General features: G+C 44.6%; 5 protein-coding genes across 8 annotated transcripts in view; 3 read left to right on the forward strand and 2 right to left on the reverse strand.

Annotated features, from left to right (window-relative positions):
• The first annotated feature begins 657 nt into the window (after positions 1-657).
• On the forward strand, positions 658-13,926 carry LOC117401255 (lamin-B2). Its single transcript, XM_034001818.3, has 12 exons — positions 658-1,148; positions 3,647-3,783; positions 5,314-5,470; positions 6,023-6,148; positions 6,497-6,667; positions 7,012-7,137; positions 7,733-7,953; positions 8,552-8,816; positions 9,030-9,137; positions 9,579-9,698; positions 9,782-9,883; positions 10,309-13,926. Exons 1-12 carry the CDS (start codon positions 924-926, stop codon positions 10,348-10,350), a joined length of 1,800 nt encoding a protein of 599 aa, XP_033857709.3. The 5' UTR covers positions 658-923; the 3' UTR covers positions 10,351-13,926.
• A 2,139-nt stretch (positions 13,927-16,065) lies between these two features.
• On the forward strand, positions 16,066-20,463 carry LOC117401453 (plasmalemma vesicle-associated protein). The gene is made up of 6 exons (XM_034002174.3): positions 16,066-16,659; positions 17,676-17,769; positions 18,224-18,942; positions 19,304-19,367; positions 19,508-19,562; positions 19,971-20,463. The coding sequence occupies exons 1-6, from the start codon at positions 16,276-16,278 to the stop codon at positions 19,981-19,983; spliced, it is 1,329 nt and encodes a 442-aa protein (XP_033858065.3). The 5' UTR covers positions 16,066-16,275; the 3' UTR covers positions 19,984-20,463.
• Positions 20,464-21,010: 547 nt separating this feature from the next.
• LOC117966236 (tRNA modification GTPase GTPBP3, mitochondrial-like) lies at positions 21,011-31,234 on the reverse strand. Its single transcript, XM_059015147.1, has 9 exons — positions 30,821-31,234; positions 30,057-30,307; positions 29,382-29,468; positions 28,574-28,776; positions 27,477-27,549; positions 26,468-26,611; positions 25,114-25,279; positions 23,297-23,590; positions 21,011-22,628 (listed from the first exon to the last, which is right to left on the reverse strand). The coding sequence occupies exons 1-9, from the start codon at positions 30,889-30,891 to the stop codon at positions 22,397-22,399; spliced, it is 1,521 nt and encodes a 506-aa protein (XP_058871130.1). The 5' UTR covers positions 30,892-31,234; the 3' UTR covers positions 21,011-22,396.
• Positions 31,235-33,197: 1,963 nt separating this feature from the next.
• LOC131696586 (anoctamin-8-like) lies at positions 33,198-54,691 on the forward strand. Of its 3 annotated transcripts, XM_059015269.1 has the most exons (19): positions 33,198-33,213; positions 33,708-34,023; positions 40,977-41,087; positions 41,329-41,461; positions 42,332-42,470; positions 42,628-42,724; positions 42,883-42,999; positions 43,234-43,361; positions 43,567-43,728; positions 44,059-44,211; positions 44,289-44,415; positions 44,900-44,955; positions 45,228-45,302; positions 46,056-46,190; positions 47,027-47,737; positions 48,300-48,491; positions 49,136-49,267; positions 49,868-49,978; positions 50,427-54,691. In XM_059015269.1, the coding sequence occupies exons 2-19, from the start codon at positions 33,837-33,839 to the stop codon at positions 51,078-51,080; spliced, it is 3,420 nt and encodes a 1,139-aa protein (XP_058871252.1). In that variant the 5' UTR covers positions 33,198-33,213; positions 33,708-33,836; the 3' UTR covers positions 51,081-54,691. The 3 variants fall into 3 exon arrangements, with proteins under 3 accessions (XP_058871252.1, XP_058871253.1, XP_058871254.1); XM_059015271.1 differs by lacking the exons at positions 33,198-33,213; positions 33,708-34,023 and adding an exon at positions 40,199-40,289; XM_059015270.1 differs by lacking the exons at positions 33,198-33,213; positions 46,056-46,190 and having other exon boundaries at positions 33,560-34,023.
• A 1,300-nt stretch (positions 54,692-55,991) lies between these two features.
• Positions 55,992-56,211, reverse strand: part of LOC117401234 (DET1- and DDB1-associated protein 1) — a 4,348-nt gene continuing 4,128 nt past the window's right edge. For both annotated transcript variants that reach the window (XM_034001774.3, XM_034001775.3), the window contains exon 5: positions 55,992-56,211. This exon is cut by the window's right edge and continues 1,182 nt beyond it. The gene's annotated coding sequence lies outside the window, so the exon portion shown is untranslated.

Raw genomic sequence — 56,211 nt, forward strand, 5'->3', positions numbered from 1 at the left:
AATTTGCAGTATTTTGACCGCGACGTGTTAGCTTTATTCATAATTGACCAATCACCGGCGCCGGGGGGGTGGTAGCGCCCACTAGACCGGATTGCATTGTGGTATATGAAGTCTGGACAAACTAGTCACTCTTCCTCACACGGTCACGGTTAGATTACACTGTAGAAATGTGTGTCTCGTAATTTTCTCGTGGTTACAAACATGCATCTTTAAATGTTTATCAGAAGAATTCTGAAACGCGTGTGCTCCACCACGCCATTCATAGTGCCCTGTCCTCACTGGTACTAGCGCCTGTTTATTTGTTCAACTGCTCGCTTTTAGAAACGCTACATGCAAAACCTCCTAATGGTGACTGAATTCTTTCAGGCAGAACAGATTGGTACTGGATAAGGATTCCAGCATACAGAACTAATAATGTAATAAAAAAAAAAAAACACGTTCTCCTTTTAATAGTGGCCAGGACAAAAAGATCCATTGTGTGTGACTTAAGTTCAGACAGACTTCAAAGCAACGTAGAGTGATTGTGTAATTCACATTGATGGCAGTGGAATGTGCTCCGGAGGTATTACTGCGAGTCATGCGGTCGAGTGAGGGCACGCCCTCCCTTTTTAACACAAAAGGACCGTCCCGGCGAGGAGACCGGCCAAGCCAACTTTTGAATGTAAAGAACTACAATTCCCAGAAGGCGTCGCGCTCGCGTCTTTTGGCGCGCCTTGCGTCGTCGACGGCCATCTTGCCTTGGCAAACCCTTTCATTCTGGTTTCGGGAGGAGACGCCGATTGTAAAATTTGAACCAGCGTGCTGCAAATGAAGTAAACAGCCTCGGATACATGCGTTAAACGTACAGAGGGAGAGAGAAAATAACAAAGACACGTCATTTCGGAATTATTTTTCGAAGCTATATTTTTTTTAAAGCGAGTTCGATGGCGACGGCGACTCCGAGCCGCTCAAGTGCCGGGACTCCCCGGCAAGGAGCCTCCAGCACCCCGCTGTCCCCGACCCGCATCACTCGGCTGCAGGAGAAGGAGGATCTCCGCCACCTTAACGATCGCCTGGCCGTCTACATCGATCGAGTCCGGGCGCTGGAGCTTGAAAATGACCGGCTTATGGTTAAGGTTTCTGAGAAAGAAGAAGTCACCACACGCGAGGTAGATTTATTTTAATTTTCTCTCTAGATTTTTTTTTTTTTAATCCACGATATTATTTATTATTTGTATAATAAATCGATACCTAATAATTTCAAGTTTGTTTTTATTGTGTGTTCACGTTATGGTACAAGAAAAAAAAATCTGAGGGGATTTCTCAATTTTTTTTTAAACAAAAAAGTATACATGTTTGCACTAAACAGCCTTTGTTGTGTGTGAGCTGTTCAAAACTGTTCCTCGCAGTTATTCAAAAACGAGTCATTCCAGTTTGCACTATCTGTGATGTTTCTGATAGTATTTAATTGTCGGTCTTTGTACAGCCCCAGGCGCTGTAGTATTGTGGTGTATATATATATATATATATATATTTTGCTGTGTATAAACACGGAGAGAGATAAAAAGAGAAGGATGTTTAAAATCTCGCGGGGCAGGACGGATGATGTTGCACCGGGGATTTGATTTCGTCTTCTTGTGTTTAGATTGGGTCAGGAGTGTGTCAAGTATTCGGTTAATGGAAGCCTCACCCACCCTGTACAAATATTTCAGTGTCTGGGTTTGGATTTTGCGTTCATTGGTAAATTACCATGCCGTACCAATTTCATTTACAAAGCGTCCTTCGTGTGCGAGCTACCCAGGGAGCTGTACAAAAACAGACAGCGAGAGAAACTCCGAAATGCTCGCTAGTGAAACCCCAAATCAAATGTGGTTTGGAGGTTGCATTTCACATGACTGCATGCAGGAGTTACACCAGCGGCTACGGCATCTGTGTTTGAAAAAGTTTAGTGTCCTGGCTAAGCGGGTACAGACTTGAACTGTAACGAATGGCTGACATTGCATGTTTTTTGACGTCGTATCTTCAGCCCTGAATGAAGTGGGCAAACACTGTGCTGTAGTTTGTTTTAAACTATCCCTGGTTTGATGGTTGCTTTCATGCATTCCTTTGTTACGGTAATGCGGGGGGGTCGCATAAGCGGCAGATTGTGGCGCGCTAACTCTCGTCCTCCTTGTCTGTAGTTTTTTTGATAAATCTCTACCCGACTAATCGACACCCCTTAAACAAATAGAGCTTAATTAATCACACCACTGCCAAGACGGGCATTTGTGATTTAATGATCTATTTTACCGCAGTTACAAAATCTCCCTTTGCATAGGATGGTTTTGTCCTCCATTTTAAGGGAAGGGCGCTATGGATACACTGCTGGTAGTATAATGGTATATCCAGACGTGGCGGTGGGGTGGGGTGGGGTATGTGTTTTTTGGGGTTTTTTTTTTTCACTGAACAGCAGACTCGCTCTCTCCCAGAGGTACGAGAAGCGTCCACCTTGCATTCCCATAAGGGTACGCCTGTGTAAATACAATCAAGTGCATGCCAGGTTTTATGATTAAGTCGTGTGAATTAATGTATTTAAGTGGTATCCTGTTTAACTATATTGTTATGATCACTGACGCAAGTTAAGTGTACATGTAATGTGTCAAATCACACAGTTTGTGATCGGAGTTTCGAGAACCGCTTTATTCCTAAAGTAGCATTTTTACAAATCATTACTCACCCGCCCCCAATTATATTCGAGCGATCGTGTTTTTTTTCTATTAAAATCGTGAAATTCCCTGTTAGCCTGGCTGCTTAACCTCGGTATTTTTTTTTTTTACGTAATTCATGTTCCAACACTTTAAAACTAGAGTTATAAAATGTGTTTTTTTTTTTCTTCAACTCACCAAAAGGCTGCACGTTTGCAAACAGGTTTGAGGCGTGACAATGCCTTTGCTAAGATCTGCTTGAGTTTTATATGACGGCTTATGTTGAGAGGGTAATAATAATCCTCCATTTGCACAGCAGCCTTCAGCATATAGAGCCTCTGCACAGCCCCCTGAATTCACCCTCCTTAATTGGCCACATTCCACACAGTCCGTCCAACCCAGGTTTTGTTTTTGGCTCCGATCCAATGTTAATAGTAAAGCCGTGATCCTTATAGTTGCATGTTGCTTTTGTAGGTGTAACCATGTCTTTGACTGTGAAATCTCCTGTTTTCTATTATATTTCCTGTAACTCCCACAGCAGTTGGAAAGTTTTGTGTTTTATACGCCTTTTGTATGACTCATAAACCTTTTAACATCTATAAAGTATTCTATTCTTTAGCCTCGACATGTACTTGCATATACATGTGTTGCTGTTTCATGTAAATGTATTTATAGTGCAGATTAACTGGGCAAAACATGCTCTTTGTGATTTTAAGTTGGCAGGTTACTTTGGTTGTGCAAGTTTGATATACAGATAATCGACTCCAAAAGGGGGTAAAGCTAACGCCTGTCTTGTTTTTTTGTGTGTGGAAGGGGTGAAGGTGAGTAAGTGTTTGTTTTTGAAGATCTACAAAACGAGCGTGCATCTGGTTTTCAGATTTAAATGTTGCTGTCTACCATGCCTGGTGAGATTGTAAAGCTGTGTGTGTGTGTGTGTGTGTGTGTCCAGCCGCACTCAGAAGTCCATGCTTGACCCCTCCTAGGTGACCGGGATCAAGTCCCTGTATGAAGGGGAGCTCGCCGATGCCCGTCGTATTTTGGACGAGACGGCCCGAGAGAGAGCCAGGCTGCAGATTGACCTCGGGAAGGCCAGGTCTGAACTGGAAGAGGTCACCAAAAAGTAAGAGTTCAATACAGTGTAGGTTTATAATACGAGTGTCGGGGGCGCATGTGGATATGGGGGTCTCAACCTGTACGCTGCACCCTTACTGTTGTGCCTGGTTTCTAAAATCTCCCCCCCGCATGCCCGTTGAGTCTTTATACCCCCCACCCCTATAATATAGTTGTCTATAATTCCATACAGGAACGATGTTCAGGTTGTTTGTCCGAGCTTTCTGTGTACATTTATCTAGCTTGTTAAACTTGAGCGAAGAGGCACAGAACATCCTGTTGGTGCTTTGAAACCTGTTAACTTAGCAGGCACTTGACTGACCACCGTCTTGTAAAATAAACAAATCTATAACATTTTCTAATTAACATCACTCCTGATTGCACATTCCAGGATCTGTATACGAAATATTTAATTTGCTGTTAAGCAACGAAAGGTTACTTTGCTTGGTTTACTGTCCCTGCTAAATAGACCCTACTTCACTCTAATGAGCCCTCAGTGTTCATTATATCGGGGTGTTCACTCTAAAAGGGTTTGCTGTATCAGAATAATAAAAAAACACCCAATTTAAATTGAACAGCCATGTATAGTACTTTTATGAAGATTACTTAGCATTGATCAACATTTAAATAGTATTTAAAAAAAAAAAATACTCTTACATGCTGAATGCTGTAATTACACATCCTTTCTCTTGAAAACAATATCCAGCATAGATTGCTTTGATATTGTTGATGCTTTTGTTAATGCGCTGTCTGCAGTTGCATTCTCATGCCAGTTCAGTTCACATGTTCAGTTTCAGTCAGTACTGAGATCCTTGTATCCAGGTCGATCCAGGTAAGCGATCGTTCTAATAGGACTAATTGAATTGGTTCTTGCTGCTAGGATGGTTAAAATCGGGGGTTCGTTATAAGAAGGGGAAGTTACAATGAAGTCAGCCTGTGTGTTGAAATGGACACGCCCTGTGTGACTCACCCTCATGTATAAGTCAAGTTATGTTTAACAGCCTATAGCCCCCACGGGGGTTGCCATGTAAGATGAAACCATGGCTATTAATATGTTTACCATGACACATTGTGTTTGTGTGTGTGTGTGTGTGCTGTGGGTTTGGAGTGAGGCATTTCCTCTGCTCAAGAAAAGAAACCCCTTGCAAATTACCAGCTCAAACCTGAAAAAAAAAAGTCCTATCAGAAGATTAGTCAGATCAAAAGCCACATGTTATCGTACTGTTTACCCCATTGCTAAGGAAGTGCAGCAGGCAGGATATGCAACAGTGTGTTCCTGCAGCGCTGCTGCATTGGCTTGTGTGACTCGTCTTAGATTTTTTTGGCATGGTTTAGGATTGAATGGCCTCAAATCTTTATCGGTTACAATCATGACACAAAAGCAAGAGTTTTGATTCCCACTTCCCTTTTATTCACTCCCTATCAAAATGTAACCATCTTCAATAAAAAAAAAATCAATGCCTGTCAATACTCTGTTGATAGCTGCATCATATAATCGATTAAAATCAGATCATTAAAGTGTAACCATTTCCTTTCTCAGTTACAAGAAGAAAGATGGGGACCTGACGGCCGCTCAGGCTAGGTTTAAAGAGCTTGAGTCTCTGTACAACAAGAGTGAAGCCAAGCTCAACGTTGCCCTTTGTGACAACCGCTCCCTGGGGGAGGAAGTGGACGACTTGAGGGCTCAGCTTGCCAAGGTAGGACCACAGTTTGTGGAAGTAGGCAGGTTTGACAGGGCTTCTCCTTTGCCTCCAAACGCCCTGAAATACTCCTGCTGCAACACCTGAACAGGGTGTACCTGTTGCATCAACAGTAGATCTCTTCATAGAGGTGTTGAGGAGGGGTCAGTACTCAGGAGCTAGTGAATGCTGCTTGGTGTATTTCGATGCACTGAGCCTGTGGGAGAGCTTGGGGCAATCAAGGCATGCAGGTTACTTCATACCTCATTTCTATAGCATAATCGGGTTGTCAGTTTCCAGGCATACCTTCTGTCGCTACAAAAAGATGAATAGTTGCTGTGGAATCTAGAAAATGTAACTACCCAATATTGACTCCACACAACGTAAAATCTAAAACATAAAGCATGGCTTTTAGGTGGACACTTAATGCCAGAGGAACCCAAATATTCAGGCGTTTTGTCCTCCATAGTTGTGCATTTTGCTAAAGCTTTCATTGGTCGTGTTTGCAGTGTCCTAAGGAGCCGGCCGTGGTTCCTGTGCTTGTTTGTGACCCCTGGTTTGTGTTTTCAGGCAGAGGATGCCCACGAAGTGGCCAAGAAGCAGCTGGAAGCCGAGACCCTGCTGAGGGTGGATCTGGAGAACCGCTGCCAGAGCCTGTCTGAGGATCTGGAATTCCGCAAGAACATGTTTGAAGAGGTGCGCGTCTTCTACACTGTCTGTGCCACCCTCGCAACTTAAAAACCCACCTCAAAGGAGTCGTGTGCACTGGTGAAAATGAACGCGCTGCCTCTGCGTTGACATGCTAATCCACGCTGTTTTCTGTGTGCGAGTGCTTGTGTGTTAATGCTGTGTTCCTGATTCATCCGTAACGCTGTCTCTTGAAGTGCACACTGTGTGTTTGAGTGTGTGTTGGGTTCTCTCTTTGTGTGTGTGTGCGCTCGCTCCCATGTTAATCTGTGTGCTTGTCTGTGCTGTCGTGTTGATGCTGGACCCTGTGCGTGTCCTCCCTAGCTGACTCTGTGATTTATTTTTTTTTTTTTGCAGGAGGTGCGTGAGGTCCGGCACAGTCATGAGAAGCGCCTGGTGGAGGTGGACAGCGGCCGGCAGATGGATTTTGAGTACAAGCTGTCCGAGGCTCTGCAGGACCTGAGGAAGCAGCACGACGAGCAAGTGTCCATCTACAAGCAGGAGCTGGAGAACACCTTCCAGTCCAAGGTGCGTTACATTGCACCTCACAGCGCCAAATACTGCATTTTAATTCACATAGGCTGCCGTGCTCTTAACACCTTGTGAATTTAAAGAGGGGTAACTTCTATAACTATTGCTTGGGGAATGTTATTGATGCTTCTTAGTATTTAGTGAAGTGCTGGTTCCACTTTTTGATTTTAATGGTTAAAACCTAGTGAAGGTCTCGATAGCGATTGCACAGGGGAAGATGAATCGATTTGATTGAATTGTTACTCCAATATCCTCACTGCTGCTTTCAGTGGTCTTCTGTGGGGTTGCTTGTCTCTTATTAGGCAGATGTTCGAACCATTGTTCTGTGTTTCCATTAAAAGCTGGGGAATGCCAAGATTAACTCAGAGCAGAACGACAAGGCTGTGTGCGCTGCCCGCGAGGAACTGCAGGAGGCGCACATGAGGATCGAGAGCCTGGGATACCAGCTCTCCTCCCTGCAGAAACAGGCAAGGCTGCATCTCCCAGCACGCTGCATTGGCCTTTCTGTTCTATTTGCACAAGTAGAATATACCGGTAGGACAACCTGGCTGTTCTGGGGAAGGATACGTGAGCACACAGTAGTGATGTACTGCCTAAACTGTGCAGTCTCTGACTGCTTGCTTGCCAAGTAATTCTCTATCTGAGCTGTATCCTGTTCTTGAGTCAGCCCTGTGATGAGCAGCACATTTACAGAAGTGTATTTCTGCTTCCTCCTGTTTTAATATAAATGATAAACAGTATAAAAAAACAGAATATGGTTGTAAAACCTAAATGGCACTAAAAAAAGTGTTAAATCAACATAAGAATAATATTTTAGCTGCTTTGCAAAACCATGAATTCTACAATAAACATTTTTCCTAGAAGTCTCAATTGTAGACATGAAAGACTTCTAGTCATTGAATTTAAATTTCTGTTCCCATTTCTTAATGATTTAAGTCTTTGTACCTGTATATAGCTGTAGATTAAATATCTTCTTGGTGACCGCTTAGGATTTCTGCGTTTTTAATATGACCAGTAATAAACAATAAGGACATGAATGTAACCCAAGTGCTGTGTGTCCAGGCCAGTGCTGCGGAGGAGCGAGTCCGGGAGCTGGAGGACGTTCTGGCCACTGACCGGGACAAGTACCGCCGGCTGCTGGACTCCAAGGAGCGGGAGATGGCGGAGATGAGGGACCAGATGCAGCAGCAGCTCGATGAGTACCAGGGGCTGCTGGACATCAAGCTGGCTCTGGACATGGAGATCAGTGCCTACCGCAAACTGCTGGAGGGAGAAGAGCACAGGTAGACACGCAGGCAGAGCTCCACTGTACAGCTAGTGCCACCCTGCACAAAACAAAGTCTGCTGAGTAATGTTATGTTAGCATATTGAATTGCATACCGCTTTGTGGTTTTCCCCTTATACTGCAACGAAAAAAACTGAAAAAAAGTGACATTTCGAAATCTAACATCAATCAAAATCAAAATCTGTACTGTTATGGCTTCCGGTAGACTGTTTTGTGATCATTTTGTAGTTTCTTTGATTTATATAATGTTAAATAAAACATCTGTTATGTTCAGATAGTTTTATTTTATGCGTCTCATCCTAAAACTGATGTAAAACTTTTAGCCATAGCTGTACACTTACTAGCTCTCTTACCACGGTCTCAATTTGACTTTCTTTTTTTTTTTTTTTAAGTACTAACACTTCCACTATTTTTATGGGCCTCTTCTTTTTAAAACCTTGGCCCTTATTCACTGATTAATCAAGTCTGTCTGGTATAACTGCCTAATATTTTTCAGGCACTTTCTTATTATTATTCACCAATAGCTCTTGGTTCCGCTTCTTCGGTATTCAGATATACACGATGTTAAAAACTCTCTCCTCCTGTCCTCCTTGCAGGCTGAAGCTGTCCCCCAGCCCCTCCTCCAGAGTGACAGTGTCTCGCGCCACCTCCAGCAGTCTCGCCAGTGCCACCCGCTCCTCCCGGGCCAAGCGGAAGAGGATTGAGGTGGAGGAGTCCTCCGGCAGCAGCGGCATTAGCAGCGGCGGCAGCAGCAGCAGCAACGTCCAGATATCCCAGAAAGCAGAGTCTTCCGGGGAAATCAGCATTGAGGAGATCGACCTGGAGGGGAAGTCTGTGTGTGTCAAGAATAACGGAGACAAGGTATAGAGACTTGAACAGTAAAGCACGTTTTTAATGCCATTTCTGTCTGATACAAATGCATTTCAGATCACCTCAATGAGATGGCTTGCTATATATTATACGGATGCTTTGACATGCATTTACTTTGTAAAAAAAAATTAAAAAGCTTTTGATTCAGTGCCGCGTTTACAGCCCATTTATTTATTTGCCTAACCCTGCACTCCCTTTTCCCAGGATCAGTCTCTTGGTGGTTGGAGACTGAAGAGGCAGATTGGAGATGCAGATGAAATTGCTTACAAATTCACTCCTAAATATGTCCTCAAAGCTGGCCAGACTGTTACGGTAAGCTGAGTCAGCTGCATGCATGTGCAGATAGCAAGCTGAAACGGGGCTGTTGGACTAAGTAGCCAGGGCTGTCTTGTGAATTTGTCAAGACAGATTTCCTCTGTGAGCTTTAGTTGGAATAGATTTGTTCATTTATTAAGCACTGGGATTGTTATTGGCTGGTTTCACAGACCCTGATGTTACCAGAAGGTAGCCCAAAAATCAGTGTTGATCCGTTTTGACTAAAACAATATTGGGGTCTGTCGACTGCATAGTTTTCCAAATTTCATTTGAAAATCTCATACCCTTTTAAAAAGAGCATTTCAGGCTAATCGCTAGAGGTAGCTGCTAAAGCACATGGGACTGTATAATAACCTGTGTGAGCCCAGTGAGGGGTGTTGTTGCTCAAGGTGGTTCCAGTTCATTGAATGGTTCTCTCTGCTGGCTCTCCTCTGTCAGATCTGGAGCGCTGAGGCTGGGGTGTCTCACAGCCCCCCCTCCGACCTGCTGTGGAAGAGCCAGAGCTCCTGGGGCACCGGAGACAGCATCCGCACTTTCCTGGTCAACTCTGACGGACAGGTAGGCCACGGAGACACCCTAACTGGAAAGACCCTCCAGCAGGTGTGCAGACTCTTACACCCGCCTGTTCTTTCCCTGCCCAGGAAGTTGCAGTGAGAACTGTAACGAAATCCATCGTAGAAGTGGAGTATGAAGATGATGATGAGGAGGCAGACTTTGGAGAAGAGGATCTTTTCCACCAGCAGGTTCGTAGTGGTGTCGGAAGGGTTAAACGTCACACACTGCTGGTGCTGGTGGTGCAAAATGGGGGTTGCTGTAGGAAAGCTACTAAGCTTAGACCCAACTAGCTATCTAACCAGAATAGCAGAAAACCCTGTGATTGGGATTAGTTACTGTGTGGCTGAACTTGACAATGTATTGTGAAACTCCTTGAACCCCCCCACCCCCCCCAACAAGAAACGTGGTTTAGTTCCACAATACATCTGTTATATTGTATTTATGTAGGTGCTGTTCTTTATAGTTAGGTAGGTCTGTAAAGTTTTGAAATACAATATCTACAAAAAAGATTGTTGTGGCAGATTGGGTTCTCGGTTATTTTTCCAGGGGTGTGGGTGGATGGGGGGTAATCTGGTCTGGTAATTTGTTCATTTACGTTTGTGTTTGTTTTCAGGGAGACCCAAAGACAGCGCCCAGAGAGTGTTCAATCATGTGAAAATGGACCTTCAATCACTCAACTTTTTTTTTTTAAATGAATTTTAATTTTTTTCTTTCTCCAGAGCCACTAAAATATTTTTGTACATTTTATTTTATGTTCAACCTGGTCAACCATGGATTGCTTTTTTATATATATATTTTTATATATATAATGCTGAAATATTGGTTAGGCTTTTTTTTTCTTTCCACAGAAATTTGTTTTCATGTGAACACTATTGCAATGTATAGTTACAGATTTCGAAGGGGGCAGGAGTTAAAAAAACAAAGTAGATCAGTTTATTTACACACTCCCTAAATCAAATTATAAGAAACAAACAAAGCACTTGGCTAGAGCTTAGTGGGCAAGGCACAGATACCAGCAAAGAATAAAACTGACGTGGACTGCTGTAGTGGGGGAGTGAGGAGTGTCTGTGTGCATACAAATAAAATCTCTACATACAGACCATTCGAAGCAGATTTAAGATACCACAGGCAAGACTAACAAACTTTTAAGGTTAATGAAAAAAAAAAAACCTGACATTCTGGATCCCTGTGCCCAGGTGAGTTTGTATACCGAGCATCAAAAGAAACTTACCACTGTTATAGCGTATTTATTTTTGAAAAAAATAAGGTATGTAAATGATGGACATTGACAATGTTTTTGGTGTCTCTTCAATCACTCGATCATTCATCCTTGACCATGACACACTTGAGTGACTATGTCTGAAGCATATGCACTTAATCACCTAATTAGTGAGACAGTTGATTGGACCCTGGATATGGAGTGATTTCAGCTGTTGAATTGCAAGCTTGAATAAAAGCAATAAAGAAAATCACAGAAAAAAAAGCAATATGCCGTGTCTGTCGAGAGAGCAGCGCCTTCGTGCGATCGGCATGTTGGAGGCTGGACTAGGGCAGCGTACTGTGGCTCGCCGTCTTGGGTGCTCACAGCCAGTCATTTTAAACCTGGCGAGACGGTATAACCAGACACGCTCTGTCAATGACAGCGCCACGAACTGGGAGACCAAGAGTCACAACACCTGCCCGAGATCGACAGATCATTTTGCAGCATCTTCGTGATGTCGGTTGTTAATCAGCACAATAAAAAGTCACGGCACCTGCTCTAAAACAGAGTGTGTCATTTTTCGATCACATCTAGTGAATTTTATCCAAATATAAGTGATAAGTTTCTTTTGATGCTCAAATATAAGTGATTATATATTAATGATGATTTTTTTTGTCTGAAAGTGACCTGCAGTATAACTTATTGTCCAGTAGATGGCGCCATATAGATGGTGATTACTGGCTCCGATGTTCAGGCAGGGCTCCATGAAACTCCAGCAGTTTAAACTGTAGGTCGGGTCTAATTGATACAATGGGGCTGGATTGTTATTTGCCATGGTATCTGCTTTCTTTGCTATTCTAAGCTCTGGTCAACCCTCCAGCAGATTAGATGGACAGTTTGGGGAAAGATTATAACGGTGGCTCATGGATGTTATCTTTGCTTCAATAAGGAGGTATAGAATGTTGCTGAACGCTGTCAAGTAGAGGCTCAATGTAGTGGCTTAAGTTAGTAGATTGGCTTTGCTGATATATAAACAGGGTGGAAAACTGGGGTCTGTGCTGCTGTGTGGAAACAGCAGTGAGGGGATTCTGAACTGACATGACCTGCGCACAGATTCAGGGCACTAGGATTTAAATCCGTGTGTGTGGTGATTTGAATACAGTCATCGAATTTGAAAATATGTATTTTGTAAAATCATGATCTTTTTTTAATAAGCTCTAGTTATGTGCTGTACCTAAATTTAAAATGAGAAAACCTGTTCAGAGTGGGTGTATTGTTGAACCAATAATGACAGGGAGGTTTTAATTGTTAACTTTGGTTTATATATATATATATATATTATATATAATTACAAATGTAACAAACCGAGGCAACAAAACACACAGCAGAGGCTATTGCAAAATGCAAGTGTCTTCTGCAGTTTTAAAATCAAGTTTATTTTCCGCCCTGTTTACACAGATGCTTAGTATTTGGTTGAATTTTGTTATATTCGGATCATGACATCATGATGTATGTAACCAAGTATTTTTAAAAAAAAAATAAAATTGTGTTTCTCAGACAAAGTAAGTTTGATGCTCATAATGAAATGTTCACGTGGATGGGGCTGTCCTGTTCTACTGAGTTGCCCTGCACAATTGTGATCCAGTTTGTCTAACAATTCCCCCTGTAATTGACTAATGCTACCAGTATTTGAATGTATGACTTGCTTACGAGTTAATTGGCAGAGTACCCCTAAATACTTCAGCTGTACGCATGGGGTTTCATTCGAATTAATAGTTCAAACCACATGGAAAGAATGTACAAGGCAGCTTTTTAACAAATAGTTTAAAGCGAAGCAAATGTCTAATAAAAACCAAGAAACATACAGATTCAGATGTGATCTGGCTTCAGGAACTTGCGAACGCTTGCATTGTTAGTAACAAATGTTACTGTACTTAAATTGGCCAGTAGCTTGGTTAGAAATGCTTTGCTGAAGGTATCGTACATTTCATGTTTCTGGGGTCTTTCTGCAGAGGACAAGCCCTCTTGTTCAAGGGGTTTCTAGTGTCTGTAATTTACAGCAGATTAACACTGTAAAATGGATAAAGTGTTTTGCAATATTGCTTTAAATATTCCCAGTAATGGGGGAAGGATATGGGCTTTTAAAAGTGTTTAAAAATAAGGTAATTGGATTTTTAAACAGATTTAAAATAATAAACGATCATGGTTAATGATTGACATTTAAGCAGCTTCCTTGCATTTTTAAAATATGAAATAAATATCAAACCATGTTGGCCTGGGAAACAGAATTTTTGTATATACTCAAATACAATGCTTTTGTTTTTATTGTAATTTTTTAAACAATAATGGGTCTTTTTAAAAAAAAAAAAAAAAAAAAAGAATGTTTACATGCAAGTGTGGGGAGAATTGTAAAATTCTGAATGCTTCTCTTAAATGATAAAGTTTAGGTCAAACATTAAAGCACAGCATTTTAGTATTTTAAGCAAAAAAGATAGATCAATATTTTTCTAATGGAGAATAATGTTAACTAGTTATACGAGGCTTCGTGCCACGTTAAGCATTGGAGACTGTGAAACACTACTGTGCATTGAAAATGTACTTTTATACTTGCTGCTCGCTTGAAGTGAACCAGTATAAGCTCTTGAACGAGTCGTTCAATGTCAATACACTGTTTCTTCAGAACTAAGGGGCGCTGTCGGATTGCTTTTTTTTTTAAAATGCCTTGCAGAATTTTATAAGGGGTAAACCCCCCTCTCTTGGCTTTTTAAATGTTAAACTGCTTTCAGATTAAAGGGAAACCGTTCAGTGTTGGTCCACCGTGGTTTCTGACCGACTTCGAAAGCAGCAGTATAAACAGGGCTTGAAGTTTACCTACTTGGCCTGTAGACTTTAAGTTACCTGAAGTTTATCATTGTAAGAGTTGTCTTGGGTTTATTTGGGGTGGGGAGGCAGGGTGCATGCCAAATTTGTGTTTTAGTTTATTTCACTTATTTGTAACTTTGTACAACACCAATAAATGTTTTCCTTGTACCCTTTGTAGTAGTGTGGCTTTTAATCAGCGTTGAATGGATAACGTCTTTCGTTTGACACATGTACGCTGCCACTCGTGTTTGGAAGCAAAACAAAAGGGATGTTTACTGACCATTTAACCCCACAGAATATCTTGGTAACCCTGAATACATAGACCTCACTTGCAGTGGTACCCCAGAAATCCTTGTTTTACTGCCAATGCATGATGTCTGGGAGTCTCCATTGCAGATTCATTTAGTTTAAAAGGAACACGAGTTGGTTCCCATGTGCTATACATAGCTGGTTTATTTTAGACGCTGCATAAGATCTGGTATCGGTTTCACTCTCCAAGTCACTGTTGCCTAAATAATTATATAGATAGATAGTTACAATTTACTACTCTCTCTTCATTGCAATCAGCTGTAAAAGTATACAAGTGCAATAAAGTAGAAAAATAATGGTTCATTTAGAACTGGTTTCATGTCTAGGGTAAAGTCTTGCTTTGCTATACAGAACCACTTGTTTGTTTTTTAACCAGAAGGGGGTGGTATATTCACACATAGTATTTAACGGAACTGACTAGTCCTAGAAGTTCACTGAAGCTTGAGGAAGCCTCTGATTGTTCTATGCAACCCCCTTATTTAATTATTTTTGAAGCAGTTTAAAGATGTTCTTATAATATCTGAAGTATCAGTATTGTAGTGTTGGAATTTTGCCTGCAAGCGACAGCCATCAAAAATGATTACTATGAAAGCTGGTTCACCTTTGCAGCCATTTCTGTGATTTGTGAGCTCCAGCTTTAAACAATCCTCTCATTTTAATAACAAACCTAATGATGCCAAACATGCACAAGTGGTTATTTCCACAGGAAGGATTTTATTTTTTTATTTTTGGCCCTTAACGTGCAAGCGAAAAAAAAACCATCTTCCTGACCTCTGTCCTTTATGGTGGCATGCTGGTAGTGTGGTGTGTGGAAAAGGTTCGAACCAACGGCTTCAGGACAAAGCACCGCTTCACTTTGCTTTCCCCACGAAGCTGGCAGATACACTTGGCAGAAATTCAAACACACTTCCTCTGAGCAATCAGGTAAGTGAACTGAGACAGGACAACAGAAACCGCGCCGTCTTTTCAAAAGGGAGGGCTGCAGATATTCCCACCAGTCGTGGCTCCTTTTTGAAGTGTGCCGCTGGTGGCAGGGAGGGGTGTGGAGCAAGAGGATTGATGACTGCCCTGGGCTTTCCTGACCCCGTTTGTCTACCTACCAAACTGTCTTCGCAGGAAGCACTATTTTGGGGCAGGGATTTTATAATGACGATCCAGGGTACCATTAAGCCAGATCTCAGATATGCTTCAAAACAAAAGAAGGAAGCCTTTTTTTGTTTTATTATTATTCCAAGATCTGTTTAACAGATTGGAAGACAGGACAAAACGGCCGCTGTGGATGTAAAGAAATAGCCTTCGAGACGAGACTGTCGCTTCGCAAACACAGATATACATGGAAATGTGTTGCTGTGCGTCTGTCCAGATTATCTTTATCTTTAGCTATGTTTTGCTTTCTTTGTAGTATCAATTTGTTTGCAGCTCTGTGTTTTAATTTAACTGACCTTGCCAGTAGCCCCAAACTGTACTGGGTGATGTTGTCAATAAAGTGTAGGACTACCATGGGAAGCCAAGACTAATTCAGCATGACGCTGCAAGGCATTTGAATTGTGTGACCCTTCCTCAATGATGTTGAATTTGAAATGTTATAAAGTTAGCCCAAGTCACACCTTCAGATTTAGCACAGAGTACGAGAGCAAATACGGAAACTGTACAAGAAAGTTTACAACAGAAGGCAAGAAGCACTTTTATTTTTTAGTCATAAATACCTACCATGCTAACATTTAAAACATGATGTCCTATTAAATTAGCTTCCCTTAGAAGAGGTTAGTCAGGCAATAAGCTTAACCATAATCATTCTCTGAGACGATTCTTCTTTTCCTGGTGCTAAAATATCTCAATCTCACACGCACACCAGCACTTGGCAGGAGTGATGACAGATGTGTCTTTCAGATTCCTCTCCAGTTAAGAATTCCCCTTTCCCTGGGCTGCAGTGTGTTGATAACCCTGAGGCTGTGACGTTGTGATTTCCAGGAAGGAGCCAGGTCTTATAAACATTTTTACGGGGGGGGGGGGCACACAGCCGTGTTTATCCACCTCAGGATCTGGGAGTCACCGGAGAAGCTTGTCTGTGGAGTGAAGGAGCAGCATCAGTGCGAACAACATTAGCGCTTGGAAACTCGGCTCAGTCAGTCAGCAACGCCAGACAAGAAGTGGAACCTGTGAAGGAGGAGAGACCTGGCAGTGTCGACCTGCTCAGAATCCACAGCCATGTACAACAGCAAGTACTCCATGGCCAAGTTCGGCTTGGAAGCCAAGGACATCCAGGCGTCCAACGCGAAGAGCTGCAGCTACTACATGAAGTACATCTTCTTCTTCTCCTCCCTGATCCAGCTGCTGATCATCACCGGCCTGGTCCTGTTCATGGTGTACGGTAACAAACAGAAGAGCCACGAGGAGCAGGTGAAGATCAGGGATGACACTATCAGCATGCTCAGCCAGCACATCAACATCCTGCAAGAGATGAAGGGAAACCTCACGCTGGAGCTCAACAAGACCCTCAAAGGGAAGCTGGCCCTGGACCTGGAGCTGAAGACAGCCCGCGGTCTCCTGGTGAAATCCAACTTCACCATCAACATGCTGAGGGATGCTCTGGTGAGTTGCTGTTGTTTTGTGAAGGCACGCGGTGCAGGAACGGGATGGCTGGGGTTTCCTGTGCCTGGTAACCAACATCTCCGAATTTATCAGCATGTTGATAGATGAAATGGTAGCTGTATTAGTCTAGAGATGATAGACACAGAGAAGGAGAATAAAATGCAAAAATTGTAACAGTAAATACTAAGACAGGGAAAGAAATAACAGTGAAAAAATACAAATAAATACATTTTAAAATGTAAATAAATATATACATACATATATGTGTATGTGTGTGTATATGTATATATATATATATATATATATACAAATTTGTTTAACCTTTTTTAATTTATCATTTTTCCCTATCTTAGTATTTACTGTTATGCATATGAATTTTATTCATATAATGTATTTATTTATTTTGTCTTTGTTACTATCATTGTTTGTTATGCAGCCACTCGTCCTGTTTTTTTTTTTTTCAACACAGCTTTCTTTCCTTGCATTAGAATTGTAGTGATTCAAAATGGGTAAGTTTTGCTGCCACCTTTTGAATGTAAACATCAATCTCTCTTTTCCTGCTTTCACCTGAAGAAGAGACCTTTGAGGTCTTGAAAGCGTGCGATTCATTATTGTTTAGTCAGTCTAATAAAAGGTATCGCCTCTCCTTCTCTGTGTCTATCAGCATATATCTGAAACTTCAAATGTCAGTTAATTTTTTATTTTTACTGTCTCCTTGTTAATTAAATTTGAATTCTTAATATTCAAATGAAAATATTTGAAATCATTCTTTTTAATAAAATCTAGCTGGGTCTGGGGAACATGAATGGAGCCTTATATTCTTGTATTATTTGGTAAATATCACAGTATATATGATCCTGTCCTCAGATGTCCCTGTACCGTGGTATAGCACCAGCAGTAGCCTCCATGTGTGTTTTTCATAGAGAAAGGGGATGCATTTGAAATAACACCATAAAACTCTTCAATCTGAACGCTTACTGCTAATATTTATTTGTGTGCGTGTTTGTTTTGTACAGAGCACCTGTCAAAAGAAAGTGATGACCCCACCCCTGGTTGCTACCGGTAATACCTGCATGGCTCAAATAAGTGCCTTGAAGAAGACGCATGAAGGTAACGTTTCTTACAATGACTGAGTGTTGTGAAGTTCTGCAAAATATGCCTTGCCACTAAGTGCAACGTATAGCGAAAGCATGTTTTATTTGGACTTTTAAAGGTAATTTGTGAGCTTTCTGACACACCACAAAGCTGTACCAACACTGTGTTGCCTCTGCAGATTACCTTTACCAGCGATTTGTTCTTTAAACTCCACCAAACTTAATATAACCAGCTCCCGAGACAACCGTCTCTGCTCCTCTAAACGGAACTAGCCTTGACCATTGTTGTTGCAACCTGGTACTCATCCCTTCCTGTTCTGTATGTCAGTTTCACTCTGCTGGTCTCGCTGCAGTCAGACCCACAGTTGGAGTACCAGGATGCAACAACACATGCAAGGTCTGTACAGCAGGTGAAAGAACACAACTCATACACGTTTCTTAATAACTATGTTCTGGTGTGTTGATTGTAGGGGAAAAGGCCAGTCTGATGCTCGCAAAAGAAGCCCTGAATCAGAAGTTCATATCTTTGACCAACAACTGCACCACCTCCATTCGTCAACTCCAAGGAGAGCTGAAGCAAACGCAAGAAGACAAACTGCAGTACCGCTTGAATGAGATCAACGCGAACAGAGAAAAGAACACCCTGGAAAACCACTTGCAAAACTACAGGACGGAATGCAAGGAGCAGTTCGAGAAGTCGCTGCGGGGGATCAACGCGGTCATCGTCGATTTTAAGAGCAAGATCGACACTCTGCGGCCCGAAGCCTTCACTTTCTCGCTCTCCTGCGAGCACCAGCGGCAGCAGCTGGATCAGATCCGGCAGAACTGCACCGGCCTGTCCAGCGACATCCAGCGCAGCTTCCAGACCTACCTGAACACCTTCAGCAGCCGCTTCTCAGAGTCGTTGCAGACAATCAGCAGCTTGCAGGCAGACAACACCAGGTGGAAGAAGGACTTTGAGGACTGCAACAGGAACCGCTCTGACATCGTGGCAGACTGCGAAGGCAGGATCAAGACGCTCAAGTCCAAAAACGACAACGAGGTGGAGGGTCTGATGAAGGATTTAAAGAAGACTAAAGAGGAGAAAAGTGCCCTGGAGAAAAATGTTTTGGGGTACACTGTGCAGGTCTTGAATCTGAATAACCAAGTGCAGACTCTGAATACCTCACTGGCAACCTGCTGCCCAAAGGTAATCCTTTCTCTCAAAATCTACCGGTTAAATAAGCAGGCATTTACCAATACAAATTATCCAAAAATCATAGAGGTGTGCATGGAGAGTTTCTGTGAGATTACCCCTTTTTGACCCTCAAAAGTAACCCAGCACCTTGAGGGGTCTGTATACTCCAAAGTTATCATCTACTTTGTCATAATATTTAACTTTGAACCTGTTTAATGTCCTTGGTTATCACATTTCACTAGTTGGCAATAATGTAACGTGGTATGATTAAGTTGCTGCTATACAATATTTCACATCACATACTTTATAGCCAGCATAAAATGTGTATTGAAAATTCTGTTTTAGTTCCACTTTTCTTTTTTGCCCTTAACAGCTACCGCCGGTTATTAACCCCTCTCCAGTTAAGCCGAAAGAGCCTCCAACTGAAGTAATTTATGGTAAGGTCCCACTGTTCAGACAGAAATTATTTTATAGTATTGAGATGGTGGACAATGCACTGCACACCAACGCTTCCTGATCTGCAGTGTGCGCTCAAGCTGGTGCAGTCTTTGACTCTACTGCTCTTACCTTTCCACAGGAGTCGTCGACACATATCTGAAGGAGCTTCAGGACTTTGCAAATAAGAAGTCGGAGTGAGTAAAATGCTTTGTGTAGTAGAGGGGACCTGAGGCGGTGGTAACACCTGCTCTAACACTGAGTGTAGGGAGCTGGGCCATCCTGGGCAGCCAAGGCCACACGGATCCAACATGAGCGAGTGTGCAAGAGATTCTAATGTGATTTCCGATGGCATGCGTTAACATGAAGTGCTAAGATAAGTTCTGAAAGGGGTTTAAAGCATTTTGTTTTCCCTTGACCACTTTATGGGACAACGGTTCACAATACTGCTTTTAGCCAACTGTTAAAAAAAAAACAACAGCGGACATTTTTAAGGTCAAACATACAAAAAAAATGAAACAGGATGTTTAAAAGTTGCCAGGCTTTCCGTCACCCCTTGCGTGTTTTAATACCGTGTTTCATTTATTTTATTTTTTACCCCACAGCATATCCGGCTGAAGCGTCATTCAGGACAGCAGGAATATTGACTTCAGCTCATGAAAGCATCCAGCCTTCATCGACCCCTTTCTGTAGATAATCTCCAGGACTTCATCGAGTGTGCTTCAAAACTAACAGCCTTCTTACCCCGGACTTGATTTCTTCTGTACTTGCCCTCGCTTGTAAAGTGTGCGTCTTTGTGCACCGCTAGTCTAGATACTGCTTGAGTGCTGCATTGTTTATTTCAAGCCTAGGGTCCCAGTTCAAATGCTTTGAAAAGTTCATGAAATAAACGAAGGGACTGTAGAGCAATGTGCAGTGTGTGCAGAGTATTGATGTGATGTTTCTGCAGGAAAACATTTGGAGAACAAAAAAGAAAATGTGCATAAAAATTGGTCATTAACGTGCAAGATGTTAACTTCAAGATTTGTAAATATTATTCTCCTGTGCTTTCATTACAGTGAGCCGAACAGCTAACAATAAACGGCAGTGTTAATCAAATCTGAAGTCCTTTCAAACGTAAAACAGGACGTGTGTCGCATTTTGAAATAAGGACTTTGTCCTCCTAGAAAAACATTTTTCTAATTTTTGCAGCAGAACCTTTCCAAGTAGTTTCTTCAGAAGCTGTTTGGTAGCTGCTGGGTTATTCCAGTTCTGTTTAGATCTATTGAATATCGGAGCCCTCAGGAGACTATGCAATAAAACAAACAGCACTAGTTTCCTGTTCTGTAGCTCTAATCGCTATGGCCAAAAGTTTTGCATCACCTAGAATTTTAGGATTGAGACGTCCTTTCATAACAGTGGTGCTATTTCATGTTCGATTACAGAATGTCACATTTTTCAATTTTTTGTAAAGACTATGGAAAACTACAAAGCGGTATGTAATTCAGTATATTAAGAGTAACATTATTGAGCAGGTTTCATTCGACTTCTGGCCATAGCTGTAATACCACCTCAGTGTACCAATATAATAAGTAAACACTGCTTTTATACTCTAAACAAGATAAAGGCCAGGTAAGATGCATTGAAATGTTTACAGCTCGGAAGCCTCAAAGAACATAATATTTATTTAAAGAAGCCAGCTTGTCAGGCATCCAAGCCAGACGGATGGGTGGGAGGTATACAAACTGCACTGTTTATAAGAGAAAACAATACTTCCCATAGATGCTAGTACACGGAAATCCCAACACTTGAGTCACGGACACGGCGTCTATACATCCAGGCAAGAATAGAACTGTCAACATTATGTGGGAGCCAATGTATATTACACCACTCAAACAGATCTGGTTTAAGCGCAAGTGTCTATAGAACAGCGTTGTAATATTTCATGCTTCATTAAGCATATATCCCTGCTGACCTCCATAATGTCATAACTTGCAGAACATAGATGGATATTTGTATTTTCCAGACGAGCCTTTCTGCAGTATTTACAGCCATCTTTCTATGAATATTGATTTACAAGGTTGACATACCACCGTTTACCATATATCAAGATACTACATATGAGTTCACTTTTTGAAAAAAAAACTCTATAAAAACAGGCCCTTTTCAGTTAAACTTCGACGCTCTGTAAAGTACAATGCCATTCAGGATTTTTACTTTGATTTCCAGTCTTAAGCTTCCTATTCTGCGACTGCGTCTGACAAGGGGAAAGCCAGGAAGATGCTGTGCGAATGATTCACGACACGTATGTGAGAGAAGCTGGTGCTGGCTGGTGACTGCGAGAGAGCCAGGTGACAGAGCTCTTTCTCCAGCACTGCTCTGTGCATCCTCAGGAAATCCTTTGTTTAACACTCTGTGTTATTCTATCCAGCCCAGACAGTCAGTCAGTCATTCTTTGCTGGCGGACAGAGCTGACCTCACCCAGGCATCCTGCCCTCGAGATAGCCGCGGCCCAGGAGGAGAGTTAGGCTTTACGTGGCAGGTTCCCAGCATCTTCAGGGATAGAAATGAAGACTCCCGTTGCACAGCAGTTTGATCTGTTTCTGGTTTTACTATAGAGTTTAATAAGGCACACCTTGTTATTACCTATACATGCTGTGGCTAATCAAGCTTGTAGTAAAACCTGTCACAGGTGCAAATGCTGTGCGATAGCAATCTTATTTCCATCCCTGATCTCAAATGTGTCGTTCAGTACTTTGCTTTAACAGCAAAGACTGGAGAGAAAATCCAGTGGGAGCAAAACGCGAAACAGAATTGAAGCAATTTCTGTTTTTTATTGAAAAACCGGTCAAAGCTGTGACTATTGGACACTGTCAACAATAACTGGTGAAGGCTGACAATGAAGTAGAATAATAATCTTTGAGCAGCAGCTTTGAGGGCTCTCAACAATAAGCAACCCTCAGCTTTAAGCTGCGCCTGGCTTGGCATCCTGCATGCACTTCCAGCTTGTGCAAGCGTGCCGTGGTCATGTGCTCCAGGCCAGTGGCTTTTCCTATTTGCCAATGCAGAAGTCTTTGAATATGAGGTCCAGGATCTGCTCTGCACCCACCCTGCCGGTGATTCTGCCCAGGCTGGTGAGGCCAAGGCGGAGCCCCTCTGCAGCCAGGGCCAGGTCCAGTTCCCGGTAGTGTCGGTACTGTGCCAGCGCCTCCACGCACCTGAGCAGGTGAGCGCGGTGGCGGGCCTGGGTCAGGCTTGGGGCGCCCACCAGGGGGTTTCCACACCTGACAGGGAGACAGAAGCAATCAGGGATTCTTATAAAAACATCACCACTGCGCTTTACCTTTGCAGTCTCCCATGATTATCAATCAATCAAATTTTTATATAGCGCCTTTCATGGCAAAGCCAATTTCAAAGCGCTTCACAATCAAGTAAATCAAAATGAATCTGGTTTCACAGATACTGTATATTTACTGTGATTTGCCTTTTTATTACCTGCAAACCTTGTATGCCTTATTATACCTTTGGTATGCTTTTACTACAGTATATTACAGTACACTTTTAATAGGAGGCTACAGTAAGACCGAACAAACACAGATAGGGGTTCAATTGAACCTCACAGTAAACACTAGCGCTTTGCTTTGCTTTAAAGATGCTCTCAGAGACCCAGATGAGCTCTAATATTGGAAAACCTTGCCTGCTAATAGAGGGGTCTGTGAAACCAGATGATTGTCATTTTAGTTCCCAAGTGAGAATGTGAAAGTAAGTTGTGATACCAAATCAAAGTAAATAACATTCTTGGTATTTCCTGGAACCTTAAAGAAACAGTACATGAGACAGGTAAAATGTACCATTGTGATGCGAGTTGAAAAGCCGGAATTGACCCAGACTGTCCCAGTGAACACAGAGTCATATGGTAACCCTACCTAGGACAGTCCTAGAGTACACTCACATGCTCTCTACTTGCTTTTGAAGGACCCCAAGGAAGTGTTCCAGTCCGTCTCCCGTTGTGCAGGACAGCAGGCAGACGGGGGGCAGCCCTGCAGCCCGGGCGAGGACCCCTCTGAGGCTGTCCAGCTGTTCCCCGGTCAGCAGGTCAGTTTTGTTGAGGACCAGTACGCAGGGTCTCGGGATGACACCTAGGACATTCCTCAGGTGTTCAGGCAGGAAATGGGGCACCCTCGTGAGGTCCTCGGGGACCACTGCTACATCCAGCATGGCCACAGTCAGGTCCGCCTGCTCCACCCTGGCGACAGGAAGAGCCGCTCGTTACCTCCTTCCTGCCGCTTCACAAATTAAACACGTCGGTGTCTCCTTCCTTCCTGTCCCTCTCCACCACACTGAATGAGTTGACTGCACTTCTCTCTACAGTGGGAACTCCTTGCCAGCCTAATTTAATTCACATGCTACTGCAATCAAGGGGTAACGGAACACAAAATGTTGTGTTTTAAAATTACTGTATTTTTCCCCATTTAAAAACATGCACTTTATATTGGCCTCCCTTACTCTCTAGCCGCCTCTCCATCTTTCACGATCTCTTCCCATCTCTCTTTTGCCCCTCCTTCTCACCCCTCTACTGACCCTAGCTTTCTATTTCCTTCCCCCTCCTCACCTCTCTGTTGGCCACATGCCACTCTCCCCCTCCCCCACACCTGTATCTCTCCCCAGCTCCTCTACCTCCCCATTCCCTCCCCTCCTCACCTCTCTGTTGGCCACATGCCACTCTCCCCCTCCCCCACACCTGTATCTCTCCCCAGCTCCTCTACCTCCCCATTCCCTCCCCTCCTCACCTCTCTGTTGGCCACATGCCGCTCTCCCCCTCCCCCACACCTGTATCTCTCCCCAGCTCCTCTACCTCCCCATTCCCTCCCCTCCTCACCTCTCTGTTGGCCACATGCCACTCTCCCCCTCCCCCACACCTGTATCTCTCCCCAGCTCCTCTACCTCCCCATTCCCTCCCCTCCTCACCTCTCTGTTGGCCACATGCCGCTCTCCCCCTCCCCCACACCTGTATCTCTCCCCAGCTCCTCTACCTCCCCATTCCCTCCCCTCCTCACCTCTCTGTTGGCCACATGCCGCTCTCCCCCTCCCCCACACCTGTATCTCTCCCCAGCTCCTCTACCTCCCCATTCCCTCCCCTCCTCACCTCTCTGTTGGCCACATGCCGCTCTCCCCCTCCCCCACACCTGTATCTCTCCCCAGCTCCTCTACCTCCCCATTCCCTCCCCTCCTCACCTCTCTGTTGGCCACATGCCGCTCTCCCCCTCCCCCACACCTGTATCTCTCCCCAGCTCCTCTACCTCCCCATTCCCTCCCCTCCTCACCTCTCTGTTGGCCACATGCCACTCTCCCCCTCCCCCACACCTGTATCTCTCCCCAGCTCCTCTACCTCCCCATTCCCTCCCCTCCTCACCTCTCTGTTGGCCACATGCCGCTCTCCCCCTCCCCCACACCTGTATCTCTCCCCAGCTCCTCTACCTCCCCATTCCCTCCCCTCCTCACCTCTCTGTTGGCCACATGCCGCTCTCCCCCTCCCCCACACCTGTATCTCTCCCCAGCTCCTCTACCTCCCCATTCCCTCCCCTCCTCACCTCTCTGTTGGCCACATGCCGCTCTCCCCCTCCCCCACACCTGTATCTCTCCCCAGCTCCTCTACCTCCCCGTTCCCTCCCCTCCTCACCTCTCTGTTGGCCACATGCCGCTCTCCCCCTCCCCCACACCTGTATCTCTCCCCAGCTCCTCCACCTCCTCATTCCCTCCCCTCCTCACCTCTCTCTGGCCCGCCTCACCCCCTCTCTCTCCACACTGTCCCCAGTGTCCCTCAGTCCGGCCGTGTCGCTCAGCAGCACAGGGAAGCCCCCAATGTCCAGCGGCGTCTCCACAACGTCCCGCGTCGTCCCGGCAACCGGAGACACGATAGCCGCTGGCCGCTGGCCTGGTAATGACCGGGAAAACGACCCCACAGTGAGCACCAGCCTAGGGTCACCTGTCAAACACCCCCCACCCCTAGGACTGAAGCTGTTTTATACTGTAGCTTTATTTCTCAATTTAAAATGAACTAGGAGATTGCGTAGATATGTACAATAACAACCCTGGCTACAAAAAAGCTGCGCCATTAGTAATTTTAAAAATAACTGTGCTAAAGGAAACTGATTCAGAAAACCTCTATGCAAGATCAGGGAGCCCCCCCTCACCTTCCCTCCATTGTGAGGCCCCTTTAAGACTCTGTTTCCTGGCTCTCAGGATTTGAAGGTCCTGGCTCTCCTGGGGGTCACTCACAAGATGTATATCTCAGCGTGACAGCTCAATTGAAACTCCTCGCACAGAAAGGATGTGCTCTCTCTCCGAGCCTCTCCCAATTTCCCATCTATCAACAGCAACCCTGACGAGACCAATCTGAGGTCGTTCTCCCGGCGCTGTCCTAACACAAGTCAGCTATGAACCGGAGGATTTTTCATTGGTGTTGTTTTGTGTTTCAGGTTTTTAAAGGTTTGGCAACTCCTTATTTGACTGCTCTGGCAGACCAGCACTGGCTATAGCTTACACTCTCTGGATTCTGTTCATTTGGCTGGTCCAAGGGTTCGAACGCCTCCGGGAGAATTATCTTTTACACATCAACTCTCGAAGTCACAGGATTGTTTCCATCACAGCATGAAGATGGAATCTGATAATCTCTCCTTCTCTGGTTTTAAAGATCATATCAGGGAATTGCTTAGAACCTCCTGCCAATGCTTCTCCCTCAGCCCACATAAACAAATAGATATGACTTATTTATACTATCCTTAGATCTCTGTAAGCTGCTGATTAAGTTTGAACCACACACGTTTTTATTGTGCTGTTTGTGCATTGTAATTGTTTGAAAGTCTGAAATCAGCAATAAAGCTCTCACACACACACATCTCTCTCTCTCTCTCTCTCTATCTGAATGTTTTTTCTTATTTTTCTTAACCCCTTCGCATGATGTTAAAAGCTTTGTGAATATGATCCTCAGACCCTCTCACAGTCCTGCAGCTGTCTGAACAGTGCAAAGCCCCCTTACGGATGGTGTTAAAAGCTTTGTGAATATGATCCTCAGACCCTCTCACAGTCCTGCAGCTGTCTGAACAGTGCAAAGCCCCCTTACAGATGGTGTTGAGGAGGCTACTCTTCCCCGCGTTGGTCTCCCCGGCGATGACCACCTGAACTCCGCTGCGTAACCGCTCACCGCGCCGCCCGTCCCTCAGGTGAGCCTCCAGCTCCTCCCGCAGCTGCTCGACTGAGACGTCCACTAGGGGGAGCAGAGACACGAGGGGCAAAGTCAATCCTGGAGCTGCTGCCAAGACTGTGGGAGCACTGCCTCACTGCAGTACACACATTGGAGACTTACACAAACAGCAGAATTCAATTCAGTGCATTCATTTATATAGTGCCTTTCATAAGACAGTACCTCAAAGAGCTTTAACATGTTAGTTAAAACAGAAAGAAGCTTGCAATATCAAAAAGTAGTAAAAAAATGACTAAAAATAAATAATAATAATATCAATAAATAATAACAATACAAAAGTTAAAATAAAACATTTGAAGAATACAGGAAATGATTAAGTAACGATAAAAAAAAAATGTGAAAAAACAACGAGAAAAATACAAGCAACTGTCGGGCCTCAGTTTCATAAATTCAAACTTCAAGACTCTTCTTATTCCAGTAAACGCACGCTTCTGTTTTCTGGTGTGATATGACGGCGGGCAGCCAAAACGACTGCCTGCGGGACTAAGAGGTTTCTTGAAGTGTTACACAGATTTAAAAGACTGAGGATTGATTATTCAGAAGACTGAGAGACGGCTGTTTCTTGCATGTTCATATTTGCTTGTTTCTGGTCTGTCAGGACTATCCGTTGGTCCAATTAAACTTTTGAAGTGCATTTCCTCTTGACAGAACACAAAGGAAAAACTCTCATTAAGATAAGAGCAAGGCTGTGGCTCATGCCAACGTGAATCACAAAGCACTCTGCATCGTTTTGTCTCAGGAGTTGCCAGGCTGCTGACAGAGGACTACATTTGTTATCCATGGTTGGGGAGATTAACAGGACGGTGTTGAATGAATTGTTTTTTTTTTTTTTGGATAAGGGGTAACATGCACAGAACAGAAAGGATACCTTGTTTTAAAACGCCCTCTTCAATATTCTCATCTTCACTGAAATCAATGAAAGCTTCCATGTGAGCCAGATTCTAAAATAGGGATAAAATAGGGAAGTACATTTAAACCAGCATCATTCACTGTGAAAAGCTTTCCCCATCTATTTAAATTCAAAACGTGCAATTGCAAAAAGCAACAGCCAGCTGTTGGCTTCCACACAGTATCCAAACCGACAGTCACCTTGCAGTTCATGAAAAATAAAACATTTTCCACGTTCCCATCAAGCGAATAGCAACCCGGTTAGTCAGACCGCAATCACAGGCTTTCATGGAAATAAATGCAATCAAAACAGAGCTGCTTTTTGGAAACGGTTTCCCCAGGAAAGCCTGAATTAGATTCCATCTGCGCCACGGCGAGGGTCAGCATTTACGCAGCTTTACAGCTGGGACGGGACTGCAACACAAAGAGGTGAATAAACCACCCCCCCCCCCCCGGCTCTCAACCCGCACTCAAGACAGGATATCCTGCCTCCTCGACTAGGGATCTAAACTGCACCCCCCCCCCACCCGAGCAGGGCCAGACAGAGACAAGCCTGAACAGCAGCCCAGCTTTCCAGGGGTTATTACCAGGGCGACACAGCAACGAATTCATTGAGATGCCTCAGGGATGGAAATAAGACTCCCATTGCATAGCAGTTTGATCCATTCCTGGTTTTACCATGAGTTTAATAATTAGACACACCTGAGCTTGTTACCAATACACTGTGGCTAATCAAGCTCGTAGTATGACACCTGGAAATGGTGAAACCACTATGCAATAGGAGTCTTATTTCCATCCCTGTCTCTAAAGGGGTACTGATAAAATGAGGTCTGGCTTTGAACCCAGCTCTTTTGAGATTGATTAGTTGTCAGTCTCTGCTTGAGAGCCTCCAATGGCAAGATGGTGTTCAGTTCAAGAGTAAAGATTAATTCTTCAGTCTTGTGACCACCAGAGCTGAGAACACATGAAATCGCCCCCGGGGATGACTGCACCACTAGAGTACAAACCAGCCTCTAGGTGCGCTCGCAGGGCTGTGCTGGGAAGCTCTCATGGTGTGCCTGACTGTAGTGCTTGTACCCGCGTGAGGGCCTGGCTCCAGCCCTGGTACAGTCGCCCCAGGTCTCCAGCCATCTGCCGCAGGGCCTGCCTCCTCTGAGCCTCCGTCTCAGCGTGGATCAGGTCCCCCAGCCCCTCCACCTCAGTCAGGTCCAGCTTCCCCGCCTGGAAGGCACGTCTAGTAAACTCCCCAGCTTCAGCGGGGCGCAGGCCGGGCAGGCTTCCTTTGGGAAAGTAAAATGGTTTTGTGTTTGCTTTTGAGTTCTCCGTTCTGCAGGCACACATTATCAACCCGGACTCACGTTGCTCAATCGCACACATGCCAATTCCGGCTACAAAAGTGTCGCATCACTCTATAGAACTAAGTAACGTTGCTTCATGAAGTCGAATGAAACCTGCTGAATAATGTTACGTTAACATATTGAGTTACGTACCCACTTTGTAGTTTTCCATACACTGACACATTCTAAAATGTGACATTTCAAAATCTAACATGAAATACTGTACTGCTATTACAGTGTCTGGACTTTTGCGATATCATTGTGTAGTTTGTTTGATTACATGATGTTAAATATAAGATCTAAATTATGTTCACACATATATATATACACACATGTATATACATATATTCAAGCATCTGGATGCGACAGTCCTACTATCAGACAGTATATACTATCCTATCCTACAAAAAAAAAAACCCACTCAGAAAACCCTGCTTATCCTACAGCGCCCCCTAGCTGCCAAAACCTGACATAGCATCGCAAGAGGATTCAAGAGGCAGTATATAGCAGCAAAACAGCAGGATAATAAACCTCCTTCTTTCTCTTACCCAGGGCTTGTAAAACTCCGCTTATCACTGCTGGACCCCCGTGCACATGGAACTCAGCGCAGTCTTCGCCTGTGAAGCTGTGCGGACCTGCAGAGAGGCAGCGAGTGTGAAAAACCAGCATGAAACCAAGCTTTAGTGGTGTTTCCCCTCAACCTCCCAGGATTTTTAACCCCACAACATGAGGCATGAACGTGACAGGAGCGATGACTTACTATGGCATTTTTATATTCCTATTTAAATGGTGAGTGTATATTATATTATATTATATTACTCCCCTCCCAAAACTAAATAGTACAACATTATTAACTGGACTGCACAACAGCTGTCAGTTCTTCCTTGCTTCTTCGCTTGCTGTGTTCTTACATTTTTTTAAAAATGTATTTATCTATTTTTTCCCCTCATCACAGCAATTCCCCACACAGCTCAGGAAAACTGAAGGTTCAGCGGGCGTCCTCCGATCCCACGACAGAGCCAGCTTCCTATTCTACACCCAGGAACTCGAGAGCGGATGTCAGCGAGCTACCAGCCTCTGGAAGCCAAGAGCCAGCTGCAGGTGTTGGCCCGAGCTCACCAGGAGCCTGGCCGGTAGGGTCCGCTACAGCGTGATGAGGAGAATCAGCCCCTGCCGGTTTTGTCTTTCGCTTGCTGTTTTTGAAGATCTGCTCAATCACTGACCTGGGAACCAGAGCACCAGCCCCCGGTCGAGTGGCTCCCCTGTGCCGGGGTCCAGGAGACTGTGCAGCACAGCGGTTCTGGGGGCTGGGAGTGCCTGCTTCATCCCAGCGAGGCTGCGGAGAGCACTGGCCGAGGCTGGGCCACTGACTCTGATCACTGCCACCCCACACTTCCCGTGGCCCGAGGACAGCGCGAAGATGGTGGGGCAGTATCCTGGGCCAGGAGCACTGCACAGGGGCCTCAGAGCGAACCTGCAGAACAGAACAGAACAGGAGTGTGGATTCACAGCTCAGTAACAGCCGGACTGATTCAATAAGGCATCAGTTCCTGTACACATCAGCAACCCAAGCGGCGGATTCAATCAAAATACATAATGGCAGTGTTATTTCTGTTCCACGGCAATATTCATCCATAACACGCAACAGTGCTAAAAAAAAAAAAAAAAAATTAAAAATACTGTACTAAAAAACTTAATGAATTAAACGACGACAGTCTAGAACAGATGTCTTGTTAAATGTCTTCAAATATCTTTCATGCAGACACTGAAAAAGACGAAACCGCGCTGTCGTCGAATTTATTAAGTTTCTTTCAGTAGGCCTATTTCTAAAATGCAATCAAATTGACCGGAGGCGTGGTACATGTGTTTAAACAACAGCTTCCTGAATGTCGACAAACTAATAATACTATGGCAGGTGTTTCCATTATTTTGTACGCCGCTGCGTGTATCATTTGATTCAGACAGATCACAACGAACAGCAACACACCTTAACCCCGCTGCGACACCCGAACAGCGTCTGACAAGCGCTCCAGAAATCATTCTGAACATTTTTGCCATTTGCACCAATAAAGCAGGTGTGTGTTACGTTTCAAATACAGTTAACTCCCATTCAGAGCACATATATATCACCATTCACAGTGGCTCGTTAGTAAGATGACATTTCAGTACATCTAAACTCCAGTGTTCTCTGTTATTTTGTAATAATATTGTGTTTCAGCATGTTGAATTATGATAAGCGCGGTTAGACGACAAACAATATGTATACAGAAGCACGAGTTATAATATTATAATATTATATAGACACAACTACAACCTAAAATTAAAACTCTCGTTCCTTTCACACGCTCCTAATAGCAGCTCACATGTTTACGCGGAGTGTAAGCCCCACCCTTAACATTTAATTGGCTGTCACGAAACCCCACGCCTTTCTATCATTGGCTCGTTTTTCACAACTGTTCGGATTCCGCGCCCTGCTGCCTTATGATAGGAGCCTGTGGTTGTCAATCAGAGACCTCTGTGCTGCAGAAAAAAACGGACCTCTCCTTGTTCCTGTTGACATTGGTTCCTAGAAACTGTATTTGACAAAAAAAAAAAAATATGGCAAAGCGAGTGTTCTTTAGTTCTGTGTGTGTGTGTGTGTGACCCTGAGCAAGTCACTTAACCTCCTTGTGCGCCATCCTTCGGATGAGACGTAAAACAAACGAGGTCCTATAGTCAGAAACTCTGCAGCAGCAGCAGTTGTTGATGGTGCATAGTTCACCCGTCTTTGTAAGTCGCTTTGGATAAAAGCGTCTGCTAAATGACTAATTAATAATAAATAAACATATTATTATCAAAAATTATATTTATTTATTTTTGTAGTCATAACATTTTTTTCCATTTCTTGCAGTGCACACGCACATGTTAATAGACGCTTGTTTTACAAACAACGAGGTGATGCGACGCTCTGCCACCCTTGCATTATGGGAAATGTAGTTTCTGCACCTGTTTACATGTACCATCTTCATATCATAGCCAGTGGGCTGTGGATTACTATTTAAAGAGCCTGCAGAAGAGAGCTGTGATAAACAGGTCTGGTCTGGGGATACTAAATTTAGACGGAAGAATCTGCCAGGCGTCTTACAACCGCAAGCTGTTTGTCCTGTTTATTTAGTCTCTGTGTCATTCTTTGACCACAGCTTCAGTCTCATCTTAGTCTGGCGCTGGGCATTTACACCTAACGGAAAGTTTAGTGCGGTATAGCAAGACAAACTGTAGTAAACCATAGTAAAATGAGTTTATATTCATGTCTAGTCAATGCATCTCCACCACGTGTCTAAATAACTGACTTACATTGACAACATTAAAATGAGCAATTATATTTTCAGGGATACCACAGTTTATTAAGCAAAGGATCTGAGTGGGTTAAAACAGGCGATATCATTTTCAATATATTCAGTACTTGGGACCAAGCACACACACAGAACACCATGTTATTTTTAAGCATAATTTTGTAATTGTACAAAATCGCATTGTGATTGTAATTCCAGCAAACAATGCTGCTGTAATTGAAAGTGTATTTGTAACTGTCGCCGGGTCTGGTTGTTGGTTAATTAAACCAGTTGTTTAAATCGTTCAAGATATATTTAAATCCGCTCCTTGTTACATACCCCCTGATTGCTGCCCCATGACGAATCGAATGGAGTATCAGTGCTGTACACGGTACTGTTTTTTTTTTTTAGCACGTGTGAAGAGGTGTGGGTTAGTGTTACAGGGTCAGTGGATCGCTGGCCTGCAGTGCGGTGTGCATGTCAGCGTGTATGTGCGGCAGTGCTTCAGAGTGCTTTCACACACGCACACGCACACGCACACGCACACACACGGTACTGTCTGTAAATGATGCAGGACTCACTGCAGCGGCCTGCTGTAAACTGCTGAGTCAGCAGAATGCACGCTGGAGCCTGCTCCCTCAAACTGCAGCCAGGAAATAAAAGGCATGACAACACCCGAATGCAAAACATTTGCAGTATTTCTCAATAATCGTACTTGTGAGATGGCACATGGTAAATGCTAAGCATCTCAAAAATAAAAAAATAAATAAAAAAATGTCCATCTCCTTACAATTTGATTATGAGCGCATCTTATTTCTATTGCTCGAATACTGTTTTTTTTTTAAATTTCTAGTTGCCTTCCATAGACATATATAACATAGGCTAGATTAACCAAGGCGTCTTTATGAACTCTTCTGGCAATGCACCGATGTGCAGTAATGGCACTGGCTTCTATAATGACTCTTAGGTCTATGGCAGTCAGCCAGACCCGAAGAGCAGCTCCTGATCCGAAGCACCTTACCACAGACTTGCATTCAACAACGACTGTAAACATCACAATAAGGCCGATGTAATTTGAAGCTCTTTAATTGTATGTTAATAGCCCTATAATAGAAGCCTGTGTGCGGGTATCAGGTATCCCTTACAGGGAGGCTGAGAACATGACATCAAGTTCGTTATTCTTTTAAAGAAAGCGCTGCTATAATGCCTGCCCCAGACTAACCTCATGGGCTCCCCGTCCTGTTTTCCTTCTTTGAAATCCTCGTTTTCTAAGCGGCGTGTTCTCAATAGAGAATTACGCTGCTGTTTCTAACCTGGGAGGGGAGCGTATAAATGTATCAATAAGTTATCTTTATTATGCCTTAGTAATGTATGTGTGTGGAGGCTTGTTATAATGTCTATACAGGCCTGTCCGAGTACAACTGTTCGGCGCTTAGTATTATTGCGTATAGTACAGCCAATGTATTTCCAATGCAGAAAATGTGTCTCGGGAGGCGAGGAGAACCAGACCATCTTTAATGTGTGTGTAACTGTCTACTCCCTCTCTCTTTGTCCCTCCTCCAGAGTGAGGCTCGCTCCGGAGCTCTATCTATCTGCATGCAGCCCGCCGCAGCCGGGATGAAGCGCAACAACCTTCACTTCACTTTCATATGCATTTAACCCCCCATCTCTGCTCTGCACGGCCGAGTCCTCATGCTACCCCGACCCCAAGATACAGCACCCGCTCCCCATCAGCACACCATGCCCGAGACGGGAGCGGCAGCTGCCCCTGCAGCCGCAGGCAGCAACGCGGACGCCGAGACCCGACACAGGCATCGCTCGCAAGCGGAGGGAGAGAGAGCAGAACCGGCTACCCAGACAGCCTCCACCGGAGTCCTGGGTGAGTCTATGGAAAAAAAAATGCTTACGCTGAAGAAGCAAGGGAATTTTGATAAATAATAAAAATACTACACAAAATCAGGAACAATAAAAATGAGTGGTCTGCAAACAGCTACCGACATGAAGCGTGTTTTGCAATATGCATACAGAGTACGATGTGTAGCATTATTGGCTTTTGTCTCATGCGCCCTAGCCTGCGATAACTGCACACAGGTGGTTATTAGTACTGTATAATATTGCTGTCACTAATAATAATAATAATAATAATAATAATAATAATAATAATAATGCACTTTACTGTAGCGGTGTTTTATGTTAAGGTCACAGACAGTACTGGTAATATAACCACCGGGTGAGATACCGCATGGCAATATATTCAATGCGTATAATTGGATTATTTTGCGCATTTATTTTTTGTGATTAAAGTTTTTTAATAATATTTAGAATGCTATGCGCAGAATTAGCTATCTCGATCCAATACAACTCTTTTTCTTCGTCTGCAAATCGTTTTGAGCGATTGTGCTGTGCGGTATGATATTGTAAATAACTTTTTAGCCTGGGCAAGGAAGGCACCTCTGTACAGGTTACATCATTGTTCACCAGATGTCCGCTTAACTGTGTTCTCGGTGTAGCCATTACTAGAACGTTTGAACGGCTTCTGTTGAGAAGTCAGACGAAACGTTTCAAGAAGGTCGTTTAGTTGCGTGAATTACGCGTTGTTCCTGTTTTTATGTTTCGTCCTAATAATGCGATAACTGCATTTTCGGCCTTTGAATGCATCAGTACCTTGGTTTTGAGGTTATCGATGGGCCTGGTAATGTTGCACATTGCAGTGCAATGTAACGCGTTCGTTTTCACGGCACTGCTCTCTCTGCTAATCGTTATCATGGTTATATATATATAATGTGGTAATTTTGTAATGGGGTTTGGAATGCAAACAGCACGCCTGATCGCTGCTTGTGTTTGTGTGTGTGGAGGCGCCGCGTGCTGCAGGATGATGCAGTGTGCCGACCGTCAGCCTTCTTGAAGGGGACACGTTACCAATGCAAGGTAATGCACGGTACATCTTAAAGGGGCACGCTCCCTATTCAAACTTTCCGAGGTGTAGCCTTTTTATTTCAGTCCGGTTGCTTCTGATAACTTCCGCGATACAGTGCGGTCATGGAATTTTTATGAGGTGTATGCGATCTTGGTTGTAAATTTAAGTTAAAGGGAGAAATATGTATACTACCGGTGTGATGTCAGCATATGGTACCCTGTGTGAACACGTGTGTCTGCTGGAGACAGCCGGCTCCTTGTTCAAGGTGCAGCTCTCATTGATTGGAGATTACAGGTAGCTGTAAGAACAGGTGTACACATGCTCTTCTGACAGGTATGCGTGAAGGCGGGTAATTACACTTTGTTTTCTTTTTAATTGCTGACGCTTGAAGTACTGGTTTCCCTAGTCAGGTGAGTTGATGGTTTCTGGAAACCATCAGAGGACCAAGGGGGAAGATCTCATGGTGTGTGACTGTAGCACGTTCCTTAAGAAGCACACACACACACACACACACACACACACACACACACACACACACATATATATATATATAACCTGGTCGGTTATGTATATTCCACCTGGCGCTCCCCCAGCACAGCGTTGCTTACTTTTTCAACATCATGCTTTCATATCCCCTTCATTACATCATTCATTACATCATTGTGGACAGCAGTGTGGAGTAGTGGTTAGGGCTCTGGACTCTTGACCGGAGGGTTGTGGGTTCAATCCCAGGTGGGGGAACTGCTGCTGTACCCTTGAGCAAGGTACTTTACCTAGATTGCTCCAGTAAAAACCCAACTGTATAAATGGGTAACTGTATGTAAAAATAATGTGATATCTTGTAACAATTGTAAGTCACCCTGGATAAGGGCGTCTGCTAAGAAATAAATAATAATAATAATTCATGACATCGTTCATGACATCACTCATTACATCATTCATGACATCAAGTTAATCGGAGCTGCATCACAGGAAGTGGTTTGTCACGAGGAAGTAGCAGCGTCGTGAATTGCGTATTCAAGGCTGAAGTATAGAATCCAGTCAACGGAACCCAGCGATCTCCAGCAGACGATCAGGGCTTCCGGTTCCATTAAGGAAATGGATTTTAAAGTCTTTGGCCAGCGCTCCTTGAAACAGCTCTTTACCTTTCATGCCGTCCTCCACCTGCAGGGCGTTTCACAGCTGTCTCTTACACTTGCAAACATTAGCTGCTACGTGATCTCATTAGAAGTCATGGTGATGAAAACAGAATGCTGCTTTTAGCCAGATTAGCACAGCTTCTGTGGTTCTGCGCCTGGTTGCAACAGAGTTCATCCAGATTGTTATTCACCACAAGGCAAGCAGATTTAGCTGTCTGAATTAATTCATCTCCTATTATGACTTGCATCCATTTCATCATCTATTTCCTGATTGAAAATAAGCCAGAGTCTTGAGCATAATAAACTGGCAGGTTAGCGATTCAGTGACTGGATTGCTGAGGTGAATATCAAACTGCACAGATAACACTTTACTTGTGGATTCTTTGTGTGGCTTTTTTCAAACTGTGTTAGTTTGTCCGGTGCACTGTCGGTTTGCATTGCTAGGATCTCCATGTCAGTGTGTATAAATCAAAGTGATATCTCATTGGGTTTCATCACATACACACACATATGCAGAATTACACACACACACAGAAATAGAAAACTCACAGTACACTCACATACACTTACGTACCTTGTCCGTATCTTGTCTTTATATTAAAAGTTGGTCTTCTCATACTTTTGTCTATAGTGACGTATTCCTCACAAAGAGAGTAAAGCATGTGTGTAGCTTGTGAGCCCTGGTGCTCCCTCCCAAGGGCAGTTCAACTGGCAAACAGCACTGCAACAATGGAAGAAGCCATGTATTGTGAGCCTGCAGGTCTGAGCCTGTAAGCACAGTACTGCTAAATGTCTCTGTACTGTCTGACAGACTCAGGGACTAGTTAGAACACAAACCTGGACTCACGTGCAGTGCTATATTGCACCCATGTGCATTGCTCTCCACTTCCAAACACAGAAGGCATCAGGTTGCACAGCTATAGGAATATATCTGAAATATATGTTTTTTGGGGGGCCCAGCTAAAATATATACATATATTGTGCTTCATATACAAGTTGCATCTCCCTGTTTCAGTCTTGATGGCCGGCACAGTAGATCTGACAGACTTTGATACAGGGCTGATAGCAGGCGCTCGATTGGCAGGTGCTTCTGTATCCAGGACTGATGAATCTTCGGTCCATTCCGGAGCCCTGGCAGGGCTGCAGATTTGCATGAACATTCCTGTACACCTTGCAGACTTGTTGCCCTGCACTGCTATTGACAGTGCTATGGCATTTCCCATTTTACATCCAACCCTTGTGCATACTTTACCTTACATGCAATGACCAGCTAAACCTCATTCCTCTTCATTCTGCACGCACAGCAGCAGACGAAACTAAAAACATTACAACTCGGATTGAAACCTAAAGAAGAAACAACTGCATAACTACTGAAACCTAGGCCGCAGGTTCAGACAGGCCAGCCCTCCGTGAGATATCCTGACCCTGCTCCCCCAGCTCAGCCTGTGGCTAACGCTCTCAAACACTGCAGCCCTGCACAAGCCCTCAGTCAGCCCCCTGACTCCCAACCCTGCAGCTGTGCAGATAGACTCGCTACAGAGATAGGCAGCAGATGTAATCGTCTCTCTCCCTGTCCCCCACGAGATTCCTCCAGGCACTGCCAGTGCCAGGAGCTTAGTGGGCAGAGTGTGGGCCTCCACAATGCAGGCACTGTCTCTCCAAGCCATGCCCTGCCAGGAGGCACCATTTCAGGGACTCTGAATTCAAACCAGGGGGTGGTGGTGGGGGGGTATTATGAAAAACCTATTGTCTCGCATAACATAAAAGGATTTTAGTTTTTCAAATGCTTAATGGAATTTGAACGCTGGAGCAGGATTTCTGAAAGGGTAGCTGGTAAAATCCCTGAAGTTAATGAAGCTTTTGTTCCTGCTGTTGTCGTCTGAGGAAAAACAAACCCCACCCTGTGTATCAACAGACAGGGCCTTGGCCTGAAAAACACAAACTTGCAGGAAGACCAACACCAGGGTTTCTCTTGGGACCTGAAGCCAGGTTGACTTTTAAACAAATAGCATAGCTGAATAAGCAGCAGTGTGTACTGCATTGAGATTTACTGCTTGTCAACTACAATTGAATACAGAATGCCACATGATGAACTGCCTTCTCTCCTTGTACGTGTTGAATACCTAAGGACTGGTGCAGCAACGTGTTACTAACTGGGTAACTACCAATGGCTCATGCTCTTGCATGCTCACTACTGGTATGTGTGTCATTGGAAATTGTCTGTACCCTGGGGATACCCTTCTATTTATACTGAAAACATGTAGTTTAATCAGATGGGGCCCATTTTATCTGTTCCCTTTTATCTGTTCTTATGAAATTGGCCAATTTCCATCAAAACAGGTCTTGCCACTTGATCTGCATGATTCACACCTGTTAGAAATGACATTTCCAACTGCGCTACGGTCAGAGAAACAGTGACAATGGCACTAGTCATAATGAAGTGTAGAAAGCAGATTCCACCCTATTGAATCGAGTCTCATTGAAAGTTGCTGTAGTGTGCCCAGCCCTGCTTGGGCACACACCTGGAATGTGAGCTCATATGGTTTCCCATTGTGAACAAAGGAGCCATTCTCCTTATCTCATTCTCCAGAGCACAGCGGTTTGCGTGCGGTGTGCTGTGAATGATGTTTTCTCGATGAGAACAGCAGGTTCAAAGTGATCCTGCGGCACACCTGTGGAGTCACAGTCGCGCTAACGGTCAACACATTTCAAACAGAAAGAGCAAGTCACTTTTTTGTGACGTGTTCCGTCATTCCGAGTGCTTGAACTCGGATGATGTGTTGTTTTTTTTTTGGAAGGTGTTCTGGCTGTGAGCTGCTCTGCAGTTGTGGTTGCCTGCCATAGACATAGCTGAGATCACCCAAGGTGTCTTTGTATTTGTGATCCGCAGAACTCTGATGCATTGCTGGCAGCAAAAACCAAAGGGAGATTGATACGATCACAAGATGGCGCTGGTGTCCGTCAGTTTGTAAAAATCTCACGAATCGTACCTGAAGGGTGAAATTGTCCCCCACACGTTCGCTACCTTCAAAACTGCACTTTAGAGAACTCAGGGGCTGACGGAAGTATGGAACAGAATTGTGAAATATCTTGTTAGTTACAACCACTGCAGCGAGGCCAAGTGTCTGAGTGATTTTGTCTTTTTTTTTTTTCATAAACCCTTGAAAATGTAGTGCAGCATTGTGAAAGACAGCTGGTTCTTTCATTCCTGAATAGAACGTTTAAATAAAGAGCCGAGAGAGAGAGATAGAGAGAGCTGTTATCTGACAATTGGGATTCAAATGAGATGCTCACCATGCAAACCAAGAGAGGCAGAAACTCAGATAAAAATGCTGCATTACAGGAAAGTAAATGAATCATTTTACAGACAGGGGCCTGTATCTGGGCAAATTGCAGGCAAATTGCCCACTCCGTAGTAAATATAGGACAGGGCAATTTGTCCGCAGTGAAGAATTGGGCCCCAATTATTCTATATATAAGGGCAAATCCTGGTAAATAAAACTATAGGTGAAGTTACTATTCTTAAAGTTTCCCATAGTAAAAACATAGCAAAGTGTAATAGATAGTGAAAGCATGGTAAAACCCAGGGAAATATGACAAAGCATTTTTAAAATAAGGCAAACCACGGTCAACTACAGTAAATGCATGGTATAACCATGGGAAATCTGCAAAGTTACCATGGAAATGTGCAGTGCTAAACTTCTATAAAGGTACATAGGGGCACAGGTTTTGCTTAAAATATAATACTGACTCTGGAATGTCTCAAAACTGGCATTTAAAAGAGGGGAGGCTGAAATTCCAATAGAGATCCACAGGGATCATCTTCATCGTGTTCCATGACGAAACTGTTCCAAAGAATTCCTAAAACAGGATCTAAGAGGATCTAATCAGGAATTTAATCCGTTTTAAGAGCTGGAGCGTTAACGTTTACCGTTCTGAAACACACACCCCTGCTCTCAGGGGTAGCAGATACTGCTGCTAATTTAGGTCTGAGAATACAGTGTTCCTCTGATGAGGCCTTAGCCAGCGCTATGGAGACAGAGGCCAGTCAAACACACAGACACCGCCTGTGCTTGAGTCATCTGTGAGGTAATTTAACAAAGCTTTCTTTATGCTCTGCAAAAAAAAAACAGAAGCAGTATGCTAGTTCTTAGTAGAGGAGGCTGCTAATGTCATTGTGAATCTACACCCAGGATAAGCAAGGCTGGATTTTATTTTGATAACTCGCCCCTGGGTTCTATCAGCCTGTGCGTGGTTATCCAGGGGATACCCCTAAAATTAAGACGGTGACGCAGTCCGGGGGGGTGGGGGGGGTTAGTGCTATAAAATGAATCTTCCTGTCGGGTATAAGATGATCAAATCAACCCTCTTGGTCAAGTAGTTTTTATATGACTGTCAATGAGGTTTCACCTGGATTTTAACAACAAAAAGGAGTCCCTTTTAAACGGGTCAAATATTGAAGGCTGTCCGGTACAAAGCATGAGCTGTGTGACACAGAGGCTGTTTTCAAAGTCCTCAGGCAGCTGGACAGGAAGGGGTTAACTGCTGCGTCTCCCCCCTAGGCTCGGGTTACAGTATACAGATGAGTGATATTTAGATCGTGAGGGGGGAGGGGGGAGGGTCTGTGTCCCAGCTTGGGACGTCCCATCTGGGCTCCACTCCAGGTCTGGCTCATGTCTCTGCTGAGTTACTGGCTGACCCAGTCTCCCTGTCTCTCTTCTCTCTGTTTCTCTTCCCCTGCCTCCCCCACCCCCAACATCTCTCTTCCTCCCCCAGATAAGCTCTTTGGAAAGAGGTTGCTGCAGGCTGGACGCTACATGATGTCCCACAAATCCTGGATGAAGACCGTGCCTACGGAGAACTGTGACGTACTGATGACATTTGCAGGTGCAGTAAGAGATCTCTCTCTCCCTCTCTCTCTCTGTCTCTGTCTCTCTCTTCCTCTCTCTCGCTCTCTCCCTCTCTCTCTCTTGCTCTCTCTGTCTCTGTCTCTCTCTCCCTCTCTCTCTCTCTCTCTCTCCCTCTCTCTCCCCAGTGCAAACAGGCCTTACCAACCAAGAACAACATCTAGGTGTCTTCGGAAGGACTTCCTGTTTTGTCTTGCTGACTTCCTGTTTGCTTCCCCCAGAATCCACAGACGACCACACGTTGCTATGGTTACTGAACCACATTCGGCTGGGCATCCCGGAGCTGATCATCCAGATCCGGCACCACAAACACACCCGAGTCCACGCCTTCTTCGTCACGGCGACCTACGAGAAGTGAGTGTCCAGCATCGCTGTTGATCTGTAAGCGTCCGCTGCCTTCCAGCTTTAGCTGATCACAGCTGGTATGAATCCAGCAGGTAGTTTCCTTCTCTTGGTTAAAAGACGCTCTCCCTCAGGACCGCACTGTCCGAACGCGGTCTTCTCTTAGCACTGAGATCCCTGCAGCCAGAGTCTGTCACTCTCAGTTGCAGCCATTTTCAAACCCCAGACTTCTCTCAGCAGAATAATCCCTTCACTGGGCAAATTCTTGACACTAATCTGCCTCTTTCTGTCACCTAGAGCCAATCACATCACCGCTGCCACTGGTAATTCATAGTTTACCAGTGGCAATCCTGACCTGAACACCCCCTGCCTTCCATACAGACCCAGGCATCAGGGTGTAACAGGCTGCTAGTGAGTTAGAGGTAACAATCCCCACCCCAGCTACATTTTTCAAAGATTTCAGTGCAGTTTGCACAATTTCCAACCAGTTCATGATCCCCATTAACTTAATTGTTTAAAGTTCTCTAGTCCTATAAAAGGCAGTTTGTACATTTTGAAATCCCTGGTGTAAACTTTTCAGCACTGTGTAGCTATATAGAAAGACATATATAAAATATTGTTGAATGCGCAGTGCAGGATGCGCAGTGCAGGATGTGCAGTGCAGGATGTGCAGTGCAGGATGCGCAGTGCAGGATGCGCAGTGCAGGATGCGCAGTGAAGAATGCGCAGTGCAGGATGCGCAGTACAGGATGCGCAGTGCAGGATGCGCAGTGAAGAATGCGCAGTGAAGAATGCGCAGTGCAGGATGCGCAGTACAGGATGCGCAGTGCAGGATGCGCAGTGCAGGATGTGCAGTGTACTGAATGCTGATTGTCTTGGCAGCCTGCTGCGGGGGGCGGAGGAGGTGGGGCTGCGCAAACCTGTCAAACCCGAGTTCGGGGGCGGGACTCGCAACTTCTCCTGCGAGGAGGACTACATCTACGAGAACATCGAGAACGAGATCTGCTTCTTCAGCTCGCAGGTCAGCTGACCGTCTCTCTTACCTGTTCATTCTCCTGCCTACTCCTTCAGCAAACAAAATTTAACCGTACAGTCGCTCCGATTTTTAACCTAGCTCGTTTTATTCAATTTCGCCCTCACTGATAACCCTTCACCTTCCCCACCTGCCCCCTCTACAGGAGAGACAGAGCATCATCCGCTACTGGCTGGAGAACCTGCGGGCGAAACAGGGCGAGTCGCTGCACAACCTCCACTTCCTGGAAGGGCAGCCAATCCGTGAGTAGCATTCATATTGGCTTCCTGTTTTAGCAAGATAGCGTTTCCAGATTCAAACTGGAATCTCAATGACCTCATCGGTTTTGGCTTCGTGAAAAAAAGAATGCAAAAAGAATCCTCTTGAATCAAGACTTATTCTCGCTGTCTTCCTTCTGCAGTACCGGAGCTGGCCGCTAGGGGCGTCATCCAGCAGCTCTTCCCGCTCCACGAACAGAGGATTCTAAGCCAGCTCATGAAGTCCTGGGTGCAAGCTGTGTGTGAGAAACAGCCGCTAGGTACCGTAAACACCACCACCTTCCCTTCACAAACCAGTCTTTTCACTTGACTGTTTCACGACTGACAGCCCGGTCGATGGAAATAAATGTCAATGCATCCTGTGTAAAAGCTTCAGTCCGGGTTGACATAACCACCGTGTGTAAGGCTAGTGTGTAAGGCCTGCGAGTTACCCCAGTAGCGCCCCCTAGCTCCTAATGCCACTTTAGGTGTGTAATGCTGTGTCTGTCTGGCAGATGATATCTGTGATTATTTCGGTGTGAAGATCGCCATGTACTTTGCCTGGCTGGGCTTCTACACCACCTCCATGCTCTACCCGGCCATCATCGGCTTCATTCTGTGGATGCTGACCGAGTCTGACCAGGTGAGTGGTTAAGCACTTCCTGCGCTGTAGGTCAAACCCACCCCACTAGACCACGTGACTTTCAGAACAGGTACCAGGATGCAGCGTTTTACTTGAGACTTTAGTATATCCTGAAATATCGTACAAAATTGTGACCAGGGACCAGTTGAGCACGCCTGTGTGTGTGTCACCGCCGGGCTGACGGGGGCTGTGTTTGTGTTACCAGACGAGCAGGGATATCTGCTGCGTGGTCTTCGCTCTCTTCAACGTGGTCTGGGCCACTCTCTTCCTGGAGCGGTGGAAGCGCCGGGGGGCGGAGCTTGCCTACAAGTGGGGGACGCTGGACACGCCCGCTGAGAGCCTGGAAGAGCCACGCCCACAGTTCCGGGTAAATAAGAAAGGAGCGGAGCGCCTGAGCAACTGGAGAGCCGAAAGAATAAGAAATCACAGAGAAAGAGGCATGAGCTGTTGGCAGGTAGAAGACCATTGCCTATGGCACAGAACAGCGGTGTAGAATCTTTCACTATGGGGTGTGTTCGGGGGTAGCTTTTTGCTATCCGGGGGCTTGATTGAATAGGAGCAGAAATCAGGAGCAGTATTTTTACTGAATCTACCCCTAGATAGAGATGAGTGGCTAAGAGATCAGGGATAATGGAAGCTGGATAAGGAAAGAGGGATAGGGGAGGGCTGAGCTGTATTGCTGTGTGCTGTATTGCAGGGAGTGAAGCGGCTGAGCCCGATCACTGGCTGTGAGGAGTTCTACTACCCCCCCTGGAAGAGAATGCTGTTCCAGTACCTGGTCAGCCTCCCCGTGTGCCTCTTCTGTCTGTGCTTTGTCTTCCTGGCCATGCTCATCTGCTTCGAGCTGCAGGTCAGTGGTAAAAGCATTGCCCCTTTAGTCTGGCGTTTCAGTTCTGAGATGTCCCTCACGCTGCTTTCTGTCCACAGGAGTTTGTGATGGGGATCAAGGAGCTTCCTCAAGTGACCAGGTTCATCCCCAAAATCATACTGGCCATCACTGTGACAGCCTGCGACGATGTCTACAGGAAGATTGCCTGCTGGCTCAATGATAGGGGTATGTAACACGGGTACAGTACCACGCAGACAGCGTGAGACCACGATCTCTGATCAGTGGTAACGTAACAGCCGATCAAGGCAATTATACAGCTATGGCCAAAAGCTTTGCATCAGCCTGTAGAATTAACTAATTTTGCTTCATAAAATCAAATGAAACCTGCTGAATAGTGTGACGTTAACATATTGAATTACACACTGCTTTGTAGTTTTCCATATACTTAACAGAAAAATGGGACATTTCAAAACATGAAATACTGTACTACTATTGTGGCTTCCGGTAGACTTTTGCAATATCAAGTTGTACTGTCTATGATTACATGATGTTAAATAAAATGTCTAAATTATGTTCATATAGTTTATTTTTATTTATCCTGAAATTCGATGTGATGCAAAACTTTGAATTTCAGTATTCCCTTTCCTTGTGCGTTCACATCCAGATCACTGTTGTGTGTACAATGATGTCTTTATTTTTCCCATTCTAGAAAACTACAGACTCCAGAGTACCTTTGAGAAAAACCTCATTATCAAAATCGTTCTAGTAAGTCTCTCGTAACTGAGTTTGAAAGCGATCAGTACAATAGGTTTCGTCTGCCCTTGAGCTATTACTGTAGTCAGCTTTATTTAATCTTCAAAACATCAGTACAAAGCAATAGGCACACTGGTAATGCAATTAGTTATTAGCTAATATTCAGTTATTATTATTATTATTATTATTATTATTATTATTATTATTATTATTATTATTATTATTATTATTATTATTCCGTGGATTTGTGCTTGACTGTAATGATTTTTTGTCTTCTGTTCCAGTTTCAGTTTGTCAATTCTTATCTCAGCCTTTTCTACATCGGGTTCTATCTCAAAGACATGGAGCGTCTGAAAGAGGTGAGGCTGTCGAACGCAGTGCCAGGGTTTGTAAAAACATGTGCGAAACTTTCAGATCCGTTTCAGAGCGTTCAGATAACAGAAGCACATGAATACAGCAGTGCCGTGGCATCACAGATCGGTGTGATCAGTTATCCTACCTCGTGTGTTCTTCTTGGTGGGTGAGCGTTTGCTCCGGTACTATTTCCTACAGACAGCAGAGGTGCAGTGGAGCCGGAACTCGCATGATAGACAGGCTAAGTCCCATGACTCACATCTCCTGCACAGCTGTCCCATTCAGCCTGAGAAGAGCTTCAGGAACTTCTTCTGTTGTCAGCTACAGCAGCAGTGGAATCCTCGGTCTGAAAACTCGTCTCGGACGTCATCGTTCTGCCGCTGACACACATAAATAAAGCATTCTCACCAGACGGAGAAAGGCGCTTGGTGGAAATACTTGTAGATGCATGTGTTGCTAGCAGTTCGGTATACCGATGAAATGTGAATTTGTGTATATTGTTTAGTGGCGTTGCAGTGCCTTCAGATTTAGAACACCACATCACTGCTGGTAATCGACAGCTGCTTTTCCTAGCCTAACCCTTTCTCTCTGCCTCACAGCCCCCCTTTCTGATCTTCAAACCTCCTTTCTTTAGATTGTAACTGTGATTTAGTGCTCACTGACGGGAGAGGGATGCTGGCTAATTCTCCACTCTCCTGTAGCAGGGTTTATTTGTGTTTTGTTTGATCTCCTCTTCGCTCCCCTCCGTCCCCCCCCAGCTCCTGCTTGTTTTCTCCCTGTCTTCAAGCCTCTTGAGACAGACCAAAGACGCCCTGCTGCCCTTCCTCTGCCTCAAACTCCAGCTCCTCGTCATCTTCATAAAGCAGGGCCTGTGTGCCCGCTCCAGGTCTAAAGTATGGCAGTGTTGGTCTGCCTGCCTGCCTGCCTGCCTGCCTGTCTGTCTGTCTGTCTGTCTGTCAGCACACAGTGACTGCATGAGCCTCGCTCTCTTTCACACATTGTTGCACAAACAGCAGCTTGAAAAACTCTATATCAAATGCAATCTCAGTGTGTACAAACACAGCTGTGTTTTTTTCTACTAAGCCTATAGCGCCACCTGGTGGTAAAGTAGGGTTATTATGCTCACAGCCAGCTGTCCAGGTGCCTCTGACACATACTCTGACCACCTAACTTGATTCTGAATATAATTACAAAACATACATTGCCAGTGACACGTGGTTTTCAGTGTACACCATACTTACAGGGGCAGGAATCCCAGGCTGTTTAATGCAGCTTATATAGCAACCAGCAGCCTGTCTCTCTGCAAAGGGGCTGTTTTGAGGGCCAGTTTGTGTGTGAGCCTGAGCTTTGAGTGATGCAGTTTTAATAGCGCAGTGTCCCGCACAGAGGTGTATTTTGTATCTCCTGTAAAACATCATTATTATTTTTTCTAGCAGTGGTACCTGAATTGTGGTACAATGCATGCTTTTCCATTAAGAGGCTGGAGATGCTGGGAATCTGTTTTTTGGTTGTTGATACAAAATACATTTTGATATGAATTAAACAAACAGACCAAACAGGCTCCCAGATTGCAGCGATTGACCAAAGCGTTTGTCTGCTTGACTCGTTTGCGGAAATTCAGCAGAATCGTGTGTTAATACAACACTGTAGCCCTGTGGGACACTGCAGCTTTGTAACACAGGGCCTGTTGTCTCTCTAAGTATCCACTGTGCTTCTTTCACCCCCTCAGATGCTGGCCACCCTGCTGATAATCCGTCAGTTCCTTCAGAATGTCAAGGAGGTGCTGCAGCCCTACCTGTATGAGAGGCACAAGCTGGGGGAGCTGACCCCGAAGGTGCTGTGGGATCTCCTCCTCTCCTCGGTGCTTAAATATGGGCGCATGGCCGCGGGAAAGGCCCAGGCTTCGCCCTCGGAGGAGGCCTCTCCGGGTCCAGGGAGCGGGGAGAAGAAGTGTCTGAACGGGGGGTGCGGGGTCCCAGACGAGGAAGAGGCGGAGGAGGAGGGGGGGGAGCAGGAGAGGCAGAGCGAGGATGAGGTGGAGAGCCTCATGGACTGCGGCCTCAAGCTGAGGAAGGTGAGCTTCATCGAGAAGGCGGAGCGGAAGGGGGTCGCCATGGCGATGCAGCTGGAGGACAGCTTCCTGGAGGAGGGCAGCCCCACCATGGTGGAGAAGGGCATGGACCCAGCCTCGGTGTTCGAGCTCTGCGATGACATCGACAACGGCTACCTCGAAACCAAGGAGGCCCCCGGAGAGATCCTGGTGGCCCCGCTGGCCCCCGGCGGGGATGCGCCCGTCTCGCTGCGGCAAAGGAAGAGGGGCCACTCTGCGGAGAGGGAGGAGTCCAAAACCAAGAGAGAGTCCTGGATCGACCCCCCCAAAGAGACCTTCTCCTCCCGGCTCACCCAGGCGGAGGTAGAGAGCTGTATGAAGAAATACGAGGTGAGCGGAGAGCCACTCAAACCTCCTCATGTGTGTCGAGGAATTAGATTAAGTACCGTGGCAGATAGGGTTCATAAAACGCTTCCCTGTGGTGCTTTAGTACACTTTGCTGTGCTCTTACCAGGGAAGTAAGACTCCCATTGCATAGCACTTTGATCCAATCCCCGGTTGTACGATGACTCTAATAAGACACACCTGAGCTTGTTACCTCTTCACTGTGGCTAATCAAGCTTGTATTCAAATCTGGAATGGGTCAAACTGATATGCAATGGGAGTCTTATTTCCATCCCTGTTTTACCACAGTAAACTGCAGTTAACTTTTAAAAGGCTGAATCCCCCATATTCATTGAGACCCTCCAACAAGCATTGCGAATGTACCGTTTGTATATAAATGCAGCTAGCTTCCTAAAGTGTCCATGGGCCTCTCTTAAAGGTAAGTGCAGTGATCCAGCTGGGATGTGGAGAGCCGGCTCAGGGTGTGTGCGCGTGTGTGTGCGGGTCTGTGTGTGTGCGTGTGTGTGTGCTCCGAAGGGCTGAGTGTGGGCTGTGTTTTTCCCTGCAGGACACCTTCCAGGATTACCAGGAGATGTTCATCCAGTTTGGATACGTGGTGCTCTTCTCGTCAGCGTTCCCCCTGGCCGCCATGTGCGCGATCATCAACAACATCATCGAGATCCGCAGCGATGCCTTCAAGCTGTGCACCGGGCTGCAGAGGCCCTTCGGACAGCGAGTCGAGAGCATCGGGCAGTGGCAGGTGAGAGGCTGTGACAGGATAGCGTCAGGAAGGAAGCTGCAGTGAAAGTGAAGCAAAACAGACTCAAGAAAAGGTTCAAACAAAACACAAAGACTTACACAAAATACACCTTTCGGCTATTATTGGCATTGGCTATCCCTCAAGAAACAAAGGTTTCCTTTATATAGCATGTGGCTGGGACTTGATTGATGATGAGTTATTCAATCTAGACCCAGCCACATTCCTCACGTGAATCCAGCAGGGACGGAATTAACCCCACCCCTGCCAAACTTAAATTCAAAATAAAGCATCTTTATTTCAACACAAAGCCCGCTCTATTGACCACAGAGGGATAGAACGCACACACACCTGTAAGTTCAACTGATAGAAAAGAAAGTCTGGTTAACCCTAAATCAGACTTGGCATTCAGATTACTTTCCTTGCATCAAGCTTGGCACATTTTGCAACGCAGAGTAGTCAGTCAGCACGGCCATTCAGTTGCTGGATTTGAGCGAATGCAGCACCTTCCAGTTTGAGTCCTGGCTATTCAACGCTAGCTCCTTGGCACAGTTGTTGTGTACGGTATATACCCCAGGACTAGGGTGATCGAAGGTGGGCAGTGGAACAGCTGGCACTCCCAAGGCATGTTTTTTTTTTGTTCACAGAACGTGATGGAGGCCATGGGCTTTGTTGCCATTGTTGTAAACTGTTACCTGATTAGTCAGTGTGGGCAGCTACAGCGCCTGTTCCCCTGGCTCAGCCCAGAGATGGCCATCATCTCCATTGTCATCCTGGAGGTAAAGAAATGTTCATCTTATCTAACATTCAGATTCATGTATATGGAGAAATGAATACAGGTGCATTAAAGTAACCACACTAACTACAGCTGTGGCCAAATGTTTTGCATCCCCCTGTAGAACTGACACATGCTGCTTCAGAAAGTCGAATGAAACCTGCTGAATAATGTTACATTAACATATTGAATGATTACATACCGCTTTGTAGTTTTCCATATACTTAACGAAGAATTTGACATTTCAAAATCTAACATGAAACACTGTACTACTATTGTGGCTTCCGGTAGACTTTTGCGATATCATTTTGATTACATGATGTTAAATAAAAGATCTAAGCTATGTTCATATATATATATTTTTTTTTTAATTATGTCTCAATCCTAAAATTGTAGGTGACGGGAAGCTTTTGGCCAGAGCTGTAACGACTGTGTAAATGCACAGTAATCAGAGACACTTAATGCAAAGTGTTACTAATAATTCTTGCACTGTGAAGGGGTGCTTGTGTGAGTTGCTTCAGTGTCTTTGTTGGACTGGATTTCAGCAGTGTGGTTTCAGCGCTCTCTCAGTGAATGTGTCTGGTGTCTCTCACTGTCTCCACAGCACTTTGCTGTCCTGCTGAAGTACATCATTCACGTTGCAATCCCAGACATCCCTTCCTGGGTGGCTGATGAAATGGCAAAGCTGGAGTATCAACGCAGGGAAGCCTTCAAGGTAACAAAGTGACGCAATGCTCCAGGCTACCACTGGGTGACCCTGAGGGAGTGTGTGCCAGGCATCTACAGCTGCTTGCAGGAATGAACAGAAATATCCAGGAAAATGAATGGGTCTGTTCTGTACAGTAGTTCATGTTTTATAATGGAAATATAATTGTGCTTCTAAATGTTAGTAATAGAAATGAGTCTTAACTAATTAAGCAACTGGGGGAATAACAGCTGATAAGTTATTGTAAATTAAAATGAACCGGTGTTGATAGCTATTATGGGATCGTGTTTAAACACTTTCAAGTGTGCTGTTCCGCGGCACGTTGGGGCCTCTGCTGGTCTCGCTGTCTCTCAGTGGTGTGTGTGTGTGTGTGTGTGTGTGTGTGTGTGTGTGTGTGTGTGTGTGTGTCTCCATGTGTCACCGTGTGTCTCCATCTCCCTCTCTCTCCTCCTTGCAGAAGCACGAGCGGCAGGCTCAGCAGCACTTCCAGCAACAGCAGCGCAGGAAGAGGGAGGAGGAGGAGAGGCAGAGGCAGGCGGAGCACCACGCCAGACGGGAGAGGGACAAGGACGAGGGCCGGGGGACGGACTCCTCGGTGGGGGAGCACCATCACGACAAGGGCCACAAGCCCCGCTCCGGAGGGGGCTCCGACAAGCCCAAGAGGCCAAGCTCCCTGCTGGCCACCAACAACGTGATGAAGCTGAAGCAGATCATCCCCCTGCAGAGCAAGTTCAACTCGGGCACGGCCCGGTCGCCACAGTCCCCCACGGGCGGCAGCGAGCCCAAACTCCCCGGCTTCCTCAGCTTCAAGTTCCTGAAGTCTCCCGAGAACAAGAAGGAGGCAGCAGCAGCAGCAGCAGCAGCAGCAGCCACTGTCAACGAGAAGAGCCATTCCCCCACCAAGTCCTTCAATCCAGGGAAACTCTTCAACTTCGGGAAATCTGAAGGGGGCCCCTGTGCCAACGGGGCCCAGGCCAGACCCGGGGGGGACGGCCCGCCGGACAAACTGCCCACCAAGTCGGACCTGAACGGGGCGCCGGAGGAAATGCCTTCGACGGACTCCGAACCCGCCCACGGCGCTGAGCCCGAGCTGCCAGGCTCCAAAAACTAAACGCAAAAAGAACGCCGTTTTAACTTTAAAAAAAAAAAAAAAAAAAAATCTAAAGGGAAGAAATCCGAGTTGATCACGCTGCTGCCGCACCTCCTTTTCTGTTCGGGAGAGTTGATTGGGACCGTCGTTGGGGGTCAGTCTGGGTTGAGGCTAGAGGAGAGCCATGTGACCGGTCAGCCTGCGTGGACACAGATGGATGTGAGGAAATGGAGAGATGATGATGAACCCCACCTCCTCTCCCCCCCCTCTCCCCTCCTTCATCGCAATACTTGTGGGACTGCATAAGCTGTGATTCTCAGATGGTTTTCAAACCTTTTCTGAAGCGCGTTGTTTTTTTTCTTTAATTCTTATTATTCCGCAGGGTGCAAAGGTGCTACGGATTGATCCGGTTTGAAAATGTTGACGTCGAACCAAAGACTCAGAGTGTCTCCGTTAGGTCGCTCGTTACAAGAAAATGATGTGTTTTATAAATTTCCCATTTCCGATTTTATTAAACACAGCCCATTCTTACAGGTGTTCAAACTAAAGAAAGCAAACAGTTTTTATCCAGTTTCAAATTGCTGTTCAAATCTCCAAAGATGGTCTGTTCAAGGTGTTTGAAATGTGCTTGAGAAAAAAAAAAAAACATTGTTTCAAATAGGGCAAGTGCCTAAATAAATACAAGCCACTGCCAGCACAGTGCTCGTCAGAGAAGTGCTGATAAGAAGCTCATACCTGTACATTTAAGAGCCTTGAAATACAACAGGTCTTTGTTTCCAGGTGATGACTAATATATATAATCTCAAATGAAATAATGTACTATACAGAAGAATAAGGAAAATACATGGATAATTAGGATGCCTGGATGCCTCAAGGTTAAAATAGAAAGGTACCTCCACTGTTTGTTTTCAGACACACTTTCCCTTGACAATAGTATGTTGCCACTTTTGAGCAAAAACCAGTTTGACTGTGTATATTTATAACATTTCCCATTCAGAATAGAAGACGTCAGCGTTTTCAATGGAATTGATGGATTTGTAATGACGCCTCCTATTGGATCTGGAGCCAGGCAGAGCATGCTGGGAGCCGTCCTGGTTTACACTGGCTGTGCCGCAGACACTCCCATAGCTTTGTGCGTCTTGTTTTTACTTAGCGTCGCTGGAGTTCTGTGAATACGTATGGTAAACTGGGATTACTGGCCATTGCAGTGTAAATCAATTCAATACCAGTTACCGGGCACCCTCTCAAACCTGGAACCTGCGTGAGGAAGGAGGGTTCCTGAAATATGCCGAATGAAGAATGCTGGTGTGGTTTTTTTATTTCGTGTGCAAAGACAGTCAAAGGCTAGGGTAGCTTTTCCATGTAGCAGCACTCCCTGTTCCGTGCTGGGTGAGAGGACCCTGAGACAGAGACTGTACAGGCAAAGGGAGGGGAGGCGCCAGCCCGCCTCATGCCACATGCAACAGCAGGATTTCATTATTTACTGTACGTGGTTTTAGAAACGAGTGTCTTTAGAGTCGCTCTGTTTGTACGTCTTGGTGCGGTCTGATTGATTGATTGATTGATTGATTGATTGATTTATATGCACATTGTTTCTTATTATTTTTGGAGTTCTTTTCTTTCTGTTGTTATTGTTTGGATCTTCTTTAGATAAATGATTTGCCAAAGCAACACTGAAACCAGGAATCTGGTAGGGCTTGGATTACAAAGAGCCATATCTCTGTAAAACAGAAGGGAAACTGGTATCTAGCGCAGTTCCAGTTCTGGGCAGCAGGTGGTGCCATTACCCAACTTAAAAATGTTACAAAACAATTCAGATAGGAGATGTTCAGCCACAATACCATTTGTTTTTTTTCCACATCCCTTAGGAGGGGAAATGGTGCACATGATCTTTGGAATTTGGGTCTAAAGTTGTTGTGGCTTATGGTATTAAAAAGATCATGATGTATGCTTTTTTTTTTTTTTTTTTTTTGATGAAAACAATACGAAATGCGTGGTGGAAAAAATATATATACAAAAAATAAACTAAATTAAAAATCTTCACATATAACTAACCCATCATCATCTGATCAGTCTGACATTAATGCAAACTCACTTATTGTCACTCTGAAGTTTCAACACACTCATGCAACACAGACGATTCAACCATGGACCAAAGCAATGAAAAAAAACAGAAAAAAAACATGGCTGCAAACGTCAAGCGAATGGAATTCTGGGAAAGGAATTCCGTGAATTGGATTCTACCTCCCGAGCAATATTCCTGTATAAAAACTTCCATACAGAAAAGCTGTGCACCTGTCAGAGGGCCTTACATATTTCCTTACGCCTAGTTAGAAGGCGAAATATATATATATATATATTTACAAAGTGTTATTTACAATGTGATGACTTGATTATGACACTGGAGTCTGAGAAAAGTCCATTCTTACTAGTGCTGAAATGGTACCGAAGCCCATATATGTGAATGGAAATGGATTTTAATCAGTTACAGAACCCCTAGACTATTTATTTATTTATTTATTTATTTTTGCTTTGGAGGCTTAAGGAAACGTGCCCAGTACAGATAGAATTAGCCATCAGAGGGGTGAATTTGTATCTTCAGCAGCAATATTGTAATCTGGCAACATCACTCTACTGCCCAAATGGAGCCTCCGGCTGTCAAGTGTGGAACCAGAGAAAGACATTGAATTTGTAAGCTGGCAAAGTATGTATGATGAGTAGGGGGTGGAATGGACGGATCGCAGATGGACGTGCCGAGAGTCTGATAGAGGGAATCAGTATTGGGGTTTGAGATAAAGGGCAACACTTTTAAATGATGAATTATTGAAAGCCATTTTTTCTTCTAAAGTCTGTTTTTCTGAATAAGAAATCCAGTGTGACATTCGTGAAACTGTTCCGGAACGCCGTCGGATTCTTTGGCAGCAGTCAAGGTGACTGATTGGTTGGTTTATTTGTGAACAGCCAATCACATGCCTTTTTTTTAAACATTAAACCGCTGTGTGATCACAGGTATGTGGATTGATGGGCGTGTGCTGTATATAATGAAAGGGGGGCAGGGATGTGTAGGGGGGGGGGGGTCACAGGTGAAAGACTAGCGCCTGCACGCCAGGAGATTTAATAAAATGTTTCTGTTTGAGGTCTTCATAAAATACATTGTGTGCTCTTCCAAATAACTACTGTACAAAGAATTTTACGGGGCTCTTTTAAGGGAAAAAAAAGGGATTATTTATTTCTTTTAATTTATTTTGTCATATTTTTGTAAGATCTGCAAACAAAAATAAAAACAATACAAATTAAACAATGGTGTTTTGGAGTTTTTATTCAATCCTGGAACACACACACACACACATGAATGAAAACATATATAACTAGGGAGCAGCTAAGGTAAAGATGATCTTTTAAAAACAAGTAACACCCCTTAAAAAAAAAAAAACTGGCTGCCCTGTACTCTCCATACTCAGTATTTTTTTGTACAGCAACATTCTACTAAAAAAACACTTTTGCATTGAGCATTTTTAAGAACACCTGTATTTATCTTAAGATCAGAGCTGTCATGTATTGTCCAGATCAGTATAAACACAATTTAAAAAAAAAAAAAAAAACCTAAATCAACAACAGAACACAAAACAAAATGACGACTGGAGTAACAGCAGACCCAAACATCTCTTAAAACACCACGATATTTACAAAGTGGTAGCCAATGCAAGGACCAGCACATCGATTGATAGTCTTCAGAGAAGGGAATGGAGATAATACAGGGTTTCTCCTCACTGCAGATCTCGTCTGCCTTCTCCAATGCAAAGTTGTCAACTATCCCTTTTTCAGTATGAACTGTGCCTTTATCTGAAGCTTTGTCCCTCATTAAGGAGAATGCCGCCATCACCTACCGGCTCGTAACGAAGTCCCTGACTGCCCTCTGTCTCGGCACTCCATTACTTAAGAAGCCCAAGAGTGTGAATCGAGATCTTTGAAACCAGAAGTGTAACTTTAAACACTCCATCACAAACGTAGATGAGCTGACGATTTCAGTGAACAGCTTTTACAAACGCAAAGAAAACATGTTTCTGAAATGTATTAGTAACTAGAACAGGTTGTTTTGTGTTTGTTGCGCTTGGTGTGCAGGGGTTCATGGAAATGCATGAACATAATAATAAAATCTACCAGATTTCCTTTGTTTTTTTTTTTAAAAAGTATACAATAATTAACTAGGGGGCACTAGAAATGTTCAAGCCGCTTCACTCAGGTCTGAGAAACTGCTGTGAAAGTTTGGTGTTTTCTCCAGCCCCCCTTCCTATGGACAGGACCCTTGCCTCCTGGACCCCACCCCTTGTTGTTACACTCCAGGCACAAACAGCACTAATTAAAAAAAAACAAAAAAACACACACATCTTTTTACCAGGACTTTCAGCGAAATATATATATTTCCTCGGAAGGATCATCTGGCAGGAGACATGTACAGAAAACATATTCTAAAGCTGCTGTATATGGGAACAAGACCCGAGTTGCACTAGCCTCTATTAGCAAGCAGAGAAGCTACAACACAGTGCAGTTTGGATCAACAGTTTAAGATCAGACAGCTATCTGTACACTGCAAACTCACCAAATGACATTTTTATTTATTTGTATGTACACACACACACATGGCATTAGCAACCACGCCACAAAGCACACTGTTTAAGGGCAGGTCAGGTTTTGCAGTTACAGTTTGTCTCACAGTGCAGTAAAGACATGACACTTTGAAAGTTACCCAATGGTACGACAGTGAAAGCACTTTAGGTACGGGGAGAGCTCGCTGATTGGAAACTTTCTCGAAGGTTATTTTTTTTATTCTGGTTTTGTTTTGCTCAGTTAAGAAAATGTGCAACACTGAAGACACTGAGACTCAATAGTGAAAACGCTTTTAGTGTTACTACATACAACGCCACAGAATGCTTTATAGTTAAGGGTGATGAATGTGCATAAAATTAATATCATTTTTTTTTTTTTTTTTAATTCCAGAGCTTTATTAAGAGATTTGACTGAACAAAATGTTACCGAGCTTTGAAAATCACCCCCAGTGTGACTAGGGCACCTTGGTTTGGCTACCCAATGATGCATCGGTTTGCTAACTGATGATTGGGCTAAACCAAGATCACCTGACCGCTAGCTGCAC

This window comes from Acipenser ruthenus, chromosome 49 (genome assembly GCF_902713425.1).
Source record: "Acipenser ruthenus chromosome 49, fAciRut3.2 maternal haplotype, whole genome shotgun sequence".
Classification (NCBI taxonomy): Eukaryota; Metazoa; Chordata; class Actinopteri; order Acipenseriformes; family Acipenseridae; genus Acipenser; species Acipenser ruthenus.

Bases quoted from the DNA above. Each gene is read 5' to 3' on its own strand.
- LOC117401255 (XM_034001818.3), top strand. From the start codon at position 924: ATGGCGACGGCGACTCCGAGCCGCTCAAGTGCCGGGACTCCCCGGCAA. The intron at 3,784-5,313 runs GTAAGAGTTCAA...TTCCTTTCTCAG, and splicing joins CTGGAAGAGGTCACCAAAAA to TTACAAGAAGAAAGATGGGG. The intron at 9,138-9,578 runs GTAAGCTGAGTC...CTCCTCTGTCAG, and splicing joins AAGCTGGCCAGACTGTTACG to ATCTGGAGCGCTGAGGCTGG.
- LOC117401453 (XM_034002174.3), top strand. From the start codon at position 16,276: ATGTACAACAGCAAGTACTCCATGGCCAAGTTCGGCTTGGAAGCCAAG. The intron at 17,770-18,223 runs GTAACGTTTCTT...TGTTGATTGTAG, and splicing joins CTTGAAGAAGACGCATGAAG to GGGAAAAGGCCAGTCTGATG. The intron at 18,943-19,303 runs GTAATCCTTTCT...TGCCCTTAACAG, and splicing joins TGGCAACCTGCTGCCCAAAG to CTACCGCCGGTTATTAACCC.
- LOC117966236 (XM_059015147.1), bottom strand. From the start codon at position 30,891: ATGGCAAAAATGTTCAGAATGATTTCTGGAGCGCTTGTCAGACGCTGT. The intron at 29,469-30,056 runs GTCAGTGATTGA...GCCTCTCTGCAG, and splicing joins GCTGGTGCTCTGGTTCCCAG to GTCCGCACAGCTTCACAGGC. The intron at 22,629-23,296 runs GTGAGTGTACTC...TCTCCCTGTCAG, and splicing joins CAAAAGCAAGTAGAGAGCAT to GTGTGGAAACCCCCTGGTGG.
- LOC131696586 (XM_059015269.1), top strand. From the start codon at position 33,837: ATGCTACCCCGACCCCAAGATACAGCACCCGCTCCCCATCAGCACACC. The intron at 41,462-42,331 runs GTGAGTGTCCAG...TTGTCTTGGCAG, and splicing joins GTCACGGCGACCTACGAGAA to CCTGCTGCGGGGGGCGGAGG. The intron at 42,725-42,882 runs GTGAGTAGCATT...TTCCTTCTGCAG, and splicing joins CCTGGAAGGGCAGCCAATCC to TACCGGAGCTGGCCGCTAGG.